Here is a 72,089-nt window from a genome sequence, read left to right on the forward strand (position 1 = left end):
GCATATATATCCCACCATTTTCCTACCTTTACACATAGCCCCGTTATAACCCGTAAGTCCTTTTGATTCATAAGCATGCTAGGTATTTGATAGGAGGAAACTTGATTTGTATACAAGCTTATTGTCGCACAATCACACACTTGCATTGAGCGTGTTAGCATAATGTTGCTAATATTACTTGTCACCGAGAGTTGTTGTGAGGGGTGTGTCTTGTGGTATGATAAAAAGTTAGTAAAAGGACGGTACATTTTAGCTTGGTTTGCATGTTGATCGCTTGTGGTTTTGAAATGGTTAGTGAATGAGTTACTTGGGACAAGCAACGGGTAAGTGTGGGGATGTGACGGGTGGTCCGTAGGACAACCCTTAAGTGCCTTAAAAATATTAAAATCCCATGCTTTACACGTTTAATTGTTTGAACTTGGTAACTACTAGTTGTTTGGACGTGCAGGTGCAAATGGAACTTAAAATGGAAGGAACACGGAGAATAAATGAAAAAATCAATTTTTGGAATTGAAGAATTAAGAGGATAGCATGATAGAGGACGAAATTACGAGAACGTAGGCGAAAACGGTGAAGAAAACGGAGTTGAAACGAAAAAGTTATGCTGAAAACAAGTTTTCAGGCTGAAGCCTGCCGTAAGCTACGGCCATTGGCATAGCTTACGGCGCTCACTGGCACTTTTTGTCACCGTATGACAGTTTAAAGCCACCGTAAGCCATTCCAAGCCACCGTAAGCTACGGTGGCCACCGTAGCTTACGGCGCTGACCTACGTAAATGTGTAACTTCCACCTTTTAATGCGGATTGATGATGCCCTTTCAAGTCCAATCATTCCCATTCGGTTACATACACTTTGGAGACGAATTTTGGGTGTTCTTGAGAGCTTGAAACAATTTCTAAACATCTTGTTAGTGTTTTTAATTCCTATGAACATTGATATGTATGTGATGATGGTTGTTGAAGCCATGGATGGCTAAACTCTTTATGGTCATCTTTAGTTGAAGGTTTGTAGAGACAATTGTGCTTGATTTCATATTTCTAGAATGGCAAATTGAATTTATGCTTTATTTATCATGGTGTGTTCTTATTTGCTTGTAAATTGTTGATGCTTATGATTATTCTATTTTGAAACCATACGTTCTTGGTGCCGTTGGCAATCGAGATATCATGGGTAGAACTAGGATCGGGTAAGGGTCAATTGGTCATCGGGTAACAACCTCACGTTCTAGGAATCTGAGTACTTAGTTCCCTTTCATCACAACAAGTAATTGCACATGAATTATGTCTATGTAGTTCTTTCTAGTGAATGATAGTACAAATGTTGAAGCAAACCGGAAACAAAAGATGGTCACTCGTCTCTAATTGTTTACAACCAAAACTTTTCTTTTGCAATTTAATTAGTTAATCTTAGTTTTAAAAATCAACCAATCAAACCCACTCTTGAATTTATTTTATTTGCAATTAGATTAATTTAGTCAAGTTAGATATACACTTAGATAACATACATTCCACAAACTCCCTGTGTTCGATACCCACTTACCACTAGCTACTTAGTTGTAATTGGATTAAATTTGATTGTGACCACGACATCACATCAGTCACCCGATCGGATGACCGTCCGATCGGATTTTCATCCGATCAACTGGGCATCCGATCGGATTGCTATCCGATCGGGTTACCACTCGATACTTGGTCACCTCTCACCGCTTATCACACTGTTCATCGCTTACGCTATCGCTGTGTAATCAGGCTAATCTCAGACGCGCTCCCTTCAATCCATCATGGCTGTGAGTATACTCGAACCCCTTTTTATCGCATTTTGGGTGTAACATACGTTTCTATTAAATCGAACTTATCAAAATGAATTAATCAATCAAACTGTTTTCACTTGCGAATAACTGTTATGCATATTTACATGTGGTGCTAGTTACATATGTGTTAGGACTTATACTCGCGAGGTCCCGCCTTAACTAGTATAGTACTATAGCACCCGACGGGGTCTAGTTAGGATGAATAGCAATCGCAATCGCAGCTCGAGTGACTTAGCTGGTAGTATCTGTCTTGTATGCATATATGTTGAGGTATCTCATTATGTATTTGGTAATTCGCAGCACTTTTTAACTATTTTACGCTACACTATCAAAACTTGTATACTCGCCAATACTTTTGTATTGATGTTGTTTTAACGTATGTTGCAGGTTTAGTCGCAGCCTACATTAAATCAACCTAGGAAGTCTAGAAACTCACCTAAAATCTATGTTGTCGGATTTGTATTGTTCGAGAAGACGAGAAATCTGTGATAACTTATGTGAATGTATTGTTTTTTAGTATGGGATAATGAACGTATTAAATACTGTCGCAATTCAGTTGTTATGGATTCTCTTGAGCAATCTGATTCGCCTAGTGTCGCGCCCTGATGATTCCGCCATCGGTTGGGGTGTGACAGATTGGTATCAGAGCCATAACTATAGGGAATTAGGCCAGACTTGACCTAGTCCGGGTCAACGTCTTAGAAACGACCTAGTCTATAGGCTAAGTACCAACAGGCCGACTCGTGCGAATCCAGTAGGAGTTGCACGGGCCTACTCGATACTCTCGTTCGAATTCGTTAAAAACTACTACTTCGTGTGAACACCGCATACTACAATTTCACGCGAAGAGCCTTTCCTAAGGATAGAATATTACTTAGCCTTTCCTAAGGCCAACATAATACACACGTTTTCGAAAATACTCGCGTAACACAACCTAGTGATCCAGTCGAAATTAGGCGTGAAAACCAAGAACTCTCAATAAGATCGCTCACTCAGTGCATTTTTCTAAGCACGAGAACTTTTCGTCGAGCCAGTAGTGACATCTAAATCTCAACGAAAGTCTCCATTTCAAAATCTAGTGGAACTCTCGAATTTATTCGAAGAGCACAACCACAGCTAGGAGCGAAGTTATTAAGTCGGGGGTTGTAACACCTCGAAAATTTGTGTTCAATATATAAACGACACGTGTCATGTACAACAAAAGCATTATAAACCCGGATTTAGTTAAAGATGTATGGCAGGATTTTTGAACATGTCGACATGTTAATTTATACCTCTGAACGACTTCATTATAAATCCCAAGACCCTAAAATGAATAATAAACATCTAGAATACCTTTAAATCCGGCGATTCTAACGATAATGGATTCCTAATTGCAAGAATGTGATCCTATGAAATAATGCACGATAAATCTTCGTCTATGAATTCCAATATAGTTCAAACCAATGATACAACATGATAGGGTAGACACAACTGTTCAAGCATGGGTTAAAGGCATCATACTGATAATTCATGGCCAGAAATCATAATGCATAAGTTGCCCTTTCAAAGCTAGAGAGGTTAAATTTTTTTGCCTTCTGGTGAAGGCTTACGGACCGTAAAGGTCCTGCCTTACGGTCCGTAAGGAGTGCCCAGCAACAGAAAGTTGGCGGTTGGCTGTTATAAACGTTTTAATCGACTTAAATCAGATATTTTCACTTCACGGGCGACCCCTAATTGCTCCTAGGCACTAGGAAACACTTGTAATGATCTGGGATCAATGCTAGACTTGTTTGTCATGATCATAATGGATTAAAATCACTATATAAGGCCACAATGTTTGCTACATTCTTGCATTCATTCCATCTGCATTTGTGAAGACTTCTGGAGTTCCAAAGCAGACCCAAGTCATCCTTAATAGTGCATAGGACTTCTGTAAGTATGCTTAACCTTTCCTAATTGAGTTTTACTTAGTTGTTAGCTTAGAAGTCAAACCGTCGTAATTAACGTTTGAATTAGCAATTAATCATTAATGGTTTAGTGTTTAGTTGAATCAAAGGTAGTTATAAGTTGGTAATCATGTGGGCTTTAAACCCTTAAAAGGGCACCCTCTGATTCCCGCTCTAACTAGATCAAATGTCGGGTCAAAGTTTGTATTAAAAAGTCAACAGAAGCATGATTTTCGAATTAACATGTAATGAACAATGTAGAAGACGTGTAACCTATTTTACCACTCATATAACATGCTAATAAGTATAAGAACTGGTCTAGGCTTGTTTGATCCGACAATTTTCTGTTTAGACCCGGTTCGGAACCGAAAGTCGCAAAACTTTGACTTTTGCTTTGACTTCAGTTCTGACCCGATTTAGTATGATTTAGATATGCCTTACAGCTTCCTTAGGACCAAGTTACATAATGGTTTAACCCTCTATGATTGGTTCGTTGATTGTCCATTTCATTTGCACGTTTTCGTTAATTGCTCAATGTTGACCATAACGCCCTCTTTGACCATAAAACGAGTTCTACATAATCTTTTGACACTAATCCAATTGCTACTGATTTTATATAATAAATAAAGTATTTTGAACTATATAACCTGGTCAGAAAACTCAGATTTCCTGAATAACCTGGAAATCGCTTAAAAAGGCTTTTTACGCGTATTAACCACCTAGTATGGGTTTAAAATCATTTTTGTCGAATAAGACTTATCACCAACTGATATAACCTGATAAATTAAGACATTTTTCCGATTATTTCAAACCCGAGTCTCAGAACTATAATTAAGCTCTTTTATAATCTTTAAAATGACCAAAATACCCCTGCGGGGCTTAATTTGAGATTAAACTCATTTTGGGCATAATGGAAGGTATCCTACTGATATCACGACATGATTAAGGCATATTAACTTAGGAAACCTATAAACGACTCTCACGGTTACCCGTTACGCTTCTTACGCGTTCGGTTCGGTTCATGTAACTAGTTTGCATAAATTAGCCGAAACGGGTCAAACCTTATCGTTTTTCGATCAAAATCCAGAATGTGGTTAGATTACCCATGTTATACAAGTCTTCAAACTTGTCGGGTCTAAATCACGTTCTATTCCGGTCTTTGCTTAATCGTGCGCTCGAACCGTATCTTTCGTTAAAACTAACCGGTCTAAGTTTAGGCTTAATTAAAGACCCGTTAGGATTCTAATAGGTCATTATAAACCTTCGTTCCAGAATAGGAGACCCGGTAAAAGCTACACGCACTTGCTATTTGTGATTGATACTTGCAAAGGTAAATACTTTTAACTTATCTTCCCTATACGGGCTTGGGGTATGATATATAAAATAACGCTTGGTCGGACATTGAATCTTTAATCGATTAGAGGTTAAATCATTGATATGCTCCGTTTTGAAGTGTTTTGTTTGCTTAAAGCCTTTTGGGGGTTAATGACCATGTCCCGGATATCCTTGGCATCATTTACGAAATGGCCACGACCTAAGCACGGGGTGTAGGCATACACCCGTCAGTGCCAGAAATAAATAATGTGGTGCGTCTATTGATCTTTAACCCGGTCTACGGATCGGGCTACTAAACGCATAAGGAACATGTAATTCTTTTACAAGATTATATACAAATAATTATCCCAAGTTATAAAAAGTTTGTGCCTCGTGCATTCAAATCAATTTTATTAAACTTTTCAAAATGAGTAGGTTGAATGTATTTACCAGTGTAAACTGACGTATTTTCTCAAAAAGGTTAAGTGCAGGTACTACGCGAACTAGGCTGGCTTTCTCCTAGCGTCCACAATAAGTCTCGCAAGCTTGGATGTCAAAACTGTTTAACAATGTTTCCTATTTATTTTTGATTCGCCTGTGGATTACTTTCAACTGTTGTGATACTTGATATCACAATTTATTGAAGTTGAAATATATCTATCTTTTGCTTCCGCTGTGCATATTTAATATTGTGTTGTTTGACTATAATGTTACCAACTACGTCATGATAATCCCCCACCGGGCCCACCGGTGAAACGTGGAAATATCGGGGTGCGACAGGGGTGAAACCCGTATTCTTAATAAACTGTTCCACTCTCTATAAAATGGTTTTCAAAAGCTCTCACCGAGGACTCGACTATAACGATGACTCGAGCCACGCGATGATCAGGAAGACGAATGCCAAGAGCTGCATCCCAGTGGAAGCATAAGTCTTCTAGGGCAACACGCGTGCACGAGCATGTTGGGTATAGTTGGGTTACCTTGGGTAGTCGACGCCTAAACACCCGAGGCACTCTACCTCTTTTTCTAGCATACGACTTGCCGATTTTACGCTTTATGGAACCTATTTATGCTTATGTATTAAATCTTTACGCTTTAATGATGGGACTGCCACCCGATCGACCCGCAATCTGATCGGATTGCACTTAAACAATTTTACAAATCTTCTTCGCACAGCAGTTCCAACGGATTGTCACCCGATCGGATTGCCGCCCGATCGAGTGACCAGTCTACTATGAACTTATCAACCAAAGTGTCTCGCTGATCGGATCACCGTCCGTTCGGGTTGCCACCCGATCGACCGACCGTTCGATCGACCGACCTGAAAGGTTGAGATACTTCTCTGTTTCCAAAATGCTACAACGAAAAATTCAAAGGACAAACCATCATACACAAACACATCCTTACCAAATGAGATGACAACCCAATCGAATGGTCACCCGATCGGAGTGAGTATACTCGATGTGAGTATACTCGAACCCCTTTTTATCGCATTTTGGGTGTAACATACGTTTCTATTAAATCGAACTTATCAAAACGAATTAATCAATCAAACTGTTTTCACTTGCGAATAACTGGTATGCATATTTACACGTGGTGCTAGTTACATATGTGTTAGGACTTATACTCGCGAGGTCCCGCCTTAACTAGTATAGTACTATAGCACCCGACGGGGTCTAGTTAGGATGCATAGCAATTGCAATCGCAGCTCGAGTGACTTAGTTGGTAGTATCTGTCTTGTATGCATATATGTTGAGGTATCTTGTTATGTATTTGGTAATTCACAGCACTTTTTAACTATTTTACGCTACACTATCAAAACTTGTATACTCGCCAATACTTTTGTATTGACGTTGTTTTAACGTATGTTGCAGGTTTAGTCGCAGTCTACATCAAATCAAGCTAGGAAGTCTAGAAACTCACCTAAAATCTATGTTGTCGGATTTGTATTGTTCGAGAGGACGAGAAATCTGTGATAACTTATGTGAATGTATTGTTTATTAGTATGGGATAATGAACGTATTAAATACTGTCGCAATTCAGTTGTTATGGATTCTCTTGAGCAATCTGATTCGCCTAGTGCCACGCCCCGATGATTCTGCCATCGGTTGGGGGGTGACAGGAATGCACCGGAGAAATGGAGACCGAATGATGAAACGACGTTCTACATTGGTAATCTACCGGAGAGATGTTCCAGTTATCTACTCTAGGGTACTTTTGCAAATATGGGCTTTATGTCGGATGCCTATGTACCACGGAAGAAAGACAAACGAGGAAACGCCTTTGGGTTCATTCGCTTGTACGAGATTCTACAGCTCTTCTTGAGGAACTAGGTAAGGTGAGAATCGATAATGGGAGAGTCTTTGCAAGGCTGGCGAAATTTGTGAAGGGTCCGAAGAAGCAGAGTTTCGTGCCTAACACCAGGAATGCCCCAAAGGTCTGGAAGATAGCAAATAACAATGCAGCTGGTGGATTCAAAAATAATAATGTACAGGTTGAAGCAGCAACTAATGATGTATTTGTGAAGCAACAACCTCCTGCTCCTAAACGTAACAGGGGTTGGGAAGTAGACACGGTAATATGTGAGGTGGCATCGGAGTCCGTTGTACCCGAGAAACCACTCGATCTACATCTGGAAAAAGGCATGGCCTCTAGAAGTTAGAGAGACAGATCGTTAATTGGGGACATATGAAATCCTTTTGACCTCAAAAACCTGGGAGATTTACTTCAATCGGTCAGCTTAACGGGTTTCTCACTCCGCTACTTGGGTGGCTTAAGTGTCCTGCTCACCTTCCCCAGCGCTGACTTAGTGATGGAACTTATGGACAATTTGGAAAGTCTTTGGTCAATATGGTTCATTGAATTGCGTCCTTGGAAGGGTCAACATCTACCCTTCGAGAGGCTTGCATGGATCTCTATTAAAGGTGTCCTCTACAACTATGGGATCCGCACATCTTCAACCAGATTGGTGGCCTTACCGGTAGAGTGGTTTCACCTTCAACAGCATCGTCGGAGGATTTCGACTTATCCGGTGATAACATCTGTGTTTTGACCTCAAAGGTGGGGAGAATTAATAGAAAACTTAGCATCATGTGGGATGGGGTGGTGCAATCGGTATGGATCTCAGAGGATATGCCCTACTCGGTACCGGACTTCACAGCGTCACACAAATCCAGCGTGCCAGAAAAAAACTCTGGGGACAGACAATGAACGGTTTCCCTCCCCTGGTTGGCAGCTAAAGAGTCGGTTTCAGGATCCCAAAAGCGTGGGGGAACGTATTTATGACGCCCTCTGACAAGGCGGCAGACTCAAAATCCTGAGGGGATTCCCTTTCCAGCATTGATGGAAGTAAGGTGGCCACACTTCCAAACCCTGACGGATCCCACATGGGCCCTTTTGACACCCCACCCCACCCCTACCACCTCGCATCAAGCCCACTGACCTTTGGGCTAAGGATTCCGCGTTGGGCCTGCATGAGATTTTTAATGAAGATGTTTGCATCCTTAAAACCCCTCCATCTAAGCATGTTTCACATTCTCATACTATAACAACCCTCCTAAAAGACCCTTAAAAACATCCCTAACGTTCCTAATAAACCCCGTATACGCGTTAAAGGGCCTAAAATACCTTTATATTAATAAAAATTAAATAAAAACAAGTATATAGTGCCCTCGTGGGGCGCGGCCCATTTCTTTGGGTCTGTCGCGGGCCGCGACCTGGTGACACCAGGCGGCACCGTGTTGCGCCACGTGTCGTGATGCGTGTTGAGCCTACATCTTTCTAGTCGACAAGCCTAGGACCTACCATACTTCCGTCGCGGGCCGCGAAGGGCTAGCCCCAGGCTGTCGCGGGCCACGAGCCGCCATAAGATCAGTCTATAAATTAGTCTATAAATTGAGGCTTCAGCCTCATTTCTCAACGCTCACAATTTTCCTTCTCTCTCAAAACTCTAAAGCTATTATACTCGGGAAATAATACCCCTAAGTAGCGAAGCTATTAAGTAAAAAGTATCATGAAAAGCCGAAACGAATACGCTCTCTTAGGTTAAATCTGCAGATAGATTTAAATGAGCAAATTAGAGAGGTACAGAAAACAGCAATCAAGGACGATGCTGAAAGTTTAAAAGGAATGATTAAGGAATTAGAACAACGAACAGATGGAATTTGGAAATTCCATAAGAAAAGAATATGAATATCTAAACAAGGAAACCTACGCCACAAAATTTTAGAAGAAGCCCACAAGTCTAAGTATACGATACATCCCGGTAGTGATAAGATGTATCTAGATTAAGGAAGAATTTCCGGTGGATATGAATGAAAAAGGATATAGCAAACTACGTTGCTAAATGTCTAACATGTTCACAGGTTAAAACTGAACATCAAAAACCCTCAGGGTTATTGTAGCAATTAGAAATGCCAATATGAAAATGAGAATTGATAACAATGGACTTTGTTACCAAATTACCCAAGACACGAAAAGGTAATAATACAATCTGGGTGATTGTTGACAGATTGACAAAATCTGCTCATTTCTTACCAATGAAGAAAACTTTCAGTATGGAACAGTTAGCTAAGTTATATGTAAATGAAATAGTTTCATTACATGGAATTCCTTTATCTATTGTATCTTATAGAGATAGCCGTTTCACTTCTCATTTTTTGACAAGTTTCCAAAAAGCAACGGGAACCAGGTTAAATCTAAGCACTGCTTATCATCCTCAAACGGACGGACAAAGCGAAAGGACAATACAAACAATGGAAGATATGCTTAGAGCCTGTGTAATTGATTTCGAAGGAAATTGGGACGATCATTTGCCATTAATAGAATTTTCCAACAATAACAGCTATCATACCAGTATCAATGCTGCACCATTTGAAGTACTTTATGGACGAAAGTGCCGAACTCCAGTCTGTTGGGCAGAAATTGGAGAAAAACAATTATCTGGACCAGAGATAGTACAAGAAACAACGGACAAGATTATTCAAGTCAAGGAAAGACTAAAAGCAGCACGAGATCGTCAAAAGAGTTATGCAGATAACAGACGAAAACCGTTAGAATTTCAAGTTGGAGATAAGGTGTTATTATAAGTATCTCCATGGAAAGGAGTAGTCAGATTCGTTAAAAGAGGAAAGCTAAGCCCCAGGTATGTTGGACCTTTTGAGATTATTAGAAGAATAGGACCAGTAGCTTATCAGCTACAACTGCCAGGGGAAATGGCGGGAATACATAATGTATTTCATGTATTTGATCTCAAGAAATGATTAGCAGACGAATCATTAGTGATACCTCTTAAGGACACAGAGGTAAATGAGAAACTTAAGTTTACAGAGAAACCTATTCAGATTGAAGATAGAAAGATCAACAATCTCAAACACAAGAGACTAGTTCTGGTCAAAGTAAAACGGGATTCCAAGAGAGGACCGGAATATACTTGGGAGCTCGAGTCAGAAATGCAAAGGAAATATCCACACCTATTCCAGTAGACCTCGAGGACGTGATTTAAAACAAGGTGTGGAGGATATAACAACCCTCCTAAAAGACCCTTAAAACATCCCTAACGTTCCTAATATACCCCGTATACGCGTTAAAAGGCCTAAAATACATTTATATTAATAAAAATTAAATAAAAACAAGTATATAGTGCCCTCGCGGGGCGCGACCCATTTCTTTGGGTCTGTCGCGGGCCGCGACTCGGTGACACTAGGCGGCACCGTGTTGCTGTGACAACTCGTATTTCGAACCTACTTTTGTGTAACGTTACGTGATTATGTGAACTCTATTTGAATAACATGTTATACGTGCCTTGTGTGAAATTGTGAATGTTTGTTTATATGTTGCATGATCCGATCGTACATGACCCACTCGACTACACAAGCCCATTCGGTTTACACACATCCGACTCGAGACCAAGAGGGCAACCCGGTAAAGGGTTCGGCCCACTTCCCTTGATTCGCAAACACATACCCATTAGGGGTTTAGATTTTCATTTACTTGCCAAACATCCTCTCACACACAAACCCTAGAACACACACACTCACTCACTCTCTCTCGACCGGAACCAAAGGCGGCCGAGCATCCCTTTCCATCGAAGCTCTTGGATTCGGATCGTTCCCTTTCTCATCTCGGTTAGTAGTATGTTTACCGATTTCAAGTTTTATATGTATGTTTAGATGATGATATTATTGTTAATCGGATTACATGATCGGTTAAGGTTTATGCTAGTGACTCGGTTCATATGTTGTATAATATGTTGTATGCATGATAACCGGATCGAAGTTTACTATTCTTGTTATTGTTCTTGTTGTAAATTGGATTGACCGTATGATGGACCGAATTCTTGTTAATCGGCTGTGATGAGTATGACTTATGAGTGTGATTATGAATTAGGTTGCATGATAGTCCATAACTTGGTTAATCACGTGGTTCGATAATTCGTTATGCATATTGGTATTTGATTGTTCTTGATGATGATGAATTGATATGTTGAATAGCGATTAACTGCTGTTGAATACGGAAATTATTGTGTTTGATCTGATTGGTGAAACTGTCAACTTGTTAGCTGAAATTACGGAATGATTGTTACTAATAATTAAGGAAATCTGTTACACTTTGTCTCGACCAGGGTTGCGAGTCGAGAACCCTTAGTCTCGACTCGAGACCACCTTACAACACAAACAGCACAAACCGAGACCACGGTTGCGGGTCCGGTTGCGACTCGAGACCGTGTAGTCTCGACCAGACCATGACGACCCGAGACCTCCTTTGCTGCGACTCGAGACTTCGAAAACCAGTACAACTAGAGACCACCTAGTCTCGACTCGAGATCGCTTAGTCTCGACTCGAGACCGTGAACACTTGCACACTGTTGGACTTTCACTGTTACGAGCCCAACTGATTGGGCCGGACACTTGGACTTCGTTGTTACGTGATAATTACTGTTAAACTGCTATGAATACTTGTGCATGCCGTGATCGTTACTTGTGTACAATACGTGTAGAACATACGTGCATTACTTGGATACGAACCTAACTTGTATGATAACCATGCTAGGACGTGGTTGATCACTATATAGCTTAACCGAACTTTTCTGTGTATCTGCCGAGCAAACCAAGGTGAGTTCACACAGCCAAGGCATGGGATTCCCGGGTTGGGAATTGGGTTGGAAGATTTGAATTGGATAATTACTCGTACTTACGCTATTGCTAGACTATATACCATCGTCCTCAGGTTAGTCAGGACACTTACGTAAAACCTACGTAAATTAGTATCTACCACTGTCTCCCGGGTCGGGAGGACACTTACGTAAAACCTACGTAAACTCATACCTACTACTGTCTTCCGGGACGGAAGGACACTTACGTAAAACCTACGTAAACCCCACGCGTACCACTGTCCTCGGGGAAGGGCACTCACGTAAAACCTACGTGACCTTGTACGTATTCCTGTTCTCGGGCTAAGAAGAACACATGGTTGCAAATAGTCTAGTAAGTATAAATATGGGAAGCCCCCACTAGTAAGTATAAATATGGGAAGCCCCCACTAGTAAGTATAAATATGGGAAGCCCCCACTAGTAGTACATACATACATGGGAAGCCCCCACTAAATGAACATACGTTTTGCTATTACGAACTTACTTACTGTGAACTCGCTCAACTAGTTGTTGACTCTCTGCTGCATGCCTTGCAGGACCTTAGGTACTTATGGAGCTTGCACAGGGAGGAGCAGGTCGTTGTGGGACATGGATCGTGGATGCCATGTTAAACGTTTAAACAATTGAACTTATGATTTACATTGGGTTTACATACTTATGCTTCCGCTACTCAAATTATGTTTTGATTCGGTTTGAACATCAATTGTATTGAATTGGGTTTTACGAACTACTTAATTATTATACACTATGTTCAATATGATTGATGGCTTGATCCTGGTCATGTCACGCCTCCAAGCGGTGGTACTTCGCGTGTGGATTTTGGGGGTGTGACAGATTGGTATCAGAGCCATTGGTTATAGAGAACTTGGTTTTAATATGGGAAAAACGTTTTTATTAAAACCAGACTATAACCAGAACAGTGTTCTCAACGATCCACAACGACGCTTCGCTCCACGTGCAAGACTCAACATCCTAGGTAATAAGGTTTATGTTTATTGCCTACTTGCTAGATTACATAGAACTTTGCTCGTAGTATGCTTAGATACACATGACACTATTGCATGAGAATACCTATGTGCTTACACTCTTCTGTCATCGCACTACTCGCGAACCATTCTCACTTATGCTACTTTTACTATGAAGATCATGTCTGGACATGTTAACATGACTCAAGCCCAGTTGACGGCTCTCATTAACGAACAAGTTGCTGCGGCACTTGCAGCCGCACAAGCAGGAGGTATATCCTGTAGTTATAACTCACACTAGGATCTTTAGATCCTACACTCCTAAACCAACTCTTGTGTTTAACCTTGTCCTATTCGTACACAATAGGTCAACACGCACCGCAACCTGTTTGCACATTCAAGAACTTCATGGACTGTCGTCCTAGCACATTCAGTGGCACGGAAGGAGCAGTGGGACTACTCCATTGGTTCGAAAAGCTCGAGTCAGTATTCGAGATATGTGAATTGTCACACCCCGATTTCCACGTGTCTCACCGGTGGGCCCGGTGGGGGATTACCGTGACGATGTTGGCAACAATATAGTCAAACCACACAATTATATAATGCACAGCGGAAGCATAAGATAAATATATAAATTTCAACCTCTGATCGTAATATCAAAATGTATTACTGGTTGTGCCGGTGGCGGAGGTGGTGGCGTAACTGCCTCAAAGCGTGAATCCTCAGAGGGATCCTGTGGATGTCTTGGTTGTTGAGATGTCTGTCGAGATGGCGTGTAGTACCATTCATGTCGGTCAAACATCGCTTGGAAACTGTCAGGTCCTTGATAGGGCGTTCCATGGAAGGATGACCCATCAGAAACTTCTATCAGATGCGTGGGCGTACCACGAGCTGGTTCAGTAGGATCCTCATCTTCCTCCATGGGATCTTCAGAAAAATGGTCTTGTGGCCCTAGTGGAACAAATCCTGAAGGTTCCTGTATGTAGTCAGCCGGATTAAACTGACTTATGTAGTATGGAGTAGGGTCGTCGTAATTTCGGTGCGATACCGAACGTTGTAGAGGTATGAAGGAAGGTTGTGGGTTATTGGGATCATTTTCTGAGTCTGGCCCAAAGGAGTGCCGGTAGGATGGCGTCGAGCTGTGCGAAGTGGAATGCCTCGCGGGTTCGTAAAGATCTCTTCGTCGTTGTGGCTCTTCGCTCCTTGTCATCGAAGGATGTCTTGTACCAGATGTTCCAGCCTCGTTATCGTGATGTGTCACGATTTCTCCTCGGCCTCTTCTTCCCCTTCCTCTTCCTCGGAATATAACAGGTGGCATTTTCCTGCTCCAAAACTTATTAAAAATCAAATCGAAAGTAAAGACAAAAAGGAGTATCAATCCGAATTTGTCCTAAGTTCTCGTCTAGACTCAAGTATGTGCAATTGTGTCATTGAGATTAAACACATTAGGATAGTGTTTAATTCACTCAATGTTGGCTCTGATACCAACCTGTCACACCCCGATTTCCACGTGTCTCACCGGTGGGCCCGGTGGGGGATTACGTGACGATGTTGGCAACAATATAGTCAAACCACACAATTATATAATGCACAGCGGAAGCATAAGATAAATATATAAATTTCAACCTCTGATCGTAATATCAAAATGTATTACAGGGGTTGGATATATCCACAGTGGATCGTAAATAGATATAAAGTATTGTTCCATCAGATACTGCAATCAAGCTTGCGAGGCTTATCCCGATGCTAGGGAGCTAATACCAGCCAATTACGTTTAGGTACCTGCACTTAATCTTTTTGGGGAAAATACGTCAGTTTACACTGGTAAATACATTCAACTGACACATTTGAAAATGTTTATTAAAATTGATTTGAATGCACAAGGCACAAACTCTTTTTAACTTGGGAAAATTCATAATGATCTTGTGAACGTTTTACATGTTCTTTTATGCGTTCAGTAGCCCGGGTCGTGCCGGGTTAAAGATTTATAGACACACCACGTTGCGTAAAACCGTAGTATAAAAACCAACGGCTACGTCTTTTAATTTTAATGTCGACACTTTATACCGGGTGTACGCCTACACCGGATGTCGATGGTCGTGGCCATTTCGTAAAATGATGCCAAGGATATCCGGGACAACGGTCATTAAACCCCCCAAAGGCTTATAAGCAACAAAACTGTTTAAATGAGCCGATCATATTTAATCAATTAACCACCTAAGCGATGGAATTATATAATGCTCAATCAAGCGGTATTAATATACCGTAACCCAAGCCCATATAGGGGAAATAAGTTAAAGTATTTACCTTTGCAAGTATAAATCCTTAATTTAGATCAAGTCACCGATAGCTTTTACTGGGGCTCCTAATCTGGAACGAAGGTTTCAATTAACCTCTTAGAATCCTAACGGTCCTTGTATTAGCCGTAGCTTAAACCGGTTGATTCCGATATATAGATATGGTTAATTCGCACGAAAAGGCGAAAACCGAGAATGGAGTATGATTTGGACCCAACAAGTTCAGTGACTTGTTTTATATGGGTTTATAGTTCATACTCTGGATTTTGGGGTTCAAATAATATAATTTGACCCATATCGGCTATTGCACGAAAACTAGTTCCATGAGCCGTACCGTGTGCGCAAATAGGCGAAACGGTTAACTATGAGAGTCGTACGCTTATTTCCTAAGTCAACATGCCTTATATGTGTTGTGGTATCAGTAGGATACCTTCCGTGACGCCCGTAACGAGTTTAAGTTAATACTATGCCCCGTAGGGGCTTTTTGGTCATTTTAAAGACTTTAAAAGGGCTTTTCGAGTTCTACAGGAAATCTGAGTTTCCCGAACAGCTTATAAAGCTTAAAATACTTTATTTATTATTTAAAACCAGTGGCAACTGGAATCGGGTCAAAAGACCTTGTAGAACTCCCGTTTTGGCCAAAAAGGGCGTATTCGGTATTTACCGAACCATAGCCATAACCGCAGGTTATGAGCAAGGTAAAAATTATTAAAAATCTTTAAAATTCCCAAAATATTATTTTACCACAGTGGGTAAAAGTTTTGGTGACGAAAACTTGGGTTAGATGGGCGTTATGCTAATCGCGCCGTTAATCACAAAACTTTCTTAAAAGTGCGCTTTTTAGCATAACTCTCATTCTAGACCTCGGATTGACGTGAAACTTTAAGGACATGCTTATAATTTAGTAAGCAAGGTTTTGGTCCGTTCACGTGTCCGAAATACTCGTTTTAATTTTAAAAGGCCGTTACGGTCAACTTTTAGGCGAATGACGGAATTGCGCAAAAGACTCGGATAACTCATGAACCGACCACAGAGGTTTATACCAACATGTGACCTGGTCCTAAGAGAGTCCTAAGGTATATTTATACCTCACTAAAACGGGTCAGAACTGAAGTCAAAGCAAAAGTCAAACTTTTGCGACATTTGGTTCCGAACCGGTTCAATATAGTAAATGATCGATTCAAACGAGCGCAAACAGGTTTATATACTTATTATCATGTTTTATGATTGTCAAAACAGGTTCCATAACATATACATTACAGATTATGCATAAATCGCTAAAATAGCTTTCTGTTGACTTTTTAACCGCACGTTTGACTCGACATTTGACATAGTTAGAGTGGTGATTAGGGGGAACCATTTTAGAGGTTTATTACCCACATAAATACCAACTCATAACCACTTTTGATTCGTCATAAGACTGAACCATTACTGATTTATTGTAAAGTCAAACCGTAGTTACGACGGTTTGGTTCTTAGCCATTTACTAAGGAAATGTGAAACCACAAAGGTTGAATTACTTACAGAAGCTTAAGAGAAGACTTAAGAACACAGAGGAATGCTTTAGAGCTCTTGGAATGATCAGATGAGTGAGTTTTGAGTGTGGTGAACTTATGTTCACAACCTTGCTATTTATAGCCAATGTTAAGGCCCAAGATCATCACAACTCAGCCTATACTGATCATGGATGATGGGCATATGTCCCCTAAGGTGTATGGGTCAAGTGTAGGGTGCCCATGCCTCATTTATTGGCTCATGATCGTTCAAAATGCTCAAAAGGCAAGAGACTACAAAGTTTCTGCATCTGGGAGTTCCACGCGGCCCGCATGGGGATTCAGGCTTCCCTTTACGCGGGTCGCCTAAATCTAAATGTCAGAAACGAATTTACAGGAGGCTCGCGGCCCGCCTATACTTAACCGGTTATTCAACGCGGGTCGCGAGAGGCTTATTTTCCTGATTTTTTAATTCTTTTGTCATGATTATCAGAATCCGGTAATTAATAACGAAATCTTTCGTAATGATTTACCTGACCTTTCGGTTTTGAAGGGGTAACTTTGCGGTTTGGCCCTCGGTTATTTACCGATAGGGGCCTCGTGTTATTTACCCGCATTATTAAGTCCCCGGTTTATTTATTAATTATATTGGAAAGCCTTAACTTTCACTTTTGACGCTTTTAACCCTTCTTCTACGAATTCGATCGTAACTTTCTCGTTTCATATCGAAACTTCGCGAAATTCATATATATTATTTTAGTGAGGGTATAATACCGTTACAAAGTCTTTGGAACGTTAAAGGGTCACTCAGAGGTATTATTAAACATGTTGACACAGTTAACCCCTGTAGTTTGTAATCTCTCACTTTCTTCCGCGTTTTGTTTTTGTACGATCTATAATTTATTCGTTTGAAGGTTTAAGCATTATTTAGGAATACTATACAGTATATTTACCCTTGTTGACATTTATAACCCTCGAATTTATATACTTTCAAGGTTTGTCAAAATTAGTCCTTTATTTATTATAGATGCCACGTGTAAACAAATGACACGTGTTAACACATCATTGGACACAAAAATTCGAGGTGTTAGATGAATGCCCTGAGGCTCGCAGGGTCAAGTACGCCACTGGTACTTTGGAAGGGATTGCGCTAACTTGGTGGAACGCGCAAGTTCAGATCTTAGGGCTGGCAGCAGCTAACGCCACCCCTTGGAACGATTTTAAGGAACTGATCAAGCGAGAATACTGCACGCGTGATGACATCCACAAGTTGGAAGTGGAGCTTTATCATTTGAAAATGACGGGGTCAGAAATCGAAGCTTATATGAAATGGTCAAACGAACTGGCCATCTTGTGTCCAACTATGGTGGACCCTCCAATTAAGTGCATTGAGTTGTATCTCAAAGGTCTAGCGCCAGAAATCCAGAGCCACGTGACATCGGCTAATCTCGACAACATCCAAGATATTCAGCGACTCGCTCATCGTCTCACTGATCAGGCAGTGGATCAGGACAAGCTACCGAAACGTATCAGCGCTACTACTGAGAAAGTGGGAAGGGGATTCTAGCAAAGGTTCAGCAACAGTTCAGTCTCAGGCTCAGCGGCAGAAGACTGACCACTACCAGAGTCCCAGTCAGCAGTTTTCTGGTAGTCGTGGGCAGAGAAGGTATCAAGGAAATCTCCCAAAGTGCCACAACTGTAACAGGCACCACAGCGGCCAGTGCAACAAGGGTCGTTGCCAAAGGTGTCTCAAGATGGGCCACAAGGCCAAAGACTGTAGGAGCCCACGGCCTGCGAATCAGAACCAGCAACCGCAACTACCAGCCCCACAAAACCAGCAACAGCGAGGCAACAGGGGATGTTTTCAGTGTGGTGCTGAAGGCCATTTCAAACGTGATTGCCCTCAATTGAACCAGAACCAGAATCGCAACAACGACAATCAGGGCAATGGTAACAACGGTGGGAACAATAATGGCAATGAAGCTAGGGGTCGAGCTTTCGTGCTAGGTCAGGGTGACGCAAGGAACGATCCTAACGTGGTCATGGGTAAGTTTCTTCTCGATGACTTTTACGTTACTGTTTTGTTTGACTCGGGTGCGGATACAAGTTATATGTCTTTGAAAGTTGGCCAAATGTTAAAACGTACACCCACACTTCTGAACACCAAACACGTCGTAGAGTTAGCTAATGGTAAGAGTCTAGAGGCCACGCACATAGTTCAGGGTTGTAATCTTATCCTCGCGGGTCAGACTTTCTCGATCGACCTCATTCCCATAGTTTTGGGTAGTTTCGACATCGTCATTGGCATGGACTGGTTATCCCAACATCACGCAGAGATCCTATGCAAGGAGAAGATAGTTCGCATTCCTCGTTCTGGCAAAGAACCTCTCGAAGTGCAAGGCGACAAGAGTGGTGCTGTGGTTGGCATCATCTCCTTTCTAAAGGCTCAGAAGTGTTTGCGTAAGGGCCACAGTGCCATCTTGGCACTTGTTACTGATGCATCAGCGAATAAAAAGAAATTGGAAGACATTCCAATAGTTCGCGACTTTCCTCAAGTGTTTCCAGAGGAATTACCTGGTCTACCGCCTCATCGCCAGGTCGAGTTTCAAATCGAGCTAGCACCAGGAGCAGCACCGATAGCACGTGCACCGTATCGCTTAGCCCCATCAGAATTGGAAGAACTGTCAAAGCAGCTACAAGAGCTCTTGGAAAAGGGCTTTATTCGTCCAAGCTCTTCCCCTTGGGGAGCCCCAGTACTATTTGTGAAGAAGAAGGACGGTACCTTCATGATGTGCATAGACTACCGTGAACTGAACAAGGTGACGGTGAAGAACCGTTATCCTCTACCACGTATTGACGACTTATTCGACCAGTTGCAAGGGTCGAGCTACTACTCCAAGATAGACTTGAGGTCAGGTTACCATCAGCTGAGAGTCCGGGATGAGGACGTCTCCAAAACAGCTTTCAGAACTCGCTACGGTCACTACGAGTTCCTAGTCATGCCATTCGGGCTAACGAACACACCAGCAGTCTTCATGGATCTTATGAACAGGGTGTGCAAACCCTACTGATGTGTGTAAAATGCAACATATAAAACACATCAATTAAGGCATAAAACTAACCCTTTTTAAGTACTAATGTTGGAAAAAGAGTGTTTTTGTCTTCCTTTTGTATTTTCAGGATGAAATGAGCTCAAAATCACAAAAGAAGCAAAAAGACCACTAATTCTACCATAAATACAAGAAAAGGAACAAAAGTAAACTGCCCGGACCCTCAACGGCACCTCCCAAGACAAAGAGAAGAGAACAGAGTCTGAACACGCCCCGTGTCCAGTGAACACGGGGGCGTGCCCAGGAAGCAGCAGAAAAGACAAACCAGTAGAAGCTTCCATTGCTCACCACGGGGCCGTGCCCAGCGGGCACGGGGGCGTGTTGAAAGTACAGCAGGCGCATTAATTGTAATTCGCAATTACAATTAATGAAGAGAGAGAATGTCAGACGGGCACGGGGCCGTGTCCAGCGGACACGGGGCCGTGTCCAGCGTTCTGTTCAGCCTATAAATAGAGGAGCTTGGTTTCATTCTCTCTCATCCCTTGGCACACCACCTCTCTCACACTTCATCCACCACCCATCACCACCATAACACCATCATCCACCACCATCATCCATTGTCCATCGTAGAGTGTGTGAGTCGTCTCGGGATCCAAGATTGATCGTAAGAGTTCTTGACAATCAAGGCCATGTTTGCCTAAGTCTCTTACATCACTTGGTGAAGACAAGTGTTTAGTATAATACTTTTTATTTTTAATCTTTTGCACTTTTTATTTGGTTTTGTATTAATGACTTTAATAACTAGTTACTTATGTTGAAGGTGATCTTTCCTTATCGTTTGTCCGTGGTGTCTTGGCGTTATTTTACTGTCTATATAAAATAAAAGATTTTCACCATTCATATCTCCACGGTCTATATGGAGGTATGTTGGCTACCTGGTCGGGGGTTAAGGGAACGGTTTGGTAAGGGTCTTGCCCTTGTTCAGCGTTTAGAGGTCCTGCTTGGGACCTGGGTCAAATTTAGTAGGATCTCCTTCAATGCCCATAGGTATTGGATGGCGGGGATCCAAACTCTTTGACCCCCTCATAAGCTAACTACTATTAATACTATAACCCGGCTATTTAGGACTGTATCCCTGCTGACTCAGACTACTTAGCCGAGGGTAACGTCACCGCCAAAAGCGGGGCCTACCATAATTTGCATTAATAACTTAATTCATTATCTTTCAATAATCCGACCCTTTAGGATTGTATCCTTGCTGACTCAAACTACTGGGTTGAGGGTAACGTCGCCTTCAAAAGAGGGGCCTACTACAATAACTAAGATAATCTCTTAAACAAGTGCAAAAGTGCGAAAATAATCAAAGGTTATACTAATACACGTGTCGGATCCAAGTGATTCATCTTGTCTATCTGTTTTTATTTTATTTTCTTTTTCAGCATTTAGTTAGTTTTTATTTTTCTTAGTTTAAAACATTTTTTTTAACTTTTTGATTTGATTAGACGTTGAGGATAAACCGGTATTAAAAGCTCTTGTGTCCTTGGACGACCTCGGTATCTTACCAACACTATACTACGTCCACGATGGGTGCACTTGCCCATATGTGTGTTTAGTGTTAGTGAATATCGTGTTTTATAAATTTAAAACTTGGCTAAAAGTGTAAAAAGGGCTTAAATAAATATCTAAAAATATATACACACCGACACACAACAAGTTTTTGCCAAAATGATGAAGTCAAAAACAAACATAAGCTACAAAGAGCTTGTTTGGAGAAATACTTCAAAAATAAATGTCACCAAAAATAAGGTATTTCACGAAAACCGACACTTGTTACGATTTTCGCCCTTTTTACTAACCACTAACCAACCACCCACCTTCAAACCCAAGCCTTCACCCCAAAAGACCTCTTGATATTTACAAAGGTAAAAAGTTAAAAAGGAGGAGGATTGATCGCTTGGCAAGCATATGGAGAATGTAAATCCGTGCCGCTCTCGAGCGATTCACTTAAATATACACCTTCGGCCGAGTGATTGAGTGATCTCCCGTGAGGTATGTGAACTTGTATATAAATGGAATTTTAATAAGGCATGCTATGCCCAAATAAGTAGTTTATCTTATGAAAAGTTCAAAATAAACCATGACGAATAAGATTGTAAATAAAATAAAAATAGAACCTATACAAACCTTGGATTCCCGACACTCTAGGACAAGTTAAAAAAACTTCTCTTCTACCTATTCCATTTGGGAGTGTAAGCCACATTAAAAGAGTTTTGCTTGAGGACAAGCAAAAGTTCAAGTGTGGGGGTATTTGATGTGTGTAAAATGCAACATATAAAACACATCAATTAAGGCATAAAACTAACCCTTTTTAAGTACTAATGTTGGAAAAAGAGTGTTTTTGTCTTCCTTTTGTATTTTCAGGATGAAATGAGCTCAAAATCACAAAAGAAGCAAAAAGACCACTAATTCTACCATAAATACAAGAAAAGGAACAAAAGTAAACTGCCCAGACCCTCAACGGCACCTCCCAAGACAAAGAGAAGAGAACAGAGTCTGAACACGCCCCGTGTCCAGTGAACACGGGGGCGTGCCCAGGAAGCAGCAGAAAAGACAAACCAGTAGAAGCTTCCATTGCTCACCACGGGGCCGTGCCCAGCGGGCATGGGGGCGTGTTGAAAGTACAGCAGGCGCATTAATTGTAATTCGCAATTACAATTAATGAAGAGAGAGAATGTCAGACGGGCACGGGGCCGTGTCCAGCGGACACGGGGCCGTGTCCAGCGTTCTGTTCAGCCTATAAATAGAGGAGCTTGGTTTCATTCTCTCTCATCCCTTGGCACACCACCTCTCTCACACTTCATCCACCACCCATCACCACCATAACACCATCATCCACCACCATCATCCATTGTCCATCGTAGAGTGTGTGAGTCGTCTCGGGATCCAAGATTGATCGTAAGAGTTCTTGACAATCAAGGCCATGTTTGCCTAAGTCTCTTACATCACTTGGTGAAGACAAGTGTTTAGTATAATACTTTTTATTTTTAATCTTTTGCACTTTTTATTTGGTTTTGTATTAATGACTTTAATAACTAGTTACTTATGTTGAAGGTGATCTTTCCTTATCGTTTGTCCGTGGTGTCTTGGCGTTATTTTACTGTCTATATAAAATAAAAGATTTTCACCATTCATATCTCCACGGTCTATATGGAGGTATGTTGGCTACCTGGTCGGGGGTTAAGGGAACGGTTTGGTAAGGGTCTTGCCCTTGTTCAGCGTTTAGAGGTCCTGCTTGGGACCTGGGTCAAATTTAGTAGGATCTCCTTCAATGCCCATAGGTATTGGATGGCGGGGATCCAAACTCTTTGACCCCCTCATAAGCTAACTACTATTAATACTATAACCCGACTATTTAGGACTGTATCCCTGCTGACTCAGACTACTTAGCCGAGGGTAACGTCACCGCCAAAAGCGGGGCCTACCATAATTTGCATTAATAACTTAATTCATTATCTTTCAATAATCCGACCCTTTAGGATTGTATCCTTGCTGACTCAAACTACTGGGTTGAGGGTAACGTCGCCTTCAAAAGAGGGGCCTACTACAATAACTAAGATAATCTCTTAAACAAGTGCAAAAGTGCGAAAATAATCAAAGGTTATACTAATACACGTGTCGGATCCAAGTGATTCATCTTGTCTATCTGTTTTTATTTTATTTTCTTTTTCAGCATTTAGTTAGTTTTTATTTTTCTTAGTTTAAAACATTTTTTTAACTTTTTGATTTGATTAGACGTTGAGGATAAACCGGTATTAAAAGTTCTTGTGTCCTTGGACGACCTCGGTATCTTACCAACACTATACTACGTCCACGATGGGTGCACTTGCCCATATGTGTGTTTAGTGTTAGTGAATATCGTGTTTTATAAATTTAAAACTTGGCTAAAAGTGTAAAAAGGGCTTAAATAAATATCTAAAAATATATACACACCGACACACAACAAGTTTTTGGCGCCGTTGCCGGGGACACAAGGATTTTAAGAAAGTTAGGAATCAACGGCCTAATCATCTTTTTATTTTTTTTTAATTTTTAGGATTTTTTTTTTAGATTTTTCAGCTTCTGCAGAGCTCAGCACGGGGCCGTGCCTGGTCGGACACGGGCCGTGCTCAGCAACGTTACTGGCAGTTTTTGTTTTTCAAGTTAACAGAAGGCTGACCACGGGGCCGTGTCGGTGCAACACGGGGTCGTGTCCAACTTCCAGTAACTGGGATCTGAAAAACAACCACTGTAACTCCGACCACGGGGCCGTGTTCGCTCGACACGGGGCCGTGGTGAACCTTCTGACCAACATTCTTTTCTGTTTTTATTGCAGGACTTGGAACCCGACGCCAACCTCGCGTAGTGTATGAGCTCCAGTTCCAATAAAGACATAAAGGAACCATTAGAAGAACCCGAACGCTTTCTCAGAAAAAGGTTAAAAGCCAAAAACCAAGAGAAGGTTTCGGGTGACCCACCCCCAATGGCGGACCAACGTACCCTCATGGATTACTTACGGCCCACCGTAGGTAATCTCGGCGCCGCTATCAATGCCCCGAATGTCGAAGCCAATAACTTCGAACTTCGACCGCACTTGATACAAATGCTCCAAAACTCCGCAACCTTTCACGGGCTCGCGGACGAGGATCCCCATCTACATATAACTAATTTCTTAGAAATATGTGATACATTTCGGATCAATGGAGCATCAAACGACGCCATCCGCCTTCGTATGTTTCCATTCTCACTAAAAGACCGAGCGAAAGCTTGGCTCAACACCCTCCCAGCTGGATCGGTAAACACCTGGGATGAACTAGCCCAAAAATTTCTATATAAGTATTTCCCTCCTTCTAAAACTGCTAAATTAATGGCTGAAATTAACACATACTCACAAGAGGACGGGGAATCCTTATATGAAACTTGGGAAAGGTTCAAGGAGCTATTACGCAAGTGTCCCCATCACGGCCTCGCAATATGGCAACAAGTATCCACTTTCTACAATGGGTTGTTGCCACATACTAGGCAGACACTTGATTCTAGCTCCGGGGGACTTTTAGGTAATCGACGCCCACACGAAATATATAATCAGATTGAGGAAATTGCTCAAACCAATTTTCAATGGCACACTCCCCGGGGAAATAAAACTATCGCCCCGGGCGCCCATAAGGTAGACGAAAGCACCTCTTTACAAGCCCAAATCGAGGCCCTTTCTTCAAAAATAAAAAAATTAGAAATGACAAAAACAGTCTCGGTTATGGCTTGTGAGGGGTGTGGTGGGTCACATGAAAATTGGAGTTGCATGAAAGAAACGGACGATCAACAAGAAATGGTAAACTACATTGATAATAGACCTAGGCCGTCAGGTCCTCCAACGGGGACCTTCAACCAAGGATGGCGAAACCACCCAAACCTTGGTTGGAGGGAGCCCGGCAATAGTAGTAACCAACAACCACAACGAACAAACTTTCAGCAATCAAGAAATGAGTCACAGAATTTCACTCAACAACAAAGTGGAAGAGAAAGGCTCGAAGATACTATATCTCGCCTCGTCTCTGACACTGACAAGAAAAATTCGGAAAGATTCCTACAATTAGAATCAAACTTTAGGAATCAACAGGCTAGCATTCAAAACATAGAAAAACAAATAAGTCAACTAGCTCAAAATTTTTCCGAAAGACCACAAGGCGCATTACCCAGCAATACCGAAACCAACCCGAAGGCGCAAGTTCACCTCATCACGCTACGAAACCGGACCGTAGGGCCTGCAGAAGTACCTCCAGCCGCGGAAGAATCAACGCCAACAAATCTGCAGGAGAAGGACCCTCCCCCATCAACAGAGCCTACCAAGGCTCCTCGAGTTCCGTACCCCGGTAGGTTAATTCGTCAGAAAACCAACGAGCAATTCGCAAAATTCGAAAGTTTGCTAAAACAATTGCATGTCAATATTCCTTTTATCGAAGTCCTAACCCAAATGCCCAAATACTCTAAATTTATGAGGGACTTCCTTACACATAAAAAGAAAATTGAAAATTTGCAATTAGTTAATTTAGGCGAAGAATGCTCTGCCCTCGTACTCAATAAACTACCCCAAAAAAAGATCGATCCCGGAAGTTTCACGATTCCGTGCTCAATAGGGGAATCTCCCGTTCGCAATGCCTTGGCCGACTTAGGGGCTAGCATTAACCTCATGCCCTCTTCAATGTTCAAAAGGCTTGGCTTGGGAACCACAAGCCCCACAAAAATAAGCATACAACTCGCGGATCGATCGGTCAAGTTCCCGCAAGGTGTCATCGAGAATGTCTTGGTAAGGGTAAGCAGATTCGTTTATCCTGTTGACTTTGTCATACTCGACATGGAGGAAGACACCGAGGTCCCTCTTATTCTAGGGAGGCCTTTCCTTGCCACCGCACAAGCAGTAGTGGACATGAATGACGGGACACTAACTTTAAGATATGGGGACGATGAGGTAAAGTTCGGAGTTGGGAAAAGAATAGAGGATGACGACCCGATCCACTACATGAAGGTTATCGATTCAAGCTTGGAAGCCGCTCTCCGACGGTGTAACTTGGGAGGCAAGGCACCCCAATCAAAAGACGTGTGACCGAAAATTGGGTCTAGCCAAGGACCCTTATAAACGTGGCGCACCACGGAGGCATTCCGCGGACCTATCCTTAGTTTAGTTTAATCTTTTAGTTTTTGCAGAATAAATCACACTCGTGGTGGTAATGGATGAAAAAGGGAACGAGAAAAAATGGAACCATGCAGAAGAACAGAACAAACCGACAAAAATCTCCACAACAGAAGGCTCCACACGGGCCGTGCCCAACCAACACGGCCCCGTGCTGAGCCCCCTGCAGGAAATCACCCAGTTCAGGTAACTGGACACGGGCCGTGTTCAGCGGACACGCCCCCGTGTCCAGGCTTCTGTTTCAATTCTATAATTTTTGTTACTGGCACTTGACCACGGGGCCGTGCCCGGTCAACACGGGACCGTGCCCAGAGTGCCAGTAACACAAATCTTTGTTTTTAAACACACTTTTACATATTCTAATCAACCAAAAACTTTATTTTTGGACACATTGAGGACAATGTGTAATTTAAGTGTGGGGGGATGCTAAAATCTTGGAATTTTGCAAAATCCTAAAACAAGCCTTACACAAAACTCTATTGAAACCGCTAAACACCCCAAATTTTTTCAAAAACTTTTTCATTTTTTATTTTATTTACTTGTCTTAGTTTAAGTTGGGAATAACAAGTTATAAAAGGGTTATATTTTTACAAACTTACAACCGATAGCGTCGTGATAAAAAGAACTAACATAAGAAAATTATGAAACGGTATAACAAGTCTAGCTAAAATTCGATTATCTATGCTTGGTCACATTAAAAAAACCATTCCCACAAAAAGTGAGTTTTGAGCCTTTATTGAGCATAAAAATACACATATTTAGATTAAATGCTCATTTTTCGTTTCTTGTGTGAATAGCCGCTCGGTCTTTACAAATCTAGAACTTGCCACGACGATACATTCCCGGTCCTTACCAACTTAAACCCAAGTAAGTAAATGATGGAGGCATTAGGACTAACTATTTTTCTTTCAAAACCATTATTTTTCATTTTTTTTACCTACCCAAAATCCCCCTAGAAAACCCCCTTTGAGCCTAAACCTTTCATTTCATTACCCCCAAAACAAAATTTTTTTTACCCACCAAAAACCTTTTTCATTTTTTTTCACCTTTATTTTAGTAACAAACTCGGTTTTTCATAAACATACCCTTTACGTGACAAAAAAAAAAAAAATGATGAAGTCAAAAACAAACATAAGCTACAAAGAGCTTGTTTGGAGAAATACTTCAAAAATAAATGTCACCAAAAATAAGGTATTTCACGAAAACCGACACTTGTTACGATTTTCGCCCTTTTTACTAACCACTAACCAACCACCCACCTTCAAACCCAAGCCTTCACCCCAAAAGACCTCTTGATATTTACAAAGGTAAAAAGTTAAAAAGGAGGAGGATTGATCGCTTGGCAAGCATATGGAGAATGTAAATCCGTGCCGCTCTCGAGCGATTCACTTAAATATACACCTTCGGCCGAGTGATTGAGTGATCTCCCGTGAGGTATGTGAACTTGTATATAAATGGAATTTTAATAAGGCATGCTATGCCCAAATAAGTAGTTTATCTTATGAAAAGTTCAAAATAAACCATGACGAATAAGATTGTAAATAAAATAAAAATAGAACCTATACAAACCTTGGATTCCCGACACTCTAGGACAAGTTAAAAAAACTTCTCTTCTACCTATTCCATTTGGGAGTGTAAGCCACATTAAAAGAGTTTTGCTTGAGGACAAGCAAAAGTTCAAGTGTGGGGGTATTTGATGTGTGTAAAATGCAACATATAAAACACATCAATTAAGGCATAAAACTAACCCTTTTTAAGTACTAATGTTGGAAAAAGAGTGTTTTTGTCTTCCTTTTGTATTTTCAGGATGAAATGAGCTCAAAATCACAAAAGAAGCAAAAAGACCACTAATTCTACCATAAATACAAGAAAAGGAACAAAAGTAAACTGCCCGGACCCTCAACGGCACCTCCCAAGACAAAGAGAAGAGAACAGAGTCTGAACACGCCCCGTGTCCAGTGAACACGGGGGCGTGCCCAGGAAGCAGCAGAAAAGACAAACCAGTAGAAGCTTCCATTGCTCACCACGGGGCCGTGCCCAGCGGGCACGGGGGCGTGTTGAAAGTACAGCAGGCGCATTAATTGTAATTCGCAATTACAATTAATGAAGAGAGAGAATGTCAGACGGGCACGGGGCCGTGTCCAGCGGACACGGGGCCGTGTCCAGCGTTCTGTTCAGCCTATAAATAGAGGAGCTTGGTTTCATTCTCTCTCATCCCTTGGCACACCACCTCTCTCACACTTCATTCACCACCCATCACCACCATAACACCATCATCCACCACCATCATCCATTGTCCATCGTAGAGTGTGTGAGTCGTCTCGGGATCCAAGATTGATCGTAAGAGTTCTTGACAATCAAGGCCATGTTTGCCTAAGTCTCTTACATCACTTGGTGAAGACAAGTGTTTAGTATAATACTTTTTATTTTTAATCTTTTGCACTTTTTATTTGGTTTTGTATTAATGACTTTAATAACTAGTTACTTATGTTGAAGGTGATCTTTCCTTATCGTTTGTCCGTGGTGTCTTGGCGTTATTTTACTGTCTATATAAAATAAAAGATTTTCACCATTCATATCTCCACGGTCTATATGGAGGTATGTTGGCTACCTGGTCGGGGGTTAAGGGAACGGTTTGGTAAGGGTCTTGCCCTTGTTCAGCGTTTAGAGGTCCTGCTTGGGACCTGGGTCAAATTTAGTAGGATCTCCTTCAATGCCCATAGGTATTGGATGGCGGGGATCCAAACTCTTTGACCCCCTCATAAGCTAACTACTATTAATACTATAACCCGGCTATTTAGGACTGTATCCCTGCTGACTCAGACTACTTAGCCGAGGGTAACGTCACCGCCAAAAGCGGGGCCTACCATAATTTGCATTAATAACTTAATTCATTATCTTTCAATAATCCGACCCTTTAGGATTGTATCCTTGCTGACTCAAACTACTGGGTTGAGGGTAACGTCGCCTTCAAAAGAGGGGCCTACTACAATAACTAAGATAATCTCTTAAACAAGTGCAAAAGTGCGAAAATAATCAAAGGTTATACTAATACACGTGTCGGATCCAAGTGATTCATCTTGTCTATCTGTTTTTATTTTATTTTCTTTTTCAGCATTTAGTTAGTTTTTATTTTTCTTAGTTTAAAACATTTTTTTTAACTTTTTGATTTGATTAGACGTTGAGGATAAACCGGTATTAAAAGCTCTTGTGTCCTTGGACGACCTCGGTATCTTACCAACACTATACTACGTCCACGATGGGTGCACTTGCCCATATGTGTGTTTAGTGTTAGTGAATATCGTGTTTTATAAATTTAAAACTTGGCTAAAAGTGTAAAAAGGGCTTAAATAAATATCTAAAAATATATACACACCGACACACAACACCTACCTGGATAAGTTTGTGATTGTTTTCATCGACGATATTCTGATCTACTCCAAGAGTCAGGAGGAACATGAACAACACTTACGGCTTATCTTGGAACTTCTTTGAAAGGAACAACTGTACGCCAAGTTTTCAATATGCGACTTCTGGCTTCGTGAAGTCCACTTTCTAGGCCACGTGGTAAACAAGGATGGGATCCATGTCGATCCATCCAAGGTAGATTCGATCAGGAACTGGCCTGCACCGCGTACACCAACGGAAATACGCCAATTCTTGTGTTTGGCGGGTTACTACAGACGGTTTATCAAAGATTTCTCAAAGATTGCACAGCCACTTACGCTACTGACACAGAAGGGTGTCACCTACCGTTGGGGTAATACTCAGGAAACTGCTTTTCAGCACTTAAAGGATAGACTTTGCAGTGCACCTATCCTCTCATTGCCAGAGGGCACAGACGACTTCGTGGTTTACTGTGATGAATCCATCCAGGGTCTTGGATGTGTGTTAATGCAGCGCGACAAGGTTATTGCTTACGCTTCGCGCCAACTCAAGGTTCACGAACGGAACTACACGACGCACGATTTAGAGCTGGGAGCTGTTGTTTTCGCGCTTAAGATATGGCGACACTACCTGTACGGTACCAAGTGTACTATTTACACCGATCACAGGAGTCTCGAGCATATCTTCAAGCAGAAGGAGTTGAACATGCGTCAACGTCGATGGGTTGAACTACTGAACGATTACGAATGCGCTATCAAGTACCATCCAGGCAAAGCCAATGTTGTGGCTGACGCTCTCAGTCGAAAAGATACTACACCTAGGCGTGTACGAGCCTTACAGCTCACCATTCAGTCTAGTCTTCCTGCACAGATACGAGATGCTCAGGTAGAAGCATTGAAACCAGAAAACGTAAGGGCTGAAGCCTTACACGGCTCAAGACAACGACTTGAACAAAAGGAAGACGGCGCCTACTATGTAACGGGGCGCATTTGGGTCCCACTATATGGCAGGTTACGAGAACCCGTGATGGATGAAGCACACAAGTCTCGCTACTCGATACATCCAGGGTCGGATAAAATGTACCACGACATCAGAACTACTTATTGGTGGCCAAGCATGAAGGCCCACATCGCTACCTATGTCAGTAAATGCTTGACCTGTGCAAGAGTCAAGGCAGGGTATCAGAAACCAGCAGGTCTACTCCAGCAACCAAAGATACCACCATGGATTTTGTTACAAGCCTACCTAGATCCCAGCGTGGGAATGATACGATTTGGGTGATCGTGGATCGACTCACCAAGTCTGCTCATTTCCTGGCAATCAAAGAAACAGACAAGTTTTCTACACTAGCAGACGTATACTTGAAAGAAGTAGTCTCAAGGCACAGAGTGCCCACCTCTATCATTTCGGATCGCGATGCACGATTCACATCAGAACTATGGCAAGCAATGCACAAAGCTTTTGGCTCACAGCTAGACATGAGCACAGCATATCACCCTCAGACGGATGGACAGTCTGAGCGCACGATTCAAACTCTAGAAGACATGCTTCGGGCATGTGTTATCGATTTCGGCAACAGCTGGGAAAAGCATCTCCCTTTAGTGGAGTTTTCATACAATAACAGTTATCACACCAGCATACAAGCCGCTCCATTTGAGGCATTGTACGGGCGTAAATGCCGGTCACCTCTCTGTTGGGCAGAGGTGGGGGGTAGTCAAATCACGGGTCCAGAACTTATAGTGGACGCCACAGAAAAGATTGCACAAATACGACAACGCATGGCGGCAGCTCGCGACCGTCAGAAAAGCTACGTGGATAAGCGTAGGAAGCCATTGGAATTTCAGGTCGGGGACCGGGTTTTACTTAAAGTCTCACCCTGGAAGGGTGTGGTTCGTTTTGGCAAACGGGGCAAGCTCAATCCGCGGTATGTCGGACCATTCGAAATCATAGAAAGAATAGGCAAAGTAGCCTACAGACTAAACCTACCAGCTGAACTCGGTGCAGTTCACAATGTTTTTCACGTGTCGAATCTGAAGAAGTGCCTGTCAGATGAGACCCTCATAGTTCCTCTGAAGGAACTCACTATCGACGAGCAGTTGCGATTTGTCGAGGAACCAGTTGAAATCATGGACCGGGATGTTAAGGTCCTCAAACACAAGAGAATCCCTCTTGTTCGAGTTCGTTGGAACTCCCGTCGCGGCCCAGAGTACACCTGGGAACGAGAAGATCAGATGAAAGAAAAGTACCCCCAATTGTTCGCGAACAGTACAACCACTACTGAGGCTGAAGCTACCGCGGAATTTCGGGACGAAATTCCAGATCAACGGGGGGAGGATGTGACACCCCAGGAAAACCAGTGAACGATACAACTTACCTGGCTTCCTCAGTGAGTGCATACCAAATTTCGGGACGAAATTTCTTTTAAGTTGGGGATAATGTGACAACTCGTATTTCGAACCTACTTTTGTGTAACGTTACGTGATTATGTGAACTCTATTTGAATAACATGTTATACGTGCCTTGTGTGAAATTGTGAATGTTTGTTTATATGTTGCATGATCCGATCGTACATGACCCACTCGACTACACAAGCCCATTCGGTTTACACACATCCGACTCGAGACCAAGAGGGCAACCCGGTAAAGGGTTCGGCCCACTTCCCTTGATTTGCAAACACATACCCATTAGGGGTTTAGATTTTCATTTACTTGCCAAACATCCTCTCACACACAAACCCTAGAACACACACACACACTCACTCTCTCTCGACCGGAACCAAAGGCGGCCGAGCATCCCTTTCCATTGAAGCTCTTGGATTCGGATCGTTCCCTTTCTCATCTCGGTTAGTAGTATGTTTACCGATTTCAAGTTTTATATGTATGTTTAGATGATGATATTATTGTTAATCGGATTACATGATCGGTTAGGGTTTATGCTAGTGACTCGGTTCATATGTTGTATAATATGTTGTATGCATGATAACCGGATCGAAGTTTACTATTCTTGTTATTGTTCTTGTTGTAAATTGGATTGACCGTATGATGGACCGAATTCTTGTTAATCGGCTGTGATGAGTATGACTTATGAGTGTGATTATGAATTAGGTTGCATGATAGTCCATAACTTGGTTAATCACGTGGTTCGATAATTCGTTATGCATATTGGTATTTGATTGTTCTTGATGATGATGAATTGATATGTTAAATAGCGATTAACTGCTGTTGAATACGGAAATTATTGTGTTTGATCTGATTGGTGAAACTGTCAACTTGTTAGCTGAAATTACGGAATGATTGTTACTAATAATTAAGGAAATCTGTTACACTTTGTCTCGACCAGGGTTGCGAGTCGAGAACCCTTAGTCTCGACTCGAGACCACCTTACAACACAAACAGCACAAACCGAGACCACGGTTGCGGGTCCGGTTGCGACTCGAGACCGTGTAGTCTCGACCAGACCATGACGACCCGAGACCTCCTTTGCTGCGACTCGAGACTTCGAAAACCAGTACAACTAGAGACCACCTAGTCTCGACTCGAGATCGCTTAGTCTCGACTCGAGACCGTGAACACTTGCACACTATTGGACTTTCACTGTTACGAGCCCAACTGATTGGGCCGGACACTTGGACTTCGTTGTTACGTGATAATTACTGTTAAACTGCTATGAATACTTGTGCATGCCGTGATCGTTACTTGTGTACAATACGTGTAGAACATACGTGCATTACTTGGATACGAACCTAACTTGTATGATAACCATGCTAGGACGTGGTTGATCACTATATAGCTTAACCGAACTTTTCTGTGTATCTGCCGAGCAAACCAAGGTGAGTTCACACAGCCAAGGCATGGGATTCCCGGGTTGGGAATTGGGTTGGAAGATTTGAATTGGATAATTACTCGTACTTACGCTATTTCTAGACTATATACCATCGTCCTCAGGTTAGTCAGGACACTTACGTAAAACCTACGTAAATTAGTATCTACCACTGTCTCCCGGGTCGGGAGGACACTTACGTAAAACCTACGTAAACTCATACCTACTACTGTCTTCCGGGACGGAAGGACACTTACGTAAAACCTACGTAAACCCCACGCGTACCACTGTCCTCGGGGAAGGGCACTCACGTAAAACCTACGTGACCTTGTACGTATTCCTGTTCTCGGGCTAAGAAGAACACATGGTTGCAAATAGTCTAGTAAGTATAAATATGGGAAGCCCCCACTAGTAAGTATAAATATGGGAAGCCCCCACTAGTAAGTATAAATATGGGAAGCCCCCACTAGTAGTACATACATACATACATGGGAAGCCCCCACTAAATGAACATACGTTTTGCTATTACGAACTTACTTACTGTGAACTCGCTCAACTAGTTGTTGACTCTCTGCTGCATGTCTTGCAGGACCTTAGGTACTTATGGAGCTTGCACAGGGAGGAGCAGCTCGTTGTGGGACATGGATCGTGGATGCCATGTTAAACGTTTAAACAATTGAACTTATGATTTACATTGCGTTTACATACTTATGCTTCCGCTACTGAAATTATGTTTTGATTCGGTTTGAACATCAATTGTATTGAATTGGGTTTTACGAACTACTTAATTATTATACACTATGTTCAATATGATTGATGGCTTGATCCTGGTCATGTCACGCCTCCAAGCGGTGGTACTCCACTTTTGGATTTTGGGGGTGTGACAGTTGCGCCACGTGTCGTGATGCGTGTTGAGCCTACATCCTAGAATCGACAAGCCTAGGACCTACCCTACTTCCGTCGCGGGCCGCGAAGGGCTAGCCCCAGGCTGTCGCGGGCCGCGAGCCGCCATAAGATCAGCTTATAAATTGAGGCTTCGGCCTCATTTCTCAACGCTCACAATTTTCTCTCTCTCAAAACTCTAAAGCTATTATACTCGGGAAATAATACCTCTAAATAGCGAAGCTCTGCCTTGTTGTAAGTATTATAACCTTCGATCACGTATTTGTTACCTTACCCGATTGATATAGGGCTCCGTAACGCATGTCAAGCCTCTGCTTGACTCAGTCGTTGAAGTTCTGTCTCTCCTCTCTTACATGTATTTTCACCAAGAACTAAACTATCTGTCATGCACCTCCACGTAACCACTCTTTTTCCTACATGTCACAAAAAAACCGCTTTAAGGAGGCCTTTAGTGGGGATGGTCTTAAGGGCATGAAGTCTTGAAGTCCATTTTAAGGTGTACATGACTATACACTTTTGGGATGATTGCAACTAAAGATCTAGAAAAATTATGAGTTGATCTTTCACATGCCTTTTGGTAATTGGAGTGACACCTAAGCCGAAGAATCTAGAAATTGTGACAGTAATACACTTCCACTAAAATGATTTAGACATTGTCATATATCTAGGTAGGAATTCATCTTATGTTTAAGAAAAAAAGTTATTTCTTTTCTTTTCAAGTGAAATTAAGGTATTACAAACTACTAAGTTTCCAAACATTAAAAGGGGTCTCATACGTAATGGATTAACATCATGTCATCAAAAATGGCAAGATACTAAAACTAATAAGATATCAAAAATTCACTAGTGTCACATGTTATACTCAAAACTCAAAAGGTGCAAAGCGGAAACCAAACATCAATTATCACCACATTTATGAGCCTAACGAGTAACGCGTATGAAACATCTTGAATGTCTTGCGTAGTATACACTTCGTATAAATTCAGACAATTATATTTTGATTCTACATTAGCCGATATTTTCTTTTTACTCGTGCTTATGCATGTGTGTTGTAAAATTGTCATTGATGTATGTATTTTAGTAGTCAAGTGTTTCATTGGTCATGTATCAATAGAGCTTAAATTTATATCTTGATTTTCATTTGTTTCACATGTATTCAAGTTTTATACTAGATAATATTATTTTATATGATGCAGTTCTACAATGCATATATGTTAATGATGATGATAAATAAAATAAAATAAAAAGAGTAAACTGCCATTTTGGTCCTTGAGGTTTGGTTACTTTTGCCACTTTAGTAAAAAACTCAAACCTTTTGCATCTGAGTCCCTGTGGTTTCAGTTTTATTGCCATTTTGGTCCAAAAATGAAATCAGGTCGTACTTGTCTTATAAAATCCTGCAATTTTGTCATTTTCCTTAGGGGTAAATCAGGTCATATTTGTCTTATAAAAATTGTATTTATTTATAAAAAAGAAATGATCATTTTGCCCCTGCGGAAAATGACAAAATAACAGGATTTTATAAGACAAATATGACCTGATTTCATTTTTGGACCAAAATGGCAATAAAACTGAAACCACATGGACCCAGATACAAAAAGTTTAAGTTTTGAATTAAAGTGGCAAAATTGACCAAACCACAAGGACCAAAATGGCAGTTTACTCAAATAAAAAAGATAGCATCAATAAAACTAGTCAGAATAACAGTGGAGACACCTTTACTTATTTTCAAGGTGCTGCTATATTTAATAATACATGTGAAGGCAAAAGATCAAATACAAATAATCTTAACATACTAAACATACAAATTGAAGGAAAACCCAAAAAGACAAGGTGGCATTTTTGTAATTACCACCAACTATCAAAGTTACAACAAAAAATACCTAAAAAAACACAATTTTTTTTTAACATTTTTTATTAAAAAATCGCTACATTTCGTTAGCAAAAAAAAAAAAAAAAAAATTTTTTTTTTTTTTTGCTGCTACTAAAAGTAGCGATTTTTTAATAAAAAATGTTAAAAAAATAAAATAAAATAATTTGTGTGTTTTTTTTTTATTTTTTTAGATTTTTTAGGTTTTTTTGGGGTTTAGTTTTTAGCATTTTAGCTTGGGTGGGGGGGGGGGGGGGGGGGTTAGGTTTTTTTTAGGTTTTTGGGGGTGGGGGTTAGGTTTTTTTAGGTTTTGGGGTGGGGGTTAGGTTTTTTTTTAGGTTTTTGGGGGTGGGGGGGAGGGGGTTAGGTTTTTTTTTAGGTTTTTTGGGGGGTTTAGTTTTTAGCATTTAGCTTGGGTGGGGGGGGGGGGGTTAGGTTTTTTTTTAGGTTTTTGGGGATGGGGGGGGGGGGGTTTAGGTTTTTTTGGGGGGTGAGGGGAGTGGTTAGGTTTTTTTAGAGGTATTTGTAGAGTAACTTTGATAGTTATTGATAATTACAAAAATGCTACCTTGTCTTTTTGAGTTTTCCTTCAATTTGTATGTTTAGTATGTTAAGATTATTTGTACAAGAACTTTACCCTACATGTGAAAGGGTACTATTTGATGATAAAAAGTGTCGAAGATAAATTGATAATTACGGACAAGAAAGTCAGAAGAAGAAAAACTGATAAGAGTGTCCGGATGCATTTAAGTTTTGAATATATGGGTAAATTATTTATGTCACTATTTTGAACGAATGATTTTTCATTTTGAATATGATTTTGATACTATAAAAAGAATCCATATACACGTGCTGTCTCGCAGGAATCTGAATAACTGATCAATCGGAACAGTGATGTTGGTACTAGGAAATATATATAGCTTATTACAGATAAGTTAATCGAAGAGCCTTTTGATAAATTTACTGGTATTTTGTGTTTTTGTTAATTCTAATAATCTTATGTTATTTTGCCGTTCAAAAAAAAATAATCTTATGTTATTTCAATGTGCATGCTAGATTATCATGAAGGTTGACTCGCAGTTTGGATGATAATTTTTTTAAGAGTTAACGAATCCTTTGAATATGCTAATTGGCGAAATTCATCGTATCGGGATGCACTCACCTCAGTTCAAGGATTGAACTGGCGATCACCACCAACTCGCAGAGTCTCCCATCATCACTAGATGTTCCCGAAACTAAATGGTGGGTTGGCAGGAATCGAACCTGGGTCACTTGAAACACAAGATTTCTCCCTTACTACTCCACCACCAACTTATTGACGATTTGCTTGATGAATTAATTATGTAAGTCACACATAAAGGTATCAGTTTAATGCAAACTCGATAGCACTAACTATTAACATTATAAGGCTATAGGGTGTGGGGATCATGGTTGGGACATTATTTGCCACCTAGGAACATGAATGGAAGGCCACACCACCCCCTTGATTGATCCACCATGGTTTGCATGGATTAAACCATGGCAACCATGGTCCTCCTTTCCATTTTTCAACAAATCATTTCCTTTTTGTTTAGACAAAGATAATAAATAAGGGGCTAATGGTTTGGGTCATGATCATACCCTTAGGGTAGTGGTTTTGGATGGTGAATTAAAGATTAGTTACATGGCACTAACATGGAGGGTCATGATGGTCATGAGGATCATGACCACACCCTATAGCCTAAGTTTGACTTGAAAGTCAAGCTCAGGCTCAACTTGACACCTAATTATTACAGTTATTATGTATTATTAATCGACTATTTATTACAGTTAAATGAGAAAAAATATAAAGATTACATAACAAAATCATTAAATTTATGGACCATCCGTATACGTTTATGTAAACTATTGGTCCAAATGTATATCAATAAGAAGTTATGAACCCAAACAACAATATGTCCATACCACAGGACCATCCCTGTAACTTTTTCTTATGGGAATGATAATTACAATTTTAGTTAACTTTGTATATATAAATACATATTTACAAGTTTATCTTTAGAAAATGAAAAATGACAATATTTTTAACTGACGCAAGAAAAAGTAAAAAAAGGCCATAATAGAATTGCAAAATTGCTTTACTTTAAACCGTTTTCACTGATGAATAAATACAAAATTTACGTCTTTAAAGTGCAAATAATTCACTTGTGCTGTGCATACAGTGAAAAGCTGCAGATGGTAACTCTCCACTTTCTGGTCCAATTTCTAGTGTGTGCTACACAGAAAAATGTTCCTAAAAATAAATACAAAATAGATTATATAAAGACTTTTAAGAGTCGGTTATCATAAAGTTTCTTTTGGAAATTAAAATATAAAAATGAAAGGAGAATTTGAATGTACCTGGAAAATGTGGAATGACCAGAATTTATGATAAATGTGAGAGAGAAATAATACATTTTTTTGTGAAAGTAGTACATTCTAAAGAAGGGCTTGTAAAACTACGACTTTTTTTTGTCTTGTAAAGCTAGTGGACTCATTGTCTGTTACTACGAGAGCTTGTAAATTAGTGGTACCAAGGGTGAAGGCTCTACCCTTGCAGTAGATATCAGTGTAATATTTAAGAGTAGATACAGTGGGTGTGTGGGTTTATCATTTTAAGAAAAAAGAAACTGTGAATTCGTATAATTTTGACAATTGATAAATAATAAAATAAAATGATCCAATAAGTTGTGATTGGATGGAGAGGTTGAATTCGCACTTGCAGCGTTGAATTTAGGTTGGATTTGCTGGAAAGCCTGCGACTTCAGTGATAAATTTCTTTTTCAAGTTACATGTAATGTAATGAAGAGTTTAGTTTTTCTCTAATAAAATTTATTTATAATATATAGTAAGAATAAGAATAAGAATATAAATATTGTTTCAGTATAAACTTTATTGAAAACTCAATTGTATTAACTTAAATAGTTTTTGATATCACGATATAGAAAATTATTCATCTTGTATACAACTTAATTTCCAATAAAATTTATACCATAAAACAGAACAATAATGCTTTTTATTAAATATTACAAATGATTTGAAAAATAAAGAACTATATTACATCTTAAGCAACGAATTCAACCTAAATTCTTGGTCTTAAACTCTCCAAATTAGGGATGATGAGGATATGAGACTTGGTACTGGTATCGAATTTCTCGTATCAATTTATTTTGGTTTCGAATCGGTACCTACTTTTTGGCGTTTTCGGTACCGGTACCTGTATCTTACCAAATTTTACCTTCAAATACCGGTACCGTACCAAACATTTTCGGTACCAGTACCCATATTTGGCAAATTTGGATACCGGTATTTTCGGTACTGGTACCAAGCTCATCCCTACTGCAATTCCACTCATTCAATCCGTTTATCAACTTCAAGACATGAATTCTCTCAATTGGGTTGTTTGTTGTCGATTAACGGGGAGACACCTCAGCCTGTTAATGAGGTGGCACATCGCCCTGCTTAGTTATCAGAGGTCGCCAACGGTGGATCCGTTATTGGGTTAGCGGTCATGAATGAGGAAAAGGTTGTTTCTTGTGGGGCCACCACCAATCACATGTCTTGCTTTTTTTAATTTAAAAAAAAAATCTGTTTGATTATTGGTATTAGGTGTTTAGTTAATTCACTACACCTAGTTACCGGAGATGACATGACTGTGATATAACAGTTATATGACAATAGTTTAGTTATTCTACTCCCAGTCCTACCGAAAGCAAGCCCACCACTTTTACAAGAAAATTAATCTGCTAGTTTTAGAAACCCTTTATCAAAAGCCCACTACTTTTAAAACAAAACCTTCATACTCGACTGCCAACAAAATCTACAAAGCAAGACATTGATTAGGGACTTAAGAGTGGAAGGGGTACCTTACCTAAATACCCAAGTAATTGGTCAGAATAACAAAGAAACTATATCACTAGAATCAGACGAGTCAGAAAGAAAAAAATCAAAGCTACTAGGATTGGATAACCCCAAAGGCAACCCAAGACCAGTTAAATTGGATGCATGGGCGAAGCTTGAACGAATACTCAGTCGGGGCTGGACTCTCAAAATCCAAATTGGTAGAGGCCGGACTAAAAAATAAAATATTTTACACTACACACTTTTTTTTTTAATTTTCAGTAATTAACACTACGAGCGAAAAATCGATTGTGGCAAAGGGTGTAATAAAGCTTCGCCCTTGATTGGATGAAACATCCACTGTGTAAGTTTTTTTTTTTTTTTTTTTTTGAGTACAGGAATGTAGAGAGTAGAAAAGAGAGAATTTAAGAAACGAAGTAAAAATTTGTGATATATTTATAGTGTTCTGAAAATACGGTTTTATGTTTTAAATTTAAACGGCTATAAAGCCGTTGGCCAACAGCTACAAACGCACTCACACCCGAGTAGTAATACTGGGATTTGTTACTCGGCCAAGGAAGTAAATACTGGGATTTGTTACTCGGCCAAGGAACTCCGGGGTTACTACTTGGATTTGTTACTTGGACAAAGAACTCGGGGGGTTGCGACTGTAATCACCCAAAGCTTTATTGTATTCGATAAGTGACTACGAATTGATCCATAAGCACCCAAACATAGCCAACGTAATGAAAATATAAAAAAAAAAAAAAAACATAAATTATATATGTTTTAATAAAACAAAACAATTGTAAATTCGCTTTTAATCCAACCTATAACACACATGCTTATAGATTCACTAAACATTTTACTCTTAAAACAAAAGGTTAGCTCTGCCTGACCTGATAACGCACAAAGACTAGATTTTTAGGATATATTACTAATTACTTATTCACAAACTCATAACACAACCATCATAAACAAAGTTACCATGTACGCATACAAACTACAAACATCTTAGTAACACAAAAAGACAACTAACATTTATCCAGCAAGCAAAACCTAATTATAAAGGTCATCATCATCAACCGTACCAGCCGGGGCGGCAAACGGGTCACTAGCGGCAGCACGCCCACTAGTCTCCGAGAATCTGAACTCAGAACCAATCCCTCTCGACTGCTGCAGTGTTTGAGCAAACGCCTGGTATTTCCTTATGTCCGCATCACTGACACTTCTTCTCGCAAACTTCATTGATTCTTCAAAATGAGCAGCTTTAATCTCCGCCACCTCATCGTCCATGTCTTCCTCCATAGCTTCAGGGTTCTCGCTTCTTCTCTTTTCCCTCTCAATATCCTAAAAAAAATTCCAAATTTAGCATATACATCTGCAACTGTAACATAATACTTGGAATACCGGAAATGAGGATACTGACTTTCTCGATGTTCTCACGAATGGCATATTTGCATGCGCGCTGGCAGATTTCGGTGATGTCAGCACCACTGAAACCTTGTGTGTACCTGGCAAGAGCTCGGAGATCAACATCTTTAGAAATCGGTGACTTCCTTAACGCGGATTTAAAGATCTGATAACGTGACTCCTCATCCGGTAAAGGAATGTAGATCAGTTGATCAAGACGGCCGGGCCTTAACAGAGCTGGATCGATGATATCGGGCCTGTTGGTTGCCCCGATGATGAAAACCGTTTTCTTGGCAGACATTCCATCCATTTCAGTCAGAAGTTGGTTCAGAACTCTGTCGGCTGCACCGCCAGCATCTCCTTGACTACCCCCTCTCTGCACGTAGTACATAAAAAAAAAAGAATAAAGTGACAATAAAATTGTGATACGTATTGCAAGTGTAACTAGTGAAACGAACCTGGGTTGCGATGGAATCAAGTTCATCGAAAAAGAGGACACAAGGAGCAGAGCCGCGAGCCTTGTCGAAAATTTCACGAACGTTGGCCTCACTCTCACCGAACCACATTGTAAGCAGCTCGGGACCCTTGATGCTGATGAAGTTAGCCTGACATTCGTTTGCAATAGCTTTGGCTAGAAGAGTTTTACCGCAACCGGGTGGACCGTAGAACAGGACTCCTTTAGACGGAGCCATACCGAACTTCTCAAATTTCTCGGGATGTTCAACAGGATATTGAACAGTCTGCATAACCGAATAATATGGTTAGCAGATGATAATAATTAAATATTTAAATATATAATATATTTCAATATTAATACCTCTTGTAGCTCTCGTTTAACATTCTCCAGTCCACCGATGTCTTCCCAGCTAACGTTCGGAACTTCGACAACGGTCTCACGAAGAGCGGAAGGATTGCTGGTCCCGAGGGCGGTCTGAAAATGCTCATTCGTAACTGCCATGGAGTTTAGAATCTCCGCATCGATGGACTCGTCTTCCAAATCGATCACGTCCATTTTCTCTCTGATGCACTGCAGTGCAGCCTCAGTGCATAGAGCTGCCAGGTCAGCACCTACATACCCATGTGTATCCTTTGCAACCTTCTCCAAGTCCACATCATCGGCTAGCTTCATGTTCTTAGTATGAATTCTAAGAACCTCAAGACGGCCAACTTCATCGGGCACACCAATGTCAATTTCACGATCGAATCTACCAAACCGTCTCAATGCAGGATCGATACTGTTAGGGCGGTTGGTTGCACCCATAACAATTACATGTGCCCGGGACTTCAGCCCGTCCATTAAAGTCAACAACTGGGAAACGATCCTTCGTTCAACTTCACCGTGTGTTTTTTCCCGTTTTGGTGCAATTGAATCAAGCTCATCGATAAAGATGATCGATGGTGCGTTTTTCTCGGCTTCTTCAAACGCTTTCCTTAAATTGCTCTCACTCTCTCCAGCCATTTTCGACATGATCTCTGGCCCGTTAATGCAGAAAAAGAAAGCACCGGTTTCATTAGCAACAGCACGGGCAATCAACGTCTTTCCAGACCCAGGAGGCCCGTAAAGAAGAATACCCTTTGGTGGTTTAACACCAATAGACTTGAAAAGCTGCGGATGCCTTAATGGGAGTTCCACTAACTCACGGATTTGCGCCATCTGTTTCCGCACACCACCAACGTCATCATAACCGATCTCGTCTAACCGGTCCTCATCTTCCCTTCTCACAGGCTCACCCTCACAGAATATCTCGGTATCAGGTGCAACCACACAGTACTCAGCAGGATCAGTCTCGATAACTTTAAACTCGACGCTTCTCATTCCTCCCCTTACCAAAAAGTAGTCACCCTTTCTCACCGGGCGGTACGCTTCCAAAAAGTACGCTGCAAAATCAAACAAACAAACCGACCGTCAGAACATAATCGATAAATGGATAAACAGCATCAGAACATGCTTATAAACTAAACATACGTTTCAAGTAAGCATCAAACAGACTCCCAGTAACTCCTTCGATGGTATCATCGATCGGAAGGATGTGGACGCGCTTCCCATACTTAACATCAGCACACTGATGCACCGAAACCACATCGCCAAGCCTAACCCTCAAATTTGACCTGACAACCTTATTCATCCTAATCTTTGGTTCTTCACAGGTGTCATCAGCAAGTGCAATACAAATTGTATCTCTCCTTTTCTTGCCCTGCACTCAAACCATATTTTTTTTTCTTTTAAAAATCTTGATTTTTACAAAACATGCAAAATATCCGAACAGATTCCCAACCCATCAACAAGATCAGATTTTTTTACAAACCCACAAATTTCTTTTTAAAATCTATCACTAACATCAAAATTACTCTCCAATCAACAATCAAAAACCCTAAATTGATTTTTACAAGTGATAATTGAAGAAACCCTAAATACCTTAATCAAGATTGTATCGCCTCTGAAAAGTTGAAGCTTTTCCATGGTTTCAGGATGCATGGAAACAACAGAGTTATCATCGTTGATAGCTTCATCAACAACGAGTCTATTTGGCGCCTTTTTTCGCTCAAGAATCGCGGTACTGAAGTCCTTCTTCCCGCCCTTACTGCACACAGCAACAGAGAACAAAATTGTCAAATAAAATTGAGAAAACACAGTCATGGTACTCTTGATTTGTGGATACATTAAGATGACAAAAAAAAGAGCTTTAACAAGTGATCAAGGATGATTGTTACTTACGAGTCGGATGATTCAGGTTGATTGCTCATGATGCAGGATTATTGATTGAGTTTAGAGTGGTGAAAGAAGGGAAGATTTGAGAAATGTGGAAAGAGGGTTTGGAGAGGATTATGATGTTGGGAGAGGATTCTGGTTTTTGTACATATCCAGAGAGGTATAGAAGTTTCCTCTTTTTTTTTTTTTTTTTTTTTTTTTTAACGGTGAAGTTCATGTATTCCTTGTTTTTTGAGTTAATTGGATGGTGCAATTGGTTTCACGTTTAATCTCCACCTTCTGAAAATAGTTGTTATGCTCTCTACGGTTTTTTATTTTGTTACTCGAATAGTTCCCTGTAACTCTTGTTTATTTTTTCAAATGGTGAATATAAGGGTACCACACTCTTCAAATCGAAGAGCCCCGTATTATCCTACTTTGGTCAGACTATGTTGATTTAACCGGCCATTTGACAGTCATTATGCCACCATAAGAGCAGAACTCTCTGGCGTAACACACGGTGGGACGAAAACCCGGTTGAGCTCGGGAATCGAACAGACAACCTCACACAAGGCCTAGTGCAAATCCTTCATTGTCTATATTCACCCCAATATGACACAAGTGGAAATTGAACTTGAGTCTCTACTGGGAAACCCAAGCCTCCTACCACTAGGCCACAATAACGTAACGGATTGATAAGTTATAGTTTCCTTTTTTAGTTTGGAGATAATCATAAAATCCATCGTGACAATAGCCGATTGATATATTATGGTTACGAAAGACGCGCGAAAATAATCCATTTTTTGTTGAACATTTAACGAGTTCAATAAATATGGTGTTTTACATGATATATGTGTTACTTCTTTTTAAAAACTTGGTTGTGTTAAACTGTTAACCCTTTTAATGAAGTATGTTATGACTTGACATGTTAAAAACTAGAATGAAAAAATATACATATGTTTTATAATGTCAATTTGTTTGACTTAATGACTATCAACATGTTAAAAACTAGAATGAAAAAATATACATATGTTTTATAATGTCAATTTGTTTTATAAACCTAGGTTAGAACCCGTGTATTACACGGGTTGAATAAATATAATTTTATATACTAAGCAATAAAATAGTTACATTTTTTAAAAACTCGTGTATTGCACGATTTGAATAAACACATGTCTTATACAAATAATGTAATCTGTTAAAACATTTAGTTATCAAGATGTGTTTTCTAACAAAAGGAACTTTGAGGTACTATTTACTTATTGTAACATCTCACTTTATTTTTATTAGGTTAGAGAGTTGTGTATTACATGGTTTATAACATTTTACTTTGTTTTTTTTATTTATTATTAGGTTAGAAACTTACGTATTACCTGATGTTGGATAATCAGCAGAAAAAAAGAAAAGAAATATTTTAGTAAAAAAATATTAAATATACAAGAGATAAGCTGGATATTATGATTTAATATTATTATTTCATTGGAGTGTAAAACGGGATAATGAGATCCTTTATTAGAAATATGATTCTAAATATACCATGTATAAAAAATATATATGTTCTACATGTATTGAATAAATCCTTTTAATGAAACTGTTGATTAAATAAATATTTTTATTTTAATATGTGATTATCAGTTATCCTTATCCTTATCATCAAAATATAAAAACAATTAAAACTATCAATTAAATAAAATATTTATCTTTATAAATATTTAAAACGCTAATATATTTTTTTAGATTTAAATAATTAATATATGATTATAATAATTAATATATTATTATCAGTTATCTTTGTCTTTATCATTAAAATCTTTTCTACAAATTTTAAATTTAATATTATCAATAATTGATTTTCCATAATAAATATTTAGAAAAAAATAATTAAGACTGACTCATAGAACGCCATGTGTCCCTAACATGGTTTCTTTTATTATATGTATAGATTATAAAACTATAAATAAGCAATATGTTTATGCATAAGGTGGTTGTATTCTTGGCTTTGAAAGTTTTTCAAAAAAAAAATTGAAATTTTCAAATCTAACTCTAAAGTTTGTTGCTCGTCTACCTGCTATCCTTATGTAATTTGCCCTGATGATTGGAATGAAATTAGTATTTACTAAAAAAAAAAGAGTTTTCATATTTGACAATTTAAGTTTAAAGTTTCAATATTTAATAATTTAAACCTTTGATTAATTTGGTTTTTCACTTTTAAGTTAAAAATTTTCATCTTTTGCAATTTTACCCCTTTATTTTTTGCTTTTAATCAAAAGCTTTTTATCTTTTGCAATTTAACTCCAACACTTTTTTACTTTCAATTTTGATACCTTATACTTTTCATCTTTCGCAAACTTTCTGTTTAACGTTTCGTTCTAAATTTTCCGAGTTAACACGCCGCAATGTGTGTGTGTGTGAGGTTCAAAGTTTTTTCATCTACTTTTCCCGTTTGACAGGCCCATCGCAACACATTTATTTTCCCCGTTTGATAGGTCTGTCGCAACGCGTGGATAGAGATCGACTTAGTTATTATTTTATATGTTTTATACACAGGCTCGCAGTCATGTAAGAAACATTTGCATTTCATGTAATACGATATATAACTAATAAATCCTTGTCGCAACGAGTGGTAATTCTAGTTTATTTCTACTTATCAACTTGTTTATGATTCTTTTAGGCTATTTACAAACTGTCAACTCTGTTTACAATCTCTATCAGCACAAGTTAACCAGTTTGAATCTTTAAGTTAAGATCGTACACTCGTGTACGATTGTTTTCCGACTAAACAATTTAAAGTATGCCCGGTTAGAGTGATGTATTTAGTACAAAAGAATATGTGAATTGTTTTTTTTTCTTATAGGATTTTCATAATATCTAATTAGAATAATGTATTTTACACGAATAAATATATTTATCGTGTTAAAGTTTTCAAGAGTTTTTTTATATCGCGCGTTGCGGCGAAATTGAGCAAATGATAATATAAAACAAACGTGATTTTAAAATAAAGCATGTTGTTTAGAAAGTCAAACCATTGGAACGATTTAGTTTATCATTATACCGTTTTATGATATCAAATAAAGTCTTTATTTTGAGTATAACCTCGTTTTAACAAAACTTATAACGGAATGTCAAGGAAAGAAATCAAGCACAACTACGTACTTAAGTTTTTAGAAAAAAAGTTATAAATGTAACTTATTAAAAAAGTATCAAATTAATCGATAAATTAATATATGTTAAAAAAAAGAAAAAAATAATTATTAAAAAAAGGTAAAGGAAATAGATGTTAAAAAAAAAAGAAAAATACGTTACTAAAAGTAAATATAATAATAAACTATTATAATATATTAAATAATAAAAATAAAAAACTATATGTTATTATAAAAATAAAGTTACTATATATCGTCCCTCGAAATCAATATATATATAATTGACACTCTTAATTAATGTAGCTCTCTATTACTATCTATATATCTATATATCTATATATCTATATAACTATATAATACATTTCCAATGGACACAAAAGTAATTTAACACCTATTTTTTAAGATGGCAGACTAAAAGTCTTAAATAACACCTATATTTTTATATTTTTCTTCCCATTTTATCCTCCTCTTCTTACATCCCCATATATTATCATCAGTTTATTCACCTGAATCGTTCTCTTTCAATCTACCTTTATGATTGAATCTATTAAGAAACCTAAACGACATTCCTCATAAATCAAGACGCAAATGAAAGGGTGAAACGGTGGGAAGCAATCAATCATGAAGTCAATTAGGTTTCACTGCTTCATTATAATGATCATTGCTTCATTATTGATGATTGAAACCCAAGATTCATCAATTGAAATCGACCGAAACGCCGATTGAATATTTCATCCCTTCCATTTGATTGTTGCACCACACATAAATCTACCATCACCGATATCTATTTCCAAAGACATATCAAGAATCAAGTCAACAGGGCCAACAACGAAGCTCTCTTGCTTCGAAATAAAAAATGGATTCACATGCTGGTAAGTTCTTTTAGTGTTGATTATTTTGATCTGATCGGTGCACTTGATCAAATCAACTTTATAATCTTCAGGTAATTAATGTATAATTTTCTACTATTTTTATATTGTATTAAATCTTTTATGATTTTAATCAATACCTACTTGAATCTGCCTTTTATTTTGCATCCATTGTTGTTGATTTAGTTGAAAATGGTTTTGAAGGGGTTTCAGTTCATGCATTGAAGAATGAACACAGTTCTTAAGCAGAGACCATGTTAAATCAATGATTTCTCTTTCGTTTGATCGAGTTTCTAGGGGCAGTCATATATATTTGTTACGGATTGGATGAGTTGTGAGCTTGACTTCAAAGAAACTTCTATATTTGTTATCGTTTGTGCTTAACTTTTGTTTGTGTCTATGAAGTGTTCGATGAAATGCACCAATGGGCTTTCTATTAAAAATATAAAATTATTTGAGTAATTTATTTTTGAAACATGTTTACTAATATTGGATCTTCGTTTTGGCAATGTCATTGATGACGCGGCTTGATACTTTAAGTATGCATATGACAGAGTGAGTAATAAAAAAATATTTTTATATAGTTTTAGTTAAGAGTTCATTAGACTAAATCTTGGCATATTTACTCCACAAAGAGCTAATAGAAAGGGTAAAGTTCACCAACCCATTTCGACTGCTAAGTGAAGGATTATGTTGCCATTTTTAGTGATTACCTTAATGGCTGCATTTTTATTATTTTTCAATATGGACTGCTTTTCATCAAAATCCTTCAACAGCAGCTTACACAACTCTCTTTAGTCTGATGTTGTCAGTGGCTTCTAATTTTGGAACTCTTACGAATTCTGTTCTGAATCAAATCTAGGTGAATCGTCATCTGCATTTCATTTCAATAGTTTAAAATTTGAATTTTGGAACTCTCTGTTTATATCTGAAGTTAGTGGCTTCTAATGTAGTTAGTGTCTGATCATTTTAGTCTTTTTTTGCTGACATGTTAATACGTAGGCGAGCCAAGCAAAGCGAGATTGCAGGTCCACTCTTCTCTTCTACTCCTACACACTGATCGAATAACGAGGATTCCATTTTCCTGTGTCGGTTTCGTCATTACAAGAGTGGTAGGGTTGTTTTCGGATAGTACAACTGTTACTCCGATTGTTTGGTTGTGATAGCAAAGATTCAAGGGCGGACTAGAGTTTAGCATGGGCGACGAAGCTTGGTGTTTGTGGTCCGATCGGGGGTAATGTATGGCAAGCGTTGGTGAATCACCCACTGACTTTTTTACTTTTCAAATTGCAGGAATCCAGTCGCACCATAGGTACATCTTCAATGATCAGGCGGTTTCTGATCCCTCACGAAGCCCTTTGCTCAAATCGTGCACGTCGAAGTCCACCCAGTACAAATAGACGGAAGGAAAATCAACTTAGACGGAAGGAAAACTACTTGACACTGATGGTGAAACTCATATTGACCGCAATGACCCTAATTACGATAGTGGCAAGGTAGTTATTATCATCTTCTTATTTGTAGTAATTAGATTATAAGTTTTTTAGCATGCTCATGTGATTGGCTTTATAGTCTTGAAATCAAGGAGCCATATCGACTTGTGGGGTCTGCATTTTCTAACCCGTTGAACAAGTACAAAAGAAAGATTCCACTGCTGATCAACAACGGCGGTGGTTAGTATTCCGACATTTAAATCCTCCCATCGATGATGGTAAAGGTATGCAATTTATGTTTTGTAATAAAGATATCTTGAATTATGATAGATTATATACATTTACAAGCAAGATCACATTGAATATATTAATCTTTGTATTCATTTGACAAGAGAGATTGAGCGTTTCTAACGACAAATTCAACCTGATTGGCATCTGAGTTAGGGGATTGATTGGAGGACTCAAGTTTATTATTCCCCATCACAATGCAAACCAGCCTACCACCTGTTTGATGAAATGCCACAATGAGATCTAATGTGATTGAACCTGTCGTGTTGAGCATTGTTTCCCTCTACAATTGCAGAGATTAACTTGGCTATCTCTGGTCCGTTTGCTCTCTTACCCTGCATAAGCAAATTCTTGAATAAGTATTACTTTTCATTACATAATACAAGCAAACCATTGTGCTGATTACTTTAAACCTTGCGTTAACTTACGTGGTATAGGATGCAATAGTGTAACACCTCGAAAAATTTCGTCCAATAATGTCTTGACACGTGTCATAAGGTTCCGTTATGTGAAAGCATACTTTAGAGGGACTAAAAGTGACAAACAGTGAAAACTATGGAACGTAAGGGTCCAAAGTGTCAACAATGGATAAATAGACTCTATGATAACCCTACATAATGTTTATAACCTTAAACGGATGGTTCATGGATCATACGACGCGGAAATTGCACAAAAGTGAAGTATTTCAAACTATAGGGGCCAAAAGTGTCAACATGTTTAATTTATACCTCTGAGTGAACTTTTGGCAGACCCGAAGCTTTGTATAGCTAAAATATACTCACTAGAATATGTGGTAAAAATTTCATGAAGTTTCGTCAACGTATGAGAAAGTTATGGCCAAAACCGTACTTAAGGGACTAAAAGCGTCAACGTCGAATTTCATGGCTTTTCGGTTGAGCGCAAAGTTATCCAAGGACATTACCATGTTGGTAAAAGTCCTAAGGTTCTTAAAAACCAAGTTTGGGGGTTTACGGGTCGAGAAAAGTAGCCGAAACATCGCACGCAAGCTCAGGGACTAAAGCTGCCAAAAATAAAAACTTGTTTTGCTGAACCAGGGTCAGGCGACCCGCCTGGTAAAGCCCAAGCGGGCCGCGTGGGACTGCCAGCGAGCAGAAAATCGGATTTGGGTCGAATTGGGTCCGAATTTGAGTGGAATCCAGTTGTTCTTGCCTCCAAATGCACCAATAAGAAGCCTTGCATGCCTACATCAACAGTAAACCTCAAAACTTCAGCTTTAAATCCGAATTCATCTCATTTTTGATCATTTACAATTGGGAACAAGAACTCTCAAGACTTGCAAAGGCTCTCAAGACTTCCTGGAGCTAATCCGATCATCAAAGCTGCTTTCTAGTGTTCACTAAACATCTATAGGACCTTTGTAAGCTTTCAATTCGTTCTTTAATCCGTTCTTGTTGTGTTTATTGATAAAAGTCAAACTGGGTGTTCATAACCTTTGACTTTCTGATTAAACGGATTTCTTTCAGTCATTTCTCGAATTGAAACTTGTTATAGATTGGTATTTATGTGGGAAACAAACCCTCTAAAGGGTACTCTCTGATTCCCACTACATGCATGCTAAATGTCGAGTCAAACCTATTTCTAAAAAGTCAACAAAAGCGATCTTTGTGAAAAATGACATGAATAATGATATAGATGACATGCAATCTGATTGATCATCATAAATAACTTGTAATACATATAAGAATGTGTTTTAATCATCATCAACTCGACAATCTATAGTATAGCCACGAATCGGAACCGAAAGTCTTGTAAAACGATTATTTCGTAGACTATCGATTCGGATTCGTACATGCATGTTCGAGATCTGTATTGGAAAGTATTTTTGACTATTTTTATTTTAGTTAAACTTTCTGGAATTTTCCTTGATTGAGTCTATGCTTAGCCTATTCGAATGCATGTTTCCGGTTTATGCATAAAGTTGACTATTTTGCCCTTTTTGATTTAAAACGTGATTTTTGGAAAAATGAAAGGATAGAAATCTTTATTCCTAATATATGAACTTGCACCGAAAGTTTCGGATCAGTTGGTGGTCCAGATTGTGAGTTATGGCCATTAGCGTAAAACTATATTATAAATTTACATAAACGGTCCTTTTCGCATAGAACCCGTTTCTGGCCACGTTTTGGTACAAAACTTTTTACCAACTGAAGTAATATAATATTCTGGGAATTTTGATGATTTTTAATTAATTTTTGGCTGAACGGATCCTAGATCGCCTAGTCATTTCGGCTTATGTCGGTTTTGACCGTTTTAGCCATAAAATGAGTTTTACACATCCTTTTGACCCGAAACCTTTTTCTACTGATTTTATATGATGAATAAATTATTTTAAGTATTCTGGAAATATAAAAATCTCAGATTTAATTTGAAAACCCGAAAACGCCCTTAAATCGCATATTTAGCGTTTTAAGCGCATAGTGAGCGTTATACTCGTTTTAAACATATAAGACCTATACCTACTGATGTAACTTGCATATTTTCATATAATAACAGTAAGTATAAGTATATAAACTCAGACTTCCAGTTTTGGCGTTTTTAGCCCTTGTGAATTTACTAAAATACCCCTACGGTGCATAGTTTGGTTTTAAATGATAAATTTGATATATGGGTCATACCCTACTGATATAATATGTTATATTAAGTATATTTACTGTATGAACCAGACCCGAAACCCAGATTTCTAATTTTACCCTTTTATTATCTTTTAAATGACCAAAATGCCCTTCTAAGACATAAATTGAGTTTAAAATTATCCCGGGCAATATAGAACATAACTTACTGTCACACCCCGATTTCCACGTGTCTCACCGGTGGGCCCGGTGGGGGATTACCGTGACGATGTTGGCAACAATATAGTCAAACCACACAATTATATAATGCACAGCGGAAGCTTAATTTAAATATATAATTTCAACCTCTGATTGTAATATCAAAATGTATTACAAAAGTTGAATATCCACAGTGGATCGTAAAATACAAATAAAGTATTGTTCCATTAGATACTGCAATCAAGCTTGCGAGGCTTATCCCGACGCTAGGGAGCTAATACCAGCCAATTACGTTTAGGTACCTGCACTTAATCTTTTTGGGGAAAATACGTCAGTTTACACTGGTAAATACATTCAACTGACACATTTGAAAATGTTTATTAAAATTGATTTGAATGCACAAGGCACAAACTCTTTTATAACTTGGGAAAATTCATAATGATCTTGTGAACGTTTTACATGTTCTTTTATGCGTTCAGTAGCCCGGGTCGTGCCGGGTTAAAGATTTATAGACACACCACGTTTGCGTAAAACCGTAGTATGAAAACCAACGGCTACGTCTTTTAATTTTAATGTCGACACTTTATACCGGGTGTACGCCTACACCGGGATGTCGATGGTCGTGGCCATTTCGTAAAATGATGCCAAGGATATCCGGGACAACGGTCATTAAACCCCCCAAAGGCTTATAAGCAACAAAACTGTTTAAATGAGCCGATCATATTTAAATCAATTAACCACCTAAGCGATGGAATTATATAATGCTCAATCAAGCGGTATTAGTATACCGTAACCCAAGCCCATATAGGGGAAATAAGTTAAAGTATTTACCTTTGCAAGTATTAATCCTTAATTTAGATCAAGTCACCGATAGCTTTTACTGGGGCTCCTAATCTGGAACGAAGGTTTTAATTAACCTCTCAGAATCCTAACGGTCCTTGTATTAGTAGCTTAAACCGGTTGATTCCGATATATAGATATGGTTAATTCGCACGAAAAGGCGAAAACCGAGAATGGAGTATGATTTGGACCCAACAAGTTTAGAGACTTGTTTTATATAGGTTTTATAGTTCATACTCTGGATTTTGGGGTTCAAATAATATAATTTGACCCATATCGGCTATTGCACGAAAACTAGTTCCGTGGGCCGTACCGTGTGCGCAAATAGGCGAAACGGTTAACCATAAGAGTCGTACGCTTATTTCCTAAGTCAATATGCCTTAAATGGGTTGTGGTATCAGTAGGATACCTTCCGTGACGCCCGTAACGAGTTTAAGTTAGTATTATGCCCCGTAGGGGCTTTTCGGTCATTTTAAAGACTTTAAAAGGGATTTTCGAGTTCTACAGGAAATCTGAGTTTCCCGAACAGCTTATAAAGCTTAAAATACTTTATTTATTATTTAAAACCAGTGGCAATTGGAATCGGGTCAAAAGACCTTGTAGAACTCCCGTTTTGGCCAAAAGGGGCATATTCGGTATTTACCGAACCGTAGCCATAACCGCAGGTTATGAGCAAGGTAAAAATTATTAAAAATCTTTAAAATTCCCAAAATATTATTTTACCACAGTGGGTAAAAGTTTTGGTGACGAAAACTTGGGTTAGATGGGCGTTATGCTAATTGCGCCGTTAATTACAAAACTTTCTTAAAAGTGCGCCTTTTAGCATAACTCTCATTCTAGACCTTGGTTTGACGTGAAACTTTAGGGACATGCTTATAATTTAATAAGCAAGGTTTTGGTCCGTTCACGTGTCCGAAATACTCGTTTTAATTTTAAAAGGCCGTTACGGTCAACTTTTAGGCGAATGATGGAAACGCGCTAATGACTCGGATAACTCATGAACCGACCACAGAGGCGTATACCAACATGTGACCTGGTCCTAAGAGAGTCCTAAGGTATATTTATACCTCACTAAAACGGGTCAGAACTGAAGTCAAAGCAAAAGTCAAACTTTTGCGACTTTCGGCTCCGAACCGGTTCTATATAGTAAATGATCGATTCAAACGAGCGCAAACAGGTTTATATACTTATTATCATGGTTTATGATTGTCAAAATAGGTTCCATAACATATACATTACAGATTATGCTTAAATCGCTAAAATAGCTTTCTGTTGACTTTTTAACCGCACGTTTGACTCGATAATTGACATAGTTAGAGTGGTGATCAGGGGGAACCATTTTAGAGGTTTAATACCCACATAAATACCAACTCATAACCATTTTTGATTCGTCATAAGACTGAACCATTTGCAAGATATTGCAATGACAACCGTTAGTTACGACGGTTGCGTTTATGAGCTATAACTATGGAAATGCAAGACCAAATTGATTGTGAACGACTTACAGAAGTGTGTTCTTGTTTATGGAGCAGAAGAGAAGGCTTGGGAGCACTTAGAATGATCAGTAGTTGTGTGTTTTGATTGTGTGAATGGTTATGCACACAAAGGTGCTATTTATAGCCAAAAACAAGCTCCTATGATCATTATAACTACCATAACAGGTCAGGGGTGATGGGTAGATGTCCCCTAAGTGTTATGGGTCAAATGTAGGGTGCCCATGCTCCATTAATTGGTGTTTGATCGTTCAAAAGTTCCAAAAGCCAAGTAGTTACAACCATTCTGCATCTGGGCACTTTACGCGGCCCGCATGGGAGTTCCCATGCTTTTTAATGCGGGTCGCCTAAAGGTGAAGAAATCAGGCGAATTAGTGAGGAGGCTCGCGGCCCGCCTCAACTAATCCCTAACCTTCACGCGGGTCGCCTAAGGTTAAGATTTCAGGATTTTTAAATCTTTTTGTAATAATTACAGAATCTGGCCATTAATAACGAAATCTTTCGTAATGATTCACCTGGCCTTTCGGTTTTGAAGGGGTAACTTTGCGGTTTGGCCCTCGGTTATTTACCGATAGGGGCCTCGTGTTAATTACCCGCATTATTAAGTCCCCGGTTTATTTATTAATTATATTGGAAAGCCTTAACTTTCACTGTTGACGCTTTTAACCCTTCTTCTACGATTTCGATCGTAACTTTCTCGTTTCATATCGAAACTTCGCGAAATTCATATATATTATTTTAGTGAGGGTATATTACCGTTACAAAGTCTTTGGAACGTTAAAGGGTCACTCAGAGGTATTATTAAACATGTTGACACAGTTAACCCCTGTAGTTTGTAATCTCTCACTTTCTTCCGCGTTTTATTTTTGTACGATCTATAATTTATTCGATTGAAGGTTTAAGCATTATTTAGGGATACTATACAGTATATTTACCCTTGTTGACATTTATAACCCTCGAATTTACATACTTTCAAGGTTTGTCAAAATTAGTCCCTTATTTATTATAGATGCCACGTGTAAACAAATGCCACGTGTTAACACATCATTGGACACAAAAATTCGAGGTGTTACATCCTCACCCCCTTAAAATAAATCTCGACCCGAGATTTACTCAAATAAATAGGGGTATTTTTCTTTCATTGTAGCTTCGACTTCCCACGTATATTCAGGACCTCTACGAGCATCCCATTTGACTTTTACAATCGGTACGTGCTTTCTGCGAAGCTTCTTCACCTGTCGATCTTCAATCGACAAAGGTTTTTCTATGAACTTTAAGCTCTCATCTATATGCACATCTGTGTGTGGAATCACCAACGACTCGTCGGCGAAGCACTTTTTGAGATTGCAGAAGTGGAACACATTGTGAATTCCATTGAGCTCTTCAGGCAAGTTTAGTTTATAGGCAACTGATCCGACTCGTTCAATGACCTCAAAAGGCCCTATGTATCTCGGACTCAGCTTGCCCTTCTTGCCGAAACGCATCACCCCCTTCCAGGGTGACACCTTAAGTAATACTTTTTCACCTACTTCGAAGTGAAAATCCTTACGCTTTGGATCAGCGTAGCTCTTCTGCCTATCGCGGGCAGCCTTGAGACGTTCCCGGATCTGGACAATCTTGTCCGTCGTCTGGAAAACAATCTCTGGTCCCGATAATTGGACCTCTCCTACTTCCGCCCAACAAACAGGCGATCTGCATTTCCTACCATATAATGCCTCAAAAGGCGCAGCCTTTATGCTGGTGTGGTAGCTATTATTGTAGGAGAATTCGATCAGGGGTAGGTTTTTATCCCAGTTACCACCTAAATCGATCGCACATGCACGTAGCATGTCTTCTAGCGTTTGGATAGTACGCTCACTTTGACCGTCCGTCTGTGGATGGTAAGCCGTACTAAAGTTCAAACGCGTGCCCAAAGATTGCTGGAAACTCTTCCAGAAGTGAGATGTGTATCTAGTATCCCTGTCGGAGATAATAGACACAGGTATGCCGTGTAAGGCTACAATCTTATCAACATATAGTTGGGCTAACATATCGGAGCTATACGTCTCCTTGATGGGTAGAAAATGAGCTGATTTAGTCAGCCTATCGACTATGACCCATATTGTATCGTTTCCTTTCCTGGTTTTGGGTAACTTGGTTATGAAGTCCATAGTTACGCATTCCCACTTCCACTCGGGAAGTTCAGGCTGTTGTAGCAAGCCAGACGGCTTTTGGTGCTCGGCTTTGACTTGAGCACAAGTCAAGCACTTTGCTACATGGGCGGCTACAGACTTTTTCAAGCCTATCCACCAATAATTTGCCTTTAAGTCTTGGTACATTTTATCAGCACCAGGATGAACTGAGTATTTGGAACTATGGGCTTCCTGGAGAACAACATCACGTAGTCCTCCGTAAATCGGAACCCATATACGTCCGTTCAGCCTAAGAATTCCATCCTTGCTAAGAGTCAACTGCTCCTCAGTTACTCCCAGCTTTTCATTAGGATAATTAGCTTCCAACACAGCCTCTCGCTGTGCAGCCAAAATCCTTTCAATCAAATTATTTTTAACTTCAATGCTCTTGGCATTGATTCGAATGGGTTTTACCCTTTCCTTCCTGCTCAATGCATCGGCGACTACATTCGCCTTGCCGGGATGGTACCTGATTTCACAGTCATAATCATTCAGGGTTTCCATCCAACGGCGTTGTCTCATGTTCAACTCCTTCTGGTTGAACAGGTGCTGGAGGCTTTTGTGATCAGAGTAAATCACAAATTTAATACCATAAAGGTAGTGCCTCCACAACTTCAGTGCAAATACAACGGCACCCAACTCCAAATCATGGGTGGTGTAATTCTTTTCATGCACCTTTAATTGCCTTGAAGCATAGGCAATCACCTTGCCCTTCTGCATAAGAACACACCCCATGCCTGTGTGTGATGCATCGCAGTAAACTACGAATTCATCTGTACCTTCCGGTAATGTCAACACAGGTGCGTTGCTCAGCTTTTGCTTCAGTATTTCGAAGGACTCTTGCTGCTTCGGGCCCCAAATGTACTTTTCTTTCTTCTTGGTCAAGGAAGTCAAGGGCGCAGCAATCCTTGAAAAATTTTCGATAAATCTCCGGTAGTATCCTGCTAACCCCAGGAAGCTACGGATTTCGGTAGGCGTCTTTGGCTCTTGCCAGTTCATGACCGCCTCTACCTTAGCGGGATCCACTTGGATACCACGCTCACTCACAACGTGTCCTAAGAATTGAACTTCTCGTAGCCAGAATTCACATTTCGAGAATTTGGCGTAGAGTTTCTCACGTTGTAGTAACTCGAGAATGCAACGGAGGTGCTTCTCGTGGTCATCTTGATTCTTGGAATATATAAGGATATCGTCGATGAAGACTATGACGAATTTGTCCAAGTATGGCTTGCAAACGCGATTCATGAGATCCATGAACGCAGCCGGTGCATTTGTGAGCCCAAAAGGCATCACTAGGAACTCGTAATGACCATAGCGAGTCCTAAATGCAGTTTTGTGTACATCTTCATCTCTGACCCTTAGTTGATGATAACCCGACCTTAAGTCGATCTTTGAGAAGTAGCTTGCTCCTTGCAGCTGATCGAATAGATCATCGATCCTTGGTAAAGGATATCTATTCTTTATGGTAACTTTATTCAGCTCTCTATAGTCGATGCACAACCGCATTGATCCGTCCTTCTTCTTTACAAATAGGACAGGAGCCCCCCAGGGAGATGAACTAGGTCTGATAAAACCTTTCGCCAGCAGTTCATCCAACTGGGTCCTCAGTTCTTTCATTTCCGTTGGCGCTAATCTGTAAGGTGCTCTGGCTATCGGAGCTGCTCCAGGAATGATGTCAATCCTGAACTCCACTTGTCTATCTGGTGGCAAACCAGGTAGTTCTTCAGGAAAAACCTCGGGGTATTCAGAAATGACAGGAAGATCCTCGATCTTCGGCTTTGGTTCTTCAATTATCACCTGAGCCATGTAAATTACACAGCCTCTGTTCAAACACCTTGAAGCTTTCAGCATAGATACGTCTTCGGGCAATCCGTAATGCGTATCCCCTCGAATGGTAAGAGATTCACCACTCGGAGTCTTTAAAACTATTTGCCTTTTGCCGCAAATGATTTGGGCCTGGTTATGGGATAACCAGTCCATGCCTAGCACGATATCAAAACCCGCCAATTTGAAGGGAAGTAGAGATAAAGGAAAAGAATGGTTCCTAATGGATATTTCACATCCTTCTAGAATAGTAGAGACGGTTTCTATCGTGCCGTCTGCTAACTCTACTTCGTATTTCACGTCAAGGGTTTTGATTGGCATATTTAGCAGTTGGCAAAATTTCTGGTCTACAAAGGACTTATCAGCGCCAGAATCGAACAGTACTCTTGCAAATATATTATTTACGAGAAAAGTACCTGTAAGCACATTGTCGTCCTTAACCGCTTCCTTTGCATCCAAGCGGAAAACTCTCGCATTTGATTTCTTCGTTTCTTCCGCCTTCTTGGCATACTTCGGGCAATTACTCTTTATGTGCCCCTTTTCATTACAATTAAAGCAGGTTGCATCCTTTATCTTTTTACACTCCACTGTCTTATGATCCTTGGACTTGCATAGCCCACAGGATGGAGTCTTTTGTTGCGACTGTGAACCAGACGCAAACCTACACTTCCCGGAGTGAGGTTTCTTGCAGACCTTGCAGTGAGGTCTTCCATCTTGCCCCTCCTTCTTTGCCTCTGACCCTCTCTTGCCTTCACCGTTTCCACGGTGCTTTTTCCCAGACTTTCGTGAGGTATCATCCTCACGCTTTCGCTTTTCAGCCTCCTTGCTCCTTTGTGCCCTCAGACGGACAGCATCGAGTGTAAGAGACAAGGAGAGGTCAGTAACTGACCTGAAGGTCGTTGGCCTAGAGGCTTTTACGCTGGCCTTGATCGCCGGCTCTAAGCCCCCAATGAATCGGGCAATCCTTCGTGGTTCTGGTGTCACAAGATATGGCACCAGGCGTGACATAGTGTTAAAGCTTGTCAGATAAGCTTGACAATCCAGGTTTGTCATCACTAGTGAGACAAAATCAGCCTCAATCTTCTCAACCTCGTGCTGAGGGCAGTAGTTTTCTTTTATGAGGGTAATAAACTCCCCCCATGACATTTTGTACAAGGCAGACTTACCTGAAGCCTGCACCAGAGCTCTCCACCACGCCAGGGCCTCGCCCTTGAATGACTGGGACACAAACTTAACCACGTCCCTCTCAGCGCACCCGCTGATGTCCACAATCGTGTCCATCTCGTCCAGCCAGGTGATACAATCAACCGCACCTTTCTCCCCTGTAAATTCACGGGGCTTGCATGATACAAAGTATTTGTAGGTGCAACCCTTAGCACTGGACGCATCAGTATATTCTCGATCGCGATGAACGCTGTGCTCAGTAGACGAGTGCTTGTCGTCTTCTTTCTTGGGTTCAGAGGGTGGTTTGGAGTGTGTCTTTGGTTTAGAGGGTGGTTTTGACACAGATCTGCCTTGAGACTCAGTATGTTGACGATCAATAGCTGCCTGGACAGCATTGTTGATCAGAGTCTTCAGTTGTGCGCCTGTCAAATGTACTGACGCATTGTCATAGTCATCTTCGTTTGTGTGGCTGTTCTCTCCATTGGGATCCGCCATTGTAACTTGAATCTGTTACAGAAGATAACAAAATTTTAATTTAGGAGATTATTATATGATTGTCTTTTATGACAATTTGTCAACCATGGTACAGAGACCATATTTGGTTAACTTATTATCTCATTAAATATTAGGATTTGAATACATCCTATTTCAACTATATAACTAGTATTGGCGGCATAAAGCCTAATCATGAGGATGTTTTATAATATTAGCCGAGATTTCATAGAATCAAAGGCATAGAGATCTGAACCGTAGTTCTTTTTATCTCTTTTTGACAGAGAGTCATAGACTACCACTGCCTTTTGTCTTTATAAGACAATTATTATGGCCCATAGGCACTACACCTCTAATGGATGTCTTAATATGGTCGGCCCGTAGGCACTACATCTCAAATGGATGTTTTTAATATGGTTGGCCCGTAGGCACTACATCTCTAATGGATGTTTTTAATAATATTGGCCCGTAGGCAACGCATCACTAATGGATGTCTTTAATAATTCTGGCCCGTAGGCACTGCATCACTAATGGATGTTTTAATATGTTGGCCCGTAGGCAATGCATCACTAATGGATGTCTTTATAATACTGGCCCGTAGGCACTACATCACTAATGGATGTTTTAATAGTTCTGGCCCGTAGGCACTGCATCACTAATGGATGTTTTAATAGTTCTGGCCCGTAGGCACTGCATCACTAATGGATGTTTTAGTATTGATCACCTTCATTGGTGATTTAACCCACGATTTATAAATCATTCAGTTGGGTTTGAAATCCTTTAAAGGATTATTGTATAAGAATGACGTGCGTGATTTTAACGAATCACATCTGCCATGAATGTTAACATGCGTACAGAGGTTAACAGGGAATCAGAATCTTTTCAGCTAGGTCGTACCATCTTGACTGATCTTAAAAGACCCCAAGCTAGGTTTCACCCCCTTAAGATTCTTTATTTAGGCAGATCAATGTAAAAGGAATGGTTTTGATTTATTTTTATATATATTAAAACAAAACTCATAACGTACATTCCAAAATCTCAAATACAATTACATATTGCCCTAAACGGGTCTTTCAATTAATACATACCTCCAGAGAGTTTTAAAATAAGTGACAAGTCCACGCAGGGACTAATACAAGATAGGTGTCCATGCAAGGACTGAATATAAGTCCACGTAGGGACTGAAATACGATAAGTTGTCCACACAGGGACTTATTTCAAAATAGAAATTACATTCGTACTACTATTAAGGGCTAGTGGTCACGTTTCTTCTTTTTGCCCTTTAGTAGGTTCGCCAAGCCCTTGAGAAATCCTCGGTGGCTTTTCTTCTCTTCCTCGAACTCTCTCTCCACACGATCTAGTCGATGGAGTATTTCTTCCTGTTCAGGAGGAGAAAATCGTGGTTGTGGCGCTTGATGCGGAACGGGAGGTCTGGGAGGTATTGGATACCCATGAGCTGAGTAATCCGGTGGTCCCATGTTTCCATGTGCTCCGTCAGGGTAGCGCGCATTATATCTTGCCGACACCACATATGGGTCGCGCTCATAGCCGTAGTTGTATTGTGCTTGTGATGGCTCGAACGGGTTGTAAGCCGTCGGACCCGTATAAGCAGGTATGGGTTGGTCATACCCAAATGGTGGCGAATTTCGTGCAGTAGGTGCGGAGTTCGCCTCCTGTATAGGACTTGAAGGTCCTTCTTCATGTAGTGGCGGATAGTGGCTACTACTAGAATGTCGAGGAGTGCTGGAGTGGATACCCCCTCCTCCTCGTGTAGACATACGAGCATTTGTCCTCCTACGCCTCGGCGGATCAGGTATTACGGGTTGTGCCGGTGGCGGAGGTGGTGGCGTAACTGCCTCAAAGCGTGAATCCTCAGAGGGATCCTGTGGATGTCTCGGTTGCGATGTCTGATGAGATGGTGTGTTGTACCACTCATGTCGGTCAAACAAGGCCATAAAGTTGTCTGGGCCTTGATACTGCGGACCATGATATGAAGATCCATCAGATACTTCTATCGGATGCGTGGGCGTACCACGAGCTGGTTCAGTTGGATCCTCATCTTCCTCCATGGGATCTTCAGAAAAATGGTCTTGTGGCCCTAGTGGAACAAAACCTGAAGGTTCCTGTATGTAGTCAGCCGGATTAAACTGAGCTACGTAGTATGGAGTAGGGTCGTCGTAATTTCGGTGCGATACCGAACGTTGTAGAGGTATAAAGGAAGGTTGTGGGTTATTGGGATTATTTTCTGAATCTGGCCCAAAGGAGTGCCGGTAGGATGGCGTCGAGCTGTGCGAAGTGGAATGCCTCGCTGGTTCGTAAAGATCTCTTCGTCGTTGTGGCTCTTCGCTTCGTGTCATCGAAGGATGTCTTGTACCAGATGGTCCAGCTTCTTGATCGTGATGTGTCACGATTTCTCCTCGGCCTCTTCTTCCCCTTCCTCTTCCTCGGAATATAACAGGTGGCATTTTCCTGCTTAAAACTTATTAAAAATCGAATCGAAAAATTAAAGACAAAAAGGAGTATCAATCCGAATTTGTCCTAAGTTCTTGTCTAGACTCAAGTATGTGCAATTGTGTCACTGAGATTAAACACAATAGGATAGTGTTTAATTCACTCAATGTTGGCTCTGATACCAACCTGTCACACCCCGATTTCCACGTGTCTCACCGGTGGGCCCGGTGGGGGATTACCGTGACGATGTTGGCAACAATATAGTCAAACCACACAATTATATAATGCACAGCGGAAGCTTAATTTAAATATATAATTTCAACCTCTGATTGTAATATCAAAATGTATTACAAAAGTTGAATATCCACAGTGGATCGTAAAATACAAATAAAGTATTGTTCCATTAGATACTGCAATCAAGCTTGCGAGGCTTATCCCGACGCTAGGGAGCTAATACCAGCCAATTACGTTTAGGTACCTGCACTTAATCTTTTTGGGGAAAATACGTCAGTTTACACTGGTAAATACATTCAACTGACACATTTGAAAATGTTTATTAAAATTGATTTGAATGCACAAGGCACAAACTCTTTTATAACTTGGGAAAATTCATAATGATCTTGTGAACGTTTTACATGTTCTTTTATGCGTTCAGTAGCCCGGGTCGTGCCGGGTTAAAGATTTATAGACACACCACGTTTGCGTAAAACCGTAGTATGAAAACCAACGGCTACGTCTTTTAATTTTAATGTCGACACTTTATACCGGGTGTACGCCTACACCGGGATGTCGATGGTCGTGGCCATTTCGTAAAATGATGCCAAGGATATCCGGGACAACGGTCATTAAACCCCCCAAAGGCTTATAAGCAACAAAACTGTTTAAATGAGCCGATCATATTTAAATCAATTAACCACCTAAGCGATGGAATTATATAATGCTCAATCAAGCGGTATTAGTATACCGTAACCCAAGCCCATATAGGGGAAATAAGTTAAAGTATTTACCTTTGCAAGTATTAATCCTTAATTTAGATCAAGTCACCGATAGCTTTTACTGGGGCTCCTAATCTGGAACGAAGGTTTTAATTAACCTCTCAGAATCCTAACGGTCCTTGTATTAGTAGCTTAAACCGGTTGATTCCGATATATAGATATGGTTAATTCGCACGAAAAGGCGAAAACCGAGAATGGAGTATGATTTGGACCCAACAAGTTTAGAGACTTGTTTTATATAGGTTTTATAGTTCATACTCTGGATTTTGGGGTTCAAATAATATAATTTGACCCATATCGGCTATTGCACGAAAACTAGTTCCGTGGGCCGTACCGTGTGCGCAAATAGGCGAAACGGTTAACCATAAGAGTCGTACGCTTATTTCCTAAGTCAATATGCCTTAAATGGGTTGTGGTATCAGTAGGATACCTTCCGTGACGCCCGTAACGAGTTTAAGTTAGTATTATGCCCCGTAGGGGCTTTTCGGTCATTTTAAAGACTTTAAAAGGGATTTTCGAGTTCTACAGGAAATCTGAGTTTCCCGAACAGCTTATAAAGCTTAAAATACTTTATTTATTATTTAAAACCAGTGGCAATTGGAATCGGGTCAAAAGACCTTGTAGAACTCCCGTTTTGGCCAAAAGGGGCATATTCGGTATTTACCGAACCGTAGCCATAACCGCAGGTTATGAGCAAGGTAAAAATTATTAAAAATCTTTAAAATTCCCAAAATATTATTTTACCACAGTGGGTAAAAGTTTTGGTGACGAAAACTTGGGTTAGATGGGCGTTATGCTAATTGCGCCGTTAATTACAAAACTTTCTTAAAAGTGCGCCTTTTAGCATAACTCTCATTCTAGACCTTGGTTTGACGTGAAACTTTAGGGACATGCTTATAATTTAATAAGCAAGGTTTTGGTCCGTTCACGTGTCCGAAATACTCGTTTTAATTTTAAAAGGCCGTTACGGTCAACTTTTAGGCGAATGACGGAAACGCGCTAAAGACTCGGATAACTCATGAACCGACCACAGAGGCGTATACCAACATGTGACCTGGTCCTAAGAGAGTCCTAAGGTATATTTATACCTCACTAAAACGGGTCAGAACTGAAGTCAAAGCAAAAGTCAAACTTTTGCGACTTTCGGCTCCGAACCGGTTCTATATAGTAAATGATCGATTCAAACGAGCGCAAACAGGTTTATATACTTATTATCATGGTTTATGATTGTCAAAACAGGTTCCATAACATATACATTACAGATTATGCTTAAATCGCTAAAATAGCTTTCTGTTGACTTTTTAACCGCACGTTTGACTCGATAATTGACATAGTTAGAGTGGTGATCAGGGGGAACCATTTTAGAGGTTTAATACCCACATAAATACCAACTCATAACCATTTTTGATTCGTCATAAGACTGAACCATTTGCAAGATATTGCAATGACAACCGTTAGTTACGACGGTTGCGTTTATGAGCTATAACTATGGAAATGCAAGACCAAATTGATTGTGAACGACTTACAGAAGTGTGTTCTTGTTTATGGAGCAGAAGAGAAGGCTTGGGAGCACTTAGAATGATCAGTAGTTGTGTGTTTTGATTGTGTGAATGGTTATGCACACAAAGGTGCTATTTATAGCCAAAAACAAGCTCCTATGATCATTATAACTACCATAACAGGTCAGGGGTGATGGGTAGATGTCCCCTAAGTGTTATGGGTCAAATGTAGGGTGCCCATGCTCCATTAATTGGTGTTTGATCGTTCAAAAGTTCCAAAAGCCAAGTAGTTACAACCATTCTGCATCTGGGCACTTTACACGGCCCGCATGGGAGTTCCCATGCTTTTTAATGCGGGTCGCCTAAAGGTGAAGAAATCAGGCGAATTAGTGAGGAGGCTCGCGGCCCGCCTCAACTAATCCCTAACCTTCACGCGGGTCGCCTAAGGTTAAGATTTCAGGATTTTTAAATCTTTTTGTAATAATTACAGAATCTGGCCATTAATAACGAAATCTTTCGTAATGATTCACCTGGCCTTTCGGTTTTGAAGGGGTAACTTTGCGGTTTGGCCCTCGGTTATTTACCGATAGGGGCCTCGTGTTAATTACCCGCATTATTAAGTCCCCGGTTTATTTATTAATTATATTGGAAAGCCTTAACTTTCACTGTTGACGCTTTTAACCCTTCTTCTACGATTTCGATCGTAACTTTCTCGTTTCATATCGAAACTTCGCGAAATTCATATATATTATTTTAGTGAGGGTATATTACCGTTACAAAGTCTTTGGAACGTTAAAGGGTCACTCAGAGGTATTATTAAACATGTTGACACAGTTAACCCCTGTAGTTTGTAATCTCTCACTTTCTTCCGCGTTTTATTTTTGTACGATCTATAATTTATTCGATTGAAGGTTTAAGCATTATTTAGGGATACTATACAGTATATTTACCCTTGTTGACATTTATAACCCTCGAATTTACATACTTTCAAGGTTTGTCAAAATTAGTCCCTTATTTATTATAGATGCCACGTGTAAACAAATGCCACGTGTTAACACATCATTGGACACAAAAATTCGAGGTGTTACACTTACTGATATAATATCATATTTTAAGCATATTATCTCAGGGAACTTGCATTTAAATCATTGGTCTACCCGTATCGCCCTTTTCGCGTTCGGTTCGGTTTACGTAGCTAGTTTGCGTAAATCGACCGAAACGGGTCAAACGATATCATTTTTATTTCAAAATCCAGAATGTATTTAGTATACCCATATTATACAAGTATTCAAACTTGTCGGGTCTAAATCACATTCTATCCGGTCTTTCGCTTAATCGTGCGTAAACCGTATCATTCCTAAAACTAACCGGTCAAAGCTTAAGCTTAAATAAAAGGCCGTTAGGAATCTAATAGGTTAATTATAAACCTTGTTCCAGATTAGGAGGCCCGGTAAAAGCTACCAACACTTATCATTTGTGACTTATACTTGCTCAGGTAAATACATTTTGACTTATTTTCCCTATACGGGCTTGGGGTACGGTATTTAAAATACCGCTTGATCGGGCGCACAAGTCCTGCGCCTTATAGGTGTACAGTCTTGAATAGCTTGTGCGACTTCGTTTAAACAGTTTTGTCTTACTTAAAGGCTTTGGGGGGTTATTGACCGTGTCCCGGATATCCTTGGCATTATCTTACGAGATGGCCACGACCAGAGCACGGGGTGTAGGCGTACACCCGACGTGTATAACTCTTTAATGTGGTGTGTCATTTAATCTCTAGCCCGGACAGTAGATCCCGGGCCACCAGAGATACGAGTGCATGTAAATCGTTCACAAGTTTATATTATATAATTATCCCAAGTTAATAAAAATATTTATGCCTTGTGCATTTAAATCAATTTTAAATCATTTTCAAAATGAGTCAGTCGACTTGTATTTACCAGTGTAAACTGACGTATTTTTCCCAAAAGGTTAAGTGCAGGTACTATACGGAAATAGGCTGGTTGTTTCCTAAGAGCGTCCGCTATAGTCTCGCAAGCTCGGACGACAATATATCTGTTGAACTATTTTTATCTTATTTTATTTGATCCGCCTGTGGATCCATTTCAACTACTGTGATATTTATTATTGCACTTATTTAAAGTTGAAATGTTTCTATTCTGCTTCCGCTGTGCATTATTATATTGTGTTGATTGTCTATGACGATGCCAACTACGTCACTGTACCCCACACCGGGCCCACCGGTGACACGTGGAAATCGGGGTGTGACAGGTTGGTATCAGATCCAATGCTGAGTGAATTAAACACTATCCTAATGTGTTTAATCTCAGTTACACAATTGCACATTCCTCGATTTTCGAGTCTAGACAAAGAACTTAGGAAATGTTCAACTTTTCGTTTAATTTATTTTTATTATTTTGCATTGTCTTATATATTTTGTTGTGCAACTTGTTTGACTTTTGACAGGACCACTATGCCGCCACGAATGAGAGGTCGAGGAGGATTTGCTACAACCCACGACCATGAGGCAGGGCCCTCACATAGGCGAGCACCATCCGCCACGCACAACACAGCCGCCAACGACCTTTGGAGGTCTTTCGCCGAGCCTGCTAGACACTCGGTATCCGCCAGCACTTCACCGTCTTTACCCCACTCGTTTGGGCCCCACTCGGAGAATGGGCCCCATGGTTCGCATGGATCCTACATACCTTTGCATCAGTCACCGCACCAGTATCCAGCGCCAGTCTACCAGGGTTTATATGACCCTAATGCTTTTGGGGATGAGCCAGTGGGCCATAACCCACTCGGACCGGAGGACCACTTTTCTGGTGGTCACGAGATGGACGTCGACGAGGATACGGACCCCTCGCTACCGCCATCAGGTACGCCTAACCATCCGATTGAGATATCGGATGGGTCGCCATTTAGGGGATCACCCTACAATGGTGGGGACAGCTTTCAGGAGAGGTTTAAGCAGCATGATTGGTATTTCACCCCCAGCCACAACTCTCCAATGCTCCAGTCTCACCAGATTTCACCGGTGCACTCGCAGCACCACTCGCAGCAGCTTCAGCAGCAGCCGCCTCTACCGCAGGACCTATCTGAGGCCCTATGGCGTGACGTGATCACTCCGTCACCACCGCCGCCACCAGTTTTACCTCCTCCGCCCCAGAGGCCAAGGAGGAATGCGCGCATGTCTACGCGCGGAGGGATTCGCATAGGCACCCCTCCACATGTTAGTAGCAGCCGCTACACGTCTCTACCCGGGGAGTCCGAGACGGGGGAGTCTCAACATCCCGTATCGGAGGTTACTTCTGTACCGATTCCGCCTCTGCCGCCGCAGAACTATGGAGAGCCGATTCCGGCTTATGCTAGTGCAGCTCAGTTTAACCCGTTCGAGCACGTTTTCCCTCAGGGTTATGATTACACAGGAGACCCTTATTGGCAAGCTGTGAACTACAGCTCACTCCCACCTAGTGGTCCATTGGGAGACACTTGGGCTGCTGGGCAGTCTACTTTTGGTTACCCTCCGGGTTACCAACAGCCACCGCAGCCGTACCAGCCGCCGCAGCCGCAGCACTTCCAGCCACCGCCACCGGCGCCTATGATGTCGCCGCCGCAGGTTCAGGAAATCCTGCATGGGATTGATAGCATGCGACGGGAGTTGCAAAGTGATCGCCGTCACAACCGTGGCATGTTCAAGAAGGTGTTTGACCTGCTCAAGGGTAAGAGCAAGAGGGATCATTGAATCCTTCGATTATTGTCTCATGTACTCATGTCCCTGCGTGGACATCTATCCTTGTACTCTACCCCTGCGTGGGTATATCTATCTTATTCTACCCCTACGAGGGTATGCTGTTCTGTTGACCCCTGCGTGGGTTTGCTTTATTTTATTTTGTTATTGTTGTTACTTGTTTAGCCCCTGCGCGGGCATGTTATTCATGTTATTCATGTTATTTCAAAGTCCCGTTTAGGGCAAATATGTACTGGTATTTTATTTGAAATTGATATGGTTAGTTTGAATTTACCATTTTATATATATGCATGAATATAATATTAAAATAATGGAAAATATCAATTTTTATTTGATTTGCCATTTGTAAGAATCTTAGTAAGGTATAACCTAGCTTGAATGCCTTATTAACAGGCCTGGCCATGATGGTAAAACCTGGTTGAAAGGATTCAACTCCCTGTTAACATCGGAGAACATGTTAACATTCCTGGCCAAGCGTGATCTGTAGAATCACACAAGCCACCCTTTTTAATAAATTATCTACAGATTCTATCTGTATACAAGTCTATTAATGACTTGATACCTACGGGTTATGACTATGTCATATAGTGGCAGTTGTGGTTTATAACTCCCTGCCAAGAAATGAATTATCTACAGATTATATCTGTATACAAGTCTATTAATGACTTGATACCTACGGGTTATGACTATGTCATATAGTGGCAGTTGTGGTTTATAACTCCCTGCCAAGAAATGAATTATCTACAGATTATATCTGTACACAAGTCTGTTTATGACTTGATACCTACGGGTTATAACTATGTTATGTAATGACAGTGTGGTTTATGACTCTCTGTCTAGTAAAGGATTATTTGTTTAATTATACAATTTATAATCCTATAAAAATCTAAATTATAATTTAGTAATTGTCCGTTGTGACTAGGCCTATGGTGCCAATATATATATTTTCATTCCTTGATTGCTATTAAGAGCCTGAATGAAATTTATTAAATTAACTGCTAAGGTTCTTGATACCATGGTTAATAAATCGTCTAGAACGATAATACTGTTAGGTTCTAAATAAGACCTTGTCCTTTATTGTAGCTTAAAGCTACAATGGCCAAATCGGAGGAGACCAACAGTCATTCTGGGGAACACTCAGATAATGCAAAGATTCACGTTACCGGTGCAGAATTGCAAGCACTGATAGATAATGCTGTCGCCAAGGCTATGGATCGGCAGTTCAAGGAATCTAGTGGTACTCGGAGTAGGACCCGAACAGAAACGCACGCAAAGCCCAAGACTCATTCTGAGGCCCATAGTAAGCCGCCATCTAAAAAGAGTGAGCCGAAGAAAGCTGAGGATGATAATCATTCCTCCAACCACAGCAGCGTCCCAAAGCAGGAGATTAAGCTGAAACATGACACGTACAGCAGGTCCTGTACGTACAAGTATTTTGTATCTTGCAAGCCCAGAGATTTCACTGGGGAAAAGGGAGCCGTCGATTGTATGACGTGGATCGATGAGATGGATACTGTGGTAGATATCAGCGGGTGTGCTGATAGGGACGTCGTGAAGTACGTGTCCCAGTCGTTTAAGGGAGATGCGTTAGCATGGTGGAAGTCACTCCTACAAGCTGCCGGTAAGGCCACACTGTACGGGTTGTCATGGGAACAGTTTGTGGCCCTGATTAAAGAGAACTTCTGTCCGCAGCACGAGGTCGAACGAATCGAATCGGATTTTGTATCCTTAGTTATGAAGAATCTCGATTGTCAAGCGTATCTTACTACGTTCAACACCTTATCCCGGCTAGTGCCTTATCTGGTGACCCCGGAGCCGCGTAGGATTGCTCGATTTATTGGGGGTCTGGCACCGGAGATAAAGGCAAGTGTCAAAGCTTCAAGACCTACAACATTTCGATCCGTAGCGGATCTATCCCTCTCCCTCACTCAAGACGTGGTTAGATTGAGAGCCATGAAGAGCTCTGAGGAGAACAAACGGAAACGTGAGGATGACACCTCACGAAGATCTGAAAAGCGACATAGAGGGAACAACGACCACCGGAAAGGGTCGGGGTCTAGGAAAAGTGATCATCAGTCGGGTGAGAAACCCAGATGCAAGATCTGCAGGAGGCACCACTTCGGGAGGTGTCGGTTAGAAACGAAATCCCAGTCTTCAGAAAAACGATGTGGAATCTGCAAGTCCACAGACCATAAAGCTGTGGATTGCAAGAAAAT

The 72,089-nt window shown here is 40.3% G+C and overlaps 1 protein-coding gene across 1 annotated transcript; it reads right to left on the bottom strand.

The window, feature by feature from the left end:
- Positions 1-41,387: 41,387 nt before the first annotated feature.
- On the bottom strand, positions 41,388-44,900 carry LOC110904465 (cell division cycle protein 48 homolog). The gene is made up of 7 exons (XM_022150310.2): positions 44,699-44,900; positions 44,399-44,564; positions 43,949-44,177; positions 42,800-43,860; positions 42,441-42,722; positions 41,999-42,358; positions 41,388-41,919 (listed from the first exon to the last, which is right to left on the bottom strand). The coding sequence occupies exons 1-7, from the start codon at positions 44,725-44,727 to the stop codon at positions 41,629-41,631; spliced, it is 2,418 nt and encodes an 805-aa protein (XP_022006002.1). The 5' UTR covers positions 44,728-44,900; the 3' UTR covers positions 41,388-41,628.
- Positions 44,901-72,089: the final 27,189 nt, after the last annotated feature.

Source organism: Helianthus annuus, chromosome 14 (genome assembly GCF_002127325.2).
Source record: "Helianthus annuus cultivar XRQ/B chromosome 14, HanXRQr2.0-SUNRISE, whole genome shotgun sequence".
Lineage (NCBI taxonomy): Eukaryota > Viridiplantae > Streptophyta > Magnoliopsida > Asterales > Asteraceae > Helianthus > Helianthus annuus.

What these genes read in the sequence shown, in the direction of transcription:
- LOC110904465 (XM_022150310.2), bottom strand. Translation starts at nt 44,727, where the DNA reads ATGAGCAATCAACCTGAATCATCCGACTC. An exon ending in CAACCTGAATCATCCGACTC is followed by an intron (nt 44,565 to 44,698) that starts GTAAGTAACAAT and finishes TGCTGTGTGCAG; the next exon opens with TAAGGGCGGGAAGAAGGACT. An exon ending in TTAAACGAGAGCTACAAGAG is followed by an intron (nt 42,723 to 42,799) that starts GTATTAATATTG and finishes TCGGTTATGCAG; the next exon opens with ACTGTTCAATATCCTGTTGA.